The sequence below is a fragment of the Myotis myotis genome, unplaced genomic scaffold (genome assembly GCF_014108235.1).
Source record: "Myotis myotis isolate mMyoMyo1 unplaced genomic scaffold, mMyoMyo1.p scaffold_m19_p_32, whole genome shotgun sequence".
Lineage (NCBI taxonomy): Eukaryota > Metazoa > Chordata > Mammalia > Chiroptera > Vespertilionidae > Myotis > Myotis myotis.
Genome location: NW_023416338.1, coordinates 1,289,314 through 1,356,745, shown reverse-complemented (window position 1 = coordinate 1,356,745; position 67,432 = coordinate 1,289,314). Strand labels below are relative to the sequence as shown.

At 52.2% G+C, this 67,432-nt stretch overlaps 2 protein-coding genes and 1 pseudogene across 6 annotated transcripts; 2 read left to right on the top strand and 1 right to left on the bottom strand.

Moving 5' to 3' along the window:
- Positions 1 to 9,353: 9,353 nt before the first annotated feature.
- On the top strand, positions 9,354 to 42,952 carry NOTCH3 (notch receptor 3). Of its 4 annotated transcripts, none has more exons than XM_036302480.1 (33): positions 9,354 to 9,527; positions 12,099 to 12,177; positions 16,899 to 17,041; positions 17,119 to 17,457; positions 17,549 to 17,671; positions 17,776 to 18,009; positions 18,588 to 18,743; positions 18,831 to 19,016; positions 19,607 to 19,720; positions 19,965 to 20,078; positions 20,856 to 21,089; positions 21,197 to 21,307; positions 21,743 to 21,935; positions 22,016 to 22,167; positions 22,374 to 22,487; positions 22,932 to 23,087; positions 24,467 to 24,692; positions 25,107 to 25,308; positions 25,483 to 25,636; positions 26,026 to 26,210; positions 27,055 to 27,187; positions 27,271 to 27,528; positions 27,609 to 27,727; positions 28,084 to 28,649; positions 29,793 to 30,125; positions 32,577 to 32,731; positions 32,822 to 33,044; positions 34,022 to 34,106; positions 35,176 to 35,338; positions 36,457 to 36,761; positions 37,007 to 37,154; positions 39,760 to 39,857; positions 40,851 to 42,952. In XM_036302480.1, exons 1-33 carry the CDS (start codon positions 9,428 to 9,430, stop codon positions 41,901 to 41,903), a joined length of 6,954 nt encoding a protein of 2,317 aa, XP_036158373.1. In that variant the 5' UTR covers positions 9,354 to 9,427; the 3' UTR covers positions 41,904 to 42,952. The 4 variants fall into 4 exon arrangements, with proteins under 4 accessions (XP_036158373.1, XP_036158372.1, XP_036158375.1 ...); XM_036302479.1 differs by lacking the exon at positions 9,354 to 9,527 and adding an exon at positions 11,682 to 11,745; XM_036302482.1 differs by lacking the exon at positions 9,354 to 9,527 and adding an exon at positions 11,682 to 11,745 and having other exon boundaries at positions 39,671 to 39,857; positions 40,851 to 41,159.
- A 1,945-nt stretch (positions 42,953 to 44,897) lies between these two features.
- On the bottom strand, positions 44,898 to 47,613 carry LOC118652572 (annotated as a pseudogene).
- A 2,046-nt stretch (positions 47,614 to 49,659) lies between these two features.
- On the top strand, positions 49,660 to 55,945 carry LOC118652573 (olfactory receptor 10T2-like). 2 transcript variants are annotated; one of them, XM_036302484.1, is made up of 3 exons: positions 49,660 to 50,796; positions 51,836 to 52,041; positions 54,708 to 55,945. In XM_036302484.1, the coding sequence occupies exon 3, from the start codon at positions 54,833 to 54,835 to the stop codon at positions 55,673 to 55,675; it is 843 nt and encodes a 280-aa protein (XP_036158377.1). In that variant the 5' UTR covers positions 49,660 to 50,796; positions 51,836 to 52,041; positions 54,708 to 54,832; the 3' UTR covers positions 55,676 to 55,945. The 2 variants fall into 2 exon arrangements, with proteins under 2 accessions (XP_036158377.1, XP_036158376.1); XM_036302483.1 differs by having other exon boundaries at positions 49,660 to 51,169.
- The last annotated feature ends 11,487 nt before the right edge of the window (positions 55,946 to 67,432 follow it).

Below are 67,432 nucleotides of genomic sequence, written 5' to 3'. Positions count from 1 at the left end.
CTGGTGTCAGCTGTGCTGTTACTTGTCTGGTTTGGCTGCTTTTCTGGGCCTGGAGCTGAAATACAACTGAGGCCTCCGGAGAGGAAAGGGCAGGGAGTCCAACCCCAAACCGCAAGACCAGCAACATGCTAGGGGGAGGAAGGTCACCCTGGGAGGAGGTCCCACCCTACAACTGTCCTTTGCGAGGCACCCAGGGCCTGCTGCCCTAGTGACCCTCTGAACCTGGCCCATCGTCCTTGCTCTGCTCATGTCCGGCTAGCTGCCTATCACACTTTCATTCATAATGTGTCAGGCACTGTTCTCCGGGGGAGAGTGTGAACAACAACAGGCCTCCTTCTGGAGTCCACAGAGAAGCATCAGAGCTATGGAGTGTGAGATGGGGTTCAGAAAAGGCTTCCCTCGCTGTGGGGCGCGCTTTTCTTGGGGGAGTGCGGAGCAGTAAATCCCGCGATGGGAGGCTGGCATAAGCTCCGGCGACTGCAGTAACAAGGCGGAGATGAATCCGTGCTGGGGCAGAGCGAGGGCGGAGGCAGCCAGACCACGAGTTTGGACTTGATTCTCACGGAGAGTGAGGTTGGGGGCTTCCGCAGGGGCGGGACATGGCTTGCATTTTGAAAAGCTGGACAGTCCCACGCAAGAGTGCGCGCTGGGCTCGCAGCCTCTGCGCGAGGCAGAGACCCGAACCGGGACCCCCGGCCGGGGCGGGAGCAGTGCCCCCCAGGGGCCCCGAGGTGAACGGAGGAACCTGGGGCGGAGGTCTGCGCGAGGAGGCTTTGCCGCAGGAGCAGGACGGTGTCGGGGGGCGGCGGGTCTGGCGACAGTTGCCGGAGTGACGGGGGAAGGGCTGATGGCGGAGCAGAACGGGTAGCAGTTGTCTGGGTGACCGCAGGGGCCCCAGCGAAGGCTGACTGGAGGCCTCCGACAGTTGCCGGAGCAACAGTGTCCGCTGACGGTTGCCAGGGTAACGGGAAGGCGCAGCCTCCCGCCCCCGCGGCCGCGGGAGAGAAGCAGGGGCGGAGGGAGGAAAGGGCCGCGCGGATTGGGCCGAGTCCCCGACAACCAGCCAATAGCGACTCGCGGCTCGGCCGGAGCCCGCCTCTCCAGCGGCAGCCAGGCCCGGCGCGCCTCCTGGCCCAGGGGCTCGGTGGGAGCCGGGCTGCAAGGGGCTCCGCGGGCGGCGGTTGGGCCTTGGCCCCCCCCAGCTCGGCCTCTCCCTCTCCCAGCTCGGAGCTCTGGCCTCCAGACCACCTTCCATCTTTCACTCGTTCATCTGTTTCCACCACCAGCTCCAAGCCGCTGGCCCCGCAACAGGGCTGGGGTGGGCACGGAGCCAGGCACCGACGCTCTCAGCCCAGTGTGGTCAGCCCCGGCTGCTGAAGAACTGGGGAGGGGCACTTACCTAGGAGGAGGCGGAGGAGGAGAGGGAAGGCTGCCTGGAGGAGGTGGCTTGGGAGCTGACCCTGCAAGGGCGTGCTCCGTGCACTGGTGATTTAGCATTTCCGTGAGACCACGAGGAAAGTTTGGGGTGGGAAGACACCCAAAGGGTCCCCAGCGCGATGCGGGCAAGCAGGAAAGGGTCCCGGACAGAGCTGTGTGTCTGAAATATTCCCTGGGGGCTGGACCCCTGGGGCAGGGACCTAGACGCATCTAATGGGTTAAAGACAAAGGGCGCAGCGGGACAGAAGGCACTGACCCTGGGAGAGAGGAGGGAGTCTCCCCAGAGCAGAGGGGAGAACAGGACCGCAGTCCGAGGCCGGGTGCCCCGACCTCTAAGGGGCAGGCAGAGGAGAGAGGCCGCAGGGGAAGAGGGGAAGCAGGCGCTGGGGTCACCGCAGGGGAGGAGGGGGGTCAGGGAGGAAGGGCAGGCTCCCGGCGTCAGAAGGAGAGACCGAGAGGACTGAGCCGTGTCCATCTGAGGGAGGAAACCCTGGCGTGGGGGCTGAGGACAGAGGGCAGGGACGCTCGAGTGCAGTTAAGCAGGGAGGGACAGGGAGAGAGGGTGGGGACCCCGTGGGGAGCCTGGAGGAAAGGACTGGCACATTCAAATAGGGTGATTTGAGTCGGGTTTGCTACAGGGGCCATTGTATGCCCGGCAGGGCTTGGGGAAACCAATGGGGCGAGAGCCAAAACCGCCTCCAGGTCTCCCTGACGGGCAAGAGGAAGCAAAGAGGTTAACAGGACCCAGCGAGAGGTATGTGTGGACAGGGCCTTTGGTCCAAGGACACAGGCACCTGGGGCAACTTTACAAAGAGGGATGGAGGAGAATGAATAGCCCGTTCTTTCTCCTGGCTGCTTCTTCTGCCCGTGCCTCCTGTTGGCCAAACCTGGAAGCCAGAGGACCAGGCTGTCCGTTGATACCGGTCGGAGAGGTCAGGTATTGATAGCGTGGAGGGTAAAGGGGAAGAATGAAGGCCGTGGGGACAGAGACGGGAGCTTGGAGGCCGGGTGAGGGATGTGAGATGAGTATTCGCTGTGAATTTTGCTTTTCCACAGAAGAAACCTCAACCTATGGCCAAGGGAGGAGGGAATGGCAGGTCCTGAGGGTGGAGGGGGTACGGGGAGGGGCTCCCCTGCTCTGAAGCAGGAGGAAAGGGAGGACAAGGGACACACCTGCGGGAGAGAAGGTGAGTCTCAGGAGCCAGGGAGGCAAGGACAGGAAGCGGACATCGGATCCTCATGGTTCAGAGCGGAGCAGGAGGAGAGGAGGTCCCGGGTGAGGCCATGGCCATGGGAGGTTGGAGTGGCCTGAGCCCAGGGCCCATGAGGCCAAGACATCCACTGGAAGGCCCACCCAATGGAGGTTCCTAAGGCAAGGAGAGCACGGCCCCCGGGAGGGGTGGGGAGTGCCCTGCCCTCTTTTCGTGCCCAGAGCTACAGAGCCAGTCGGTGCTCCAACGGGAGTGACTTCCTTTCTCCTAACTCTCCTTTCTTCCACGGGCAGCTCTCACATCCCCTCCTCCTCCGGGAAGCCCCCAGGCCTCCAGCCCTTCTTCTGACCTGTTCCTGATCTAATGGGGGCTGCATGTGTCTGCGTCCAGACAGGGACATGTCTAAGCTGGAGCTGGGCGTGCTCGGGGTCCAGCCCCTGGGTCCTGCTTCGCTCCAAGATGTACGGAGCACATTCCTTTGCCAACTGACACGTCTTTTCACCCGTTGCGTACCTGGATCAATGCTAGATATTGGAAACTCATCAATGAGCAAGACAGATGCCCACAGGGCTCAGAGCCTCATGTGGGAGCCAGAGGAGATGGTGTGCAGCTGTGTCGCTGCAGGAAGGCTCCCTGGGAGGAGAGAGGGCAGGGCTTCCAGGGTGATCTTTTCCAACCCCCAGATCAGCTTCGCTTGGCTAAGCCCTCCAGTGGCATCCACTGTGCTTGGGACAGGATCCCAGACCTTTCAGCCCCTTGGACTTGGCCCCCATCCTTGGCCTCCCACCCCTGCTCTCTCTGTACCCAGCACCCTGGCCTCCTTGATGTTCCTCTCATCCCCCTGGCCCTTCCTCCTCTGGCCTTTGCAATGCGGTTCTCTCTGCCTTGAACACCCTTCCTTTAGCAGCTAAACTCGGAGTTTAGCTGTTTGCCTCACTGGCTTTTTCTCCTTCAGGTCTTAGTTCTGATGTTCACTCATCAGCAAGGACAGACCTCTCCTCCCCAGCACCGAAATCTCTTCCTCCCTCATGGTTTTTATGTTTGCAGTCTTTTTTTAAAAAAAATGTTTTTATTGATTTCAGAGAGAGGAAGGGAGAGGGAGAGAGGCATAGAAATATGAATGATGAGAGAGAATCATTGATCGGCTGCCTCCCGCACACCCGCCACTGATGATCAAGCCTGCAATCCCCTCCAATCCGAGCATGTGCCCTGACCCTGACCTCCTGGTTCATAGGTCAATGCTCAACCACTGAGCAACACCGGCCCGGCTGTTTGCAGGCTTGTTTCTTGTAGAAGAAGCTTGCTCCGTGTTGGTCTTCTCTACCTATATCCTATATAATAAAAGGCTAATATGCAAATTGTCCCCTGACTGGAGATTGACCAGGGGGTGGGGCCTGCTGGCCAGCCTCCCACATCCCCTCCTCCTGGCCAGCCCAGCCCCATGAGCCCCTATGGGTGGGGGGTGGCTGACCCCACCCATGCACAAATTCGTGCACTGGGCCTCTAGTACTAGTATAATAGGACACCGCACCAAATAGGGTCTCAGTCAATGTTTGTTGAATAACTGAAGGAAGAAGAGCTGGAAGGTCAGAGTGAGCTGTCAGGTGAAAGGAGTCTTCTGGGTATGAGAAGGGAGCATGTGCAGTGGGCACAGCCTGTGCAAGGATGAGAAAGGCTGGGAAACAGGGAAGTGAAGCTGGGAAGGTGGGAAGGGTGTCGCTCTGGGCAGTGGGGAGCCTTGGAGGGTTTGAGCATGAGAGGAAGGCAGTGGCCAGGAGACCTGGCTGGGTCTGCAACCCCCAGCCCCCGGGTTCCAGCCATCCCACTCTTGCCAAGGACCCACCCTCACTACTGCTGGGTCTGGCACGGCTCACTGCCTGGGCAGCAAGGCCTGGCCCCAGCTTAGCTTCCATGCAGAGGGCGGGACCGTGGTCCCAGCAGAGAAGCCCAGGGCATCTTCTCAGGTTCCTGGTCAGCAGGCCTGAGCCCAGCAGCTGTGTACTGGTCTGGCCCCAGGTCCCCAATCCCTGGGGACTGACTCATGGAGGAGAAATGCAGTCCCCAGCCAAGGCAGCCAGCAGGGCCAGGGGGAGGTGTCAAGCATCCCCTACCCCCACCATTTGGGAACTGTGTGGCTGCCCCCTGCGAGGCCGTGGGAATGGTCTCTTCAACTGTCCTGTCCCCCAGGGATCAGGACACCTTGGGGCTGGTCCTGCCATGTGGCTGGAGGACAGCAGAAGGACCCCGAAGCCAGGACCCCACTTTCTCATTGCTGAGTGGGCTCCTTTGAAGACATGGGGGCTTCAGAAAGGGATTGGCACATAGTAGGAGCTTTGTCAATGTGTCTTCCTTTTGTCCCCACTCTCCTCATGCCATCCTTAGCCTATGGTTTCATCATTACTGCTCCCTCTCCTCTCTGTCTGCCACAGACTAGGGGCTGCTGTATCAGCAGAGTAGTAGACTCTGGACTTCCTGCCTAGCAAAATGTGTGTCCAGTCCATGGCTTGATCTCTGAGATGGGGAGCTCAGCATCTCATAGAGTATTCATTCCAGCAGAAAGCCCTTTCTCAGATGGGTCAGGGGAGGAGTTAGCCCCCCTCTTAAAGCCCCTACCTTTGCCCCACGTTCTTTTCTGGACCCCAGGCCCCCCAAATGGTACTGAAGAGAGTGGCCTAGGCCCCTGTGGTGGCCCTTCTGGGCTGGGCATCTCAACTCCTTCAGCCACTTCCTAAGTCAACAAAACCTCCCATGTCACCCCTTCTGTGTCCACCCCATGCTGGATGATGCCTGGCCCCTGGGGAGCTCCCAGTCTAGGGAGGGGACAGAGCAGGACACAGATGCCGCCATCCCCTGGAGGGCAGGAGGGCACAGGTAAAGCCCCGGGTGGTGGAGGAACTGGGTCTGAGGGCAGGGGGCAGAGGGGTGGGGAGGAAGGAGTCCTAGAGCTGGAATGTTGAAGAATGAACGGGAGTTCACCAGGTACATGAAGGAGGGGAGGGGATTCACACTGGAAAGAGGGACCGGAATAGGCCAAGGGGTGGCATGTGTGGGAAATAGTAGAGCGGGCCTTATATAATCAGAAGAAAATGCGTTTTCAAAGAGAACACATTTCCTGTGAGTTCCTGCTTAGGAAGGAAGCAAAAGGGTCCCTGTCCAACGGGGATCCCAGGCACAGGGCAAAGGCCAGGAGAGTACAAGTCCTGCTGGGTGAGGGTGAAGTTTGGCTCAGTCTAATGATAAGGGGGGGGCAGGACGGGCCCCCATCCACAGGGTGGGGGACTTAGGTTTTCTCCTGGGGTGATAGGCATGGGGAGGACTCAAGCTGGGCCTGGCCCATGGGCCTATTGACTCAGCACACTCCTTGTGAGTCATACTGTGCCCCTTCTTATGTAACTTCAGTCTTTTTCTCTCCCCAGTTCCCAATCCCTCACTTTCCGTGTGGCCTGGAGTCACTCAGACCTGGGTTCCAATCTCAGCGCTTCCTCTAGAAGCCTCCAGCAAGTCACCATAAGATGGGCATATACCCCTCTCAGATAATGGGGTTGTGGGTGATCTCTGATGCCAGGCTCGCGTTAGTCATTCAACTTTCACCCTTGGCTTTTCATGCTTCTCCTTTCTGTCTAATGGTACTTCTCTGCCTTCTTCACATCTTCCTCTTCCTGTGTTTAAAAACCATCCATAGTATTAGTGGATGAATGAGTAAGCAATATGTGGTGTAGCCATTCTGTGTAATATTACTCAGCCATAAGAGGGACCGAAGCACTGACACACACTACAATGTGAATGAACCTTGAAAACATGATGCTGAGCGAAGGAGCCAGACACAGAGACCACGCGGTTTATGATTCCATTAGATGAAATGTCCAGAACAGGCACCGTCATAGGGACAGAGAGCAGATGAGTGGTTGCCAGGGGCTGGGGGAGGAGGAATGGGGAGCAACTGCCAATAGACATGGGGTCTCCTTTAGGGGTGATGAAAATGTTTTGGAACAAGATAGAGGTGATGGTTGCACTGAATGCCACTGAACTATACACTTTAAAAAGGAAACTGGTGTTGACTGGCCTGGTTCACCAGGAGATCACGGTTCAATTCCCAGTCAGGGCACATGCCCAGGTTGTGGGCATCATCCCCAGTGGGGGTGTGCAGGAGGCAGCCAATCAATGATTCTCTCATCATTAATGTTTCTCTCTCTCTCACTCTGAAATTAATAAAGATATATTTGAAAAAATTAATAAAAAGATAAGTGTTTAACGTTATGTTATGCAAATTTTGCTTCAATTAAAAAAAAAATCACCAGAGGAAATTATTAACAACTGCCAAAAACAGTGAATGAAAGTTTGATGGGCACCAGGATATTCACACAGTCTCAAAGTGTCTCCCCATCCGATATTGACATATATTTATTATGGGGGAGGGGGATAGGAAGAAAATGGTACTTTTACAATAAGGAAATTTGGCCAACTTCACTCTGGTGATCCAAGTTTAACATCAGCAATGCTGGGAACTCGTGTCAGGTGCCTCCTGATATGCTGCACCGATGCACTGGGGAGGACCAGCCATGCTGCCAGACACACAACCTGACCTCGTCCAGGGGAACCAGAAGGCCTAGCGACTCTCCAGAAATGTCAACGTTGTGAAAGACACAGAAAGGCTGAGGAACCAATTCAGATGAAAGGACAACAAGAAACAACCCGGCTAGTGTGGCTCTGGCTGAGTGTTGACCTATGAACCAGGAGGTCACTGTTGGATTCCCGGTCGGGGCATATGCTTGGGTTGCGGGCTAGATCCCCAGTAGGAGGCATGCAGGGGGCAGCTGATCAGCGATTCTCTCACATCATTGATGTTTCTCTCTCTCTCTTCCTCTCCCTTCCTCCCTAAAATCAGTAAAAAGAAAAGAAACATAACAATTAAATGCAACACATCATCAGAGATTAGATCCTGGACCAGCAAAGACACATGCTACAGAGATATTGTTGGGGCAACAGAAAACTTTGGATATGGGCTGAGGGGGAAACTGCTGTGTTTAGATAAGAGAGTGCCCTTGCTTTTAGGGAGTATATATGTAATTATAAAGCAAATGTGGCAAAGTGTGGGTAAATATGGACCAAGGGCATATGGAAATTGTATTATTGTGCTTTTAAAAATATTGTAAAAGAAAAAGTTTTAGGCCTGGCTCAATTGGTTGAATATGGTCCCACGCACCAAGTGGTCACCGGTTTGATTCTGGACACATGCCCAGGTTGTGGGCTTGATCCCCAGTAGGGGATATGCAGAAGGTGGCTGGTGAATGTTTCTCTCTCATCCATGTCTCTCTCTCTCTCTCTCTCTCTCTCTCTCTCTCTCTCTCTCTCTCTCTCTCTTTCTCTCTCTCCTCTTCTTCTCCCTTCCTTTCTTTCTCTAAAATTAATTTTCTAAAAAGAAAAGAAAACGTCTTAAAATTGCCCAAAGATCTCGGGGGTGCCCATGTCAGGACTCCTGTATGCTCAGCCCCGACGTTCAGCTGCCTTTTGCGCGGTCCTCAAGCTCCTCAGATTGACACCTCACCCTCAATCCATTCTTCCTCCCTGCAGCCTCATCACCAAGCCAGATAGCAGGGGGCCAGCCTGACCTCTGTCTCCTCCTCATGGCCAGCCCCACCCCGGGCCTGCCCATTCTCCCTCAGGACTCTGCCCCCTTCTCCGGATGTAGGACTGTCCCTCTGCTGGAGCGTCATTCCTTCAGTTCATGCAGGCTGAGCCCCACCGGGTCCTCCTCTGGGAAGTCCTCTCTGGAGGTAAAAGGTGCACCCGGCCTCCGGAGCACAGCCAGACAGAGAGCTGGAGCTTTAGACCTACCTGCTGAATTAACGAATGAAGAAATAAGGAACCCAAGCTCCAGGCAGAACCCTCACCAGCCCTCCCCGGACCCTGCCCCTTCCTCTGTCCCAGCCCCGAGCCCACAGTGCTGGGTGCATCTGTGTCTGGCTCTTTCTTCTGCAGAATGACAGCTCCTCCAGGGCTGGGCGGGTGGCCTTTCAGGGGCCCCCTTTCTCACCACGGAGACATTTTGGAAAAGTCAGTTGATGGAGTGGCAGAGTTGTGTGGGGTACGGGTGGGGCGGGAGTCACCGCTGGGGCTCACACAGGGTTGTGCAGCGGAAGGTTGGTCGGAGTGTGAGGCTGTTAGGAGTGTGTATGTGCACCTTTGCCGTTATTCATGAGACTCCTCTTAGCTGGCGTCTGAGGTCTGAGGCTGCCAACGGCCCCAGGCTCGAGGCTTGGCTGGGCCTGAGTTTCAGGTTTTCCAGCGTTGGAGGTTTTAAGTCCCCGTGAGGTTCGGTGCATGTGTCTGCATTGGTGCCTGGTGGCTGTGTGCTCCTGAGCCTCTCGGGACCCGTCTGGTCTCAGAGTCGGAGTGTCTGGGGGGTCTGTGCTTGTGTCCGGGCCCTGCGTGTCTCTGGCTCTGGGTGTGTGGGGGGCGGAGATGATCACCAGGCTGGGATGTCTGCCCCTGCGGGTGGGTTGGCCCCGCATCTCCCCGCGTGGCCGGCCTGAGTTTCTGAGGGTCCGCGGGTCCCACGCTGTGTGGATGGGTGGAGGGTGGGCAGGGACCCTGGGAGGCCGGGCGAGGGGCGGGGAGCGCGGGGCTGGCCCCGGGGCGGGGCGAACCGCCGGGGCTGGGGGCGGGGCGGCCCGACAGCCTCACTTCGGCGAAGTTGGCGGCGCTGAGGCTGGCCCGGGACGCGCCCGGAGCCGAGGGAAGGAGGGAGGAGGGAGGAGGGAGGGTCGCGGCGGGCCGCCATGGGGCCGGGGACCCGGGTCCGCCGCCGCGGCCTGATGCCGCCGCCGTCCGTGCGGGCGCCGCTGCTATTGCTGCTGCTAGCGGGACCCGGGGCTGCAGGTGAGGGGCCGGGACCCGAGGGTGGAACGAATGGGGGGAGGAAGGGAGTAGAGCGGAGTGCAAGGACCCCCAAGTCTGGTGCTGGTGGGGGACCCTGGAAGCCCAGGACCAGAGCAGGGTCAGGCGCAGGGGCGCTGGAGCCCGGACTGCGTGCCAGCCCCGGGGGACAGGGACTCAGAATTGGGGGGCGGGGAACCCCAGAGGCCCAAGGCACAGGGGCCCAGGAGCGTCAGGGCTGGGGATATAGAGACCCAGAAGGCCGGGACTGGGAGCTCGAGGTGCGGGGACCAGGGACTCAAAATTGGGGGGGACCCAGAATCTGGGGTTCCCTCTCCACCCACGCTCATCCGGAGTCCTGGGAAGGTCACGACTGGAGCTCAAGTGCCCCCAGGGCGGGGACCCCTCGTACAAAAGCCCCACCCCACCCCCACCCCCAACTCTCAGACCCGCGGGGCGGGGGTCGGAGGGCGGGGAGGGGGCGCGAAGTTCTCGCAGCTCCGAGCTCGGAGGAAACTTCCCAGGCCGGAGCGCGGCAAAACCCGGAGCCGGAGCGGCCGCGGGAGCCGGAGTCGCTGCGGCACCCGCGCCCCTTCCCCGGCCCCGGTCCCGGCCCCGCTCCCTCCCCCAGCCGTCGGGATCCGGCGGCCCGGACCCGGTCCCCGCCCTGGGAAGGGAGGGCGGGGGTGGGGGGGCGAGCCCACGTGCTCCTCTTCGACTTCAGCGCCCGGACCTTGCAGCCCGAGCCCCTCCCCAGCCGGCCGGGGGGCCCCCCGCCCCTCCCCCTCCACATTTTCCCCTCCCTCGCTTGGGACAATGGCCGCGGCGTCTAGACACCCCCTCCCCCCGGCCGGCCTCGCGCTTTATTTGCCAGACAAAGCGGGATGGGCGGCGGGGCCGAGCGGGGGCTGTGGGGGCGCATCCCCCACCCCCAAGGGAGGCCGGGCGGGCGGAGGAGGGACGCGGGCCCAGCAGCCTGGCTGAGGGTCCGGGGGCGCCTCTGTGGGGCTGGGTTCTGGGAGGGGTGGAAGAGCACGAGGGCCTCCCAAGCCCATACACCACCCCCACCTCCCATCCTGCCCCCACCCGCTCCAGGCAGGACCGGGCAAGAGCTGCCGCCCCCGCCAGGCCAGCGGGCACCCACATGGTCTGTCTGTCACACACTCGCAGGCACACACAGCCCTGGGTCACACATATCGAGATGTAGATGTGCACACACAGAGTACACCCCCAGACACCCCCATCCCCTCAGCTCACACAAGACATACCCAGGCACACACAGCTCACACACTGATGCACACATCTAATCACACGTATTCACACAAAGTGTGCACACCGGTCCAAGGCCTTGCACATGCTGCCTTCACACACCCAGACACATACCCACACAGATCCAAGGGCATGCCCAGCTCACACGTGCAGATGGGCACATCCAACCTATGCACAGCCACACGTACACACACAGACACCCAAATACACAACAGACCCAGCCTGCACACATATGGCACACGCGTCTGAACTCCCACGCACATCACGTACACATGCGTGGCTCACAGATCCCACAGCTGAGAGAGGCCCTCAGGCTGGGCCTCATGGCCCCCAGTGTGAGTTTGCAAACACCCATCGGCCCCTATGGGGTGATAGTGTCCTGTCCCTGCTTGTCCCCTTCCTCGGGAGCCATATGCCATATTGGCCCATGCTCATGTCTCACTTAACTCCTGTCTCTACGGTGTCTCCTTTTCTATCTCTCTGTCTCTCTACTTCTCTGTCTCCTCTCTCGTGCTGCCTGCTTCTCGTTTCCTTTTTTTATATCTGCCTGTTTTTCCCTATCTCCCTCCATCTTTCTATCTCTGTGACACACACACGAACACGGTGGCTCCACACCTGCCAGCACACACAATTCTCCACTAGCTCACACCCAGCCATGCCCCAGACCCGTCTGGCAGGACAGTTAGACCGTGCCACACCCCAGAGGGACACAGCCCTCAGGGTTGGGGATGCTGGACAGGGCAGTACATGTCTGGGGCCAGCTGCCCCTCCCTTCAACACACACCCTGCAACACCCAATGCTGGCTACGCCTGGGGTACATGCCCTGGCCTCTCTCCCCAGAGCCGCTGCACAGGGCTGCACAGCTGGAGAAGATGCCCAACGTCACTGGAAGAGAGGGAGCCATGGCCCAGGACTCCCTGCCACTGCCCCCTCCATTACCCCAGGATCTGGGTACACAGCCTCAGACCTCCCTTGAATGCTCAGCACCCTTACTTCCTGCCTCTGCACCCCCCATTTTGGCCACTTCCTCAGCCCCCACATCTGGCACAAGTCAGCACCTCCTCTTGTCCGCCCCTGCCTTGTGGTTCCCAGGGCTCAAGCTGGCAGGGACAGCTGCGGCCCCAACAGCTGGGGCCAGGGTGGGGAGCCGTGGGAACCTTAGATGGAGGGGCTCCCTGCACCCTCAGAGACACCCCCAGCTCCATGCAGCTGTTGCCTGGAAGAGGGAAGGAGGGGGGCTGTCACTCTGAGCTGGGTTTCCTGGGCACCTGGCTGACCTGCCCACCTCTGTTCGCCCCACACAGCTCCCCCTTGCCTGGACGGAAGCCCGTGTTCAAACGGAGGTCGCTGCACCCAGCTGTCCTCCCGGGAGGCTGCCTGCCTGTGAGTGCCTGGCTCAGAGCCATTCGTGGGCCCTGTGTGGAGACGCAGTCTGTCTTGCCCCCCTACTTCTGTGTCCACCGTGAATGCCTCTACTACTTCCTACATGTGTGGCTTGGGCAACTTCTCAATTCTCCTGGAATCAGCAGGGTTAAGAGCAGGAGCTCTGACGTCTGCCTGCCCTGGCTTCAAATCCCACATCATGCTGCAGACTGGCTGGGACTTCAACTCTCTCTCTCTCTCTCTCTCTCTAAATATGTTTATTGATTTTTGAGAGAAAGGGAGAGGGAGAGAGAGAGAGAGAGAGAGGAAAACATTGATGTGAGACAGAAACATGGACTGGTTGCCTCCCACATGCACCCGGACCGGGAATCAAACCTGCAACCTGGGCATGTGCCCTGACCAGGAATTGTACTGGCGACCTTACACCTTTCGGTGCACGGGATGGTACTCAACCAACTGAGCCACACCGGCCAGGGCGGGGACTTAACTCTAAATCTCAGTGTCCTATTCTGGAAAATGAGCCCAGTAATCCCAACCTCACAGAATTCTCAGCTGCCTGCGGTCATATGTAAAGCCCCTAATGGAGGTAGTTATAATTTTTTTTCAATATATTTTATTGATTTTTTTACAGAGAGGAAGGGAGAGGGATAGAGAATAAGAAACATTGATGAAAGAGAAACATTGATCAGCTGCCTCCCGCACACCCCCGACTGGGGACGCGCCCACAACCAAGGTACATGCCCCTGACCGGAATTGAACCTGGGACCCTTCAGTCCTCAGGCCAACGCTCTATCCACTGAGCCAAACCGGGCAGGGTGGTAGTTATAATTTAATCAACAAATCTTCAAGGACCAATAGCAGTGGCTTGGGAGGGTACACCATCTGCACCCTCCCCTAGCTCAAGATTTCAAGGTGGGGGCACTGGAGGCCTGTAATACAGCCCAGCTCTGCCACTTCATTGCTGTGTGACCTTGGATTACTCATTTCCTCTCTCTGAATCTCACTGCATCTGTGAAATAGGGGCTTGTCTCCAGGAAGGAGCCCAAGAGTTTGGGAAAGGCAGAGGGCTGGGGGGAGTAGGGAAGAGGCTGGGAGAGAACTGAGCAGAGGCAAATAGCTCAGTTTAAATTCTGGGTTCTGGGTTACCTTGTGCAAGAGCTTTGAGCTCACGGAGCCTCAGTTGTTGCATCTGCAAATTGGGGCAATAACAGTTCCTTATTTATGAGTTGATTGTACAGATTTAAATAAATCCTTCATACAATGAACTCAGCATACTGCTTGGCATACAGCAAGTGCTCAATAAATAGGGCTTATTTTTATTGTTTAAGAGCTTTATTGACAGGTGCTTGCAGTTTGTTGACTTTTTAAAAAAGTTGAAAAACCTTTATTTACAAACTAAAAATGAGGATCTTAAAAAACACAACTTGAACAGATATGAAACAATTTAAAAACTTTTATAGGTGAATTGAGAAAAACTAGGCTTAAAAAAAACCCACCTAAAAAAAAACACCACACCCATATTTGTCATTACCAAAAAGAGACATATTTAGGTAAAAAATGCGTATCTGATCATTGGGCAAAAAGCCAGCACTGAAGGTCTTCAGCTCCCATCTTATGTTCATTTCTTAATGCTGGAATTTCATATTCATTTCTTCTTGTTGGATGACTAAATCAGATGTCACACTTTGGGTAGAGATGGTATTTACTCAGCCCGCCCTGTTCAGCCTCTGGGGCAACGAATGCTCAGCCTCTCAGCCAGTAGATCTGCGGCTTTTGTCTCTGCCATCTTGTGGCTTAGGGCTTTCTGGGCACCTGCATCGGTAATGGAAGTTGCAGCGGTACCGGTACCATCCTTGCTGTGGCTGCTCACCTTGGGTCTCATCTCCTTGATTTCCTCGTCTTCTTCATTGCTGTCCTCTCTGGGCTGTCTTTAGTGAGGAGGGCCGATAGGGGTTATCATCCTATATAATAAAGTGCTAATATGCTAATTAGACCAAACAGCAGACGCACCTTCCCCCTGACGACCTTCCGGATGAAGCCAGGGCTTCTAGGGCCAGCGAGGCTGCAAGGGCCGAGCCCCTTGCACCAATTTCGAGCACTGGGCCTCTAGTTATAAATAACAGCAGAGACACAGGAAGTAGGTGCCATAAGGGGGAACCTCTCAAGATTATGGGGAAATGCTTGGTTCCTTTTGTAATATTGTCCTTGGTAAGAGCAGTTCATCCCGTAGCCATTAATTCATTGGTTTACTCATGTATTCAACAACATGTGACTTTAGACCCAGGAGAGCCGCTTTGAAGGCATACACACCCACTTTGAATGGAGACCACTTGAGCCCATCTGGGTGGGGAGGCTTAGCCTGGCTGAGCGGGCTTTTCCGGTTGGGAGTCCGCAAAGGTGAAAACAGGGAAAAGTGGGAGCCGACCTGAAGCTACTCACCTGGAGGTGGAGCCGCGGGCGGGCGCCTGCGCAGTAGAGCTCCGCGCCTGGAATCCTGCCGACAGGTGAATGCGCCCGCGGCTGCCCCGCCCCTCGACAGGTGAATCACCGGCGCGCGTGGCCGCCCGGAGCCCGGATTCCCTGGAGTGGAGCGGACTCACTCCCCGGAGCTGGGCTGTGGGATCCACTCCCCACGCACCCCCAGTCTCCTTACACGTCCCAAATGCTCGTGTGCTTTCAGGGACGCCCCCCCACGGACTCTCAAGTCTTGCCCCCAAAGTAGGCTTCTAAGCCCTTATCTCTGTCTCCCAGTCCTCGCCTCCCCTGCCCCCCCAAGTCAGCTCTCCCCTCGGTCTCCCCCGAAACCCAGGCCGTGGGGCGGGGCACGGGCGGAGGCTGGAACCGGCCCGACCGGTCGGCAGGGGCGCGGGGCACAGATCGTGGGAACCCGCCGGGGGCGCGGGGAGAGGGCCGCGAGCCGCGCCCTGCCTGGCGGGTGGGACCGGCAGTCCGGGGCGCCCCCCCCGCCCGCCCCCCGTGCAGCGCGCCCCCTCCTGGCGCGCAGTGGTGGTGGCTGTCCTGGCCCTGCGGGCCTTTGAGGAGGGGGCTGGGAGCTGGCTTCTCCCCTCAGGACACCACCTGCGCCCCTGTCCGGCCATGTCCCGACCTGTTTCGCTGGGGGCCGGGGTGGGGGGATCTTGTGGGTGACGCTGAGGACTGAGTCAGCTGCTTGAGTTTAGCCCTAAGCGCCTGGAACAAGCCAGAGGGAGGGACCAGCGGGAGGGTGGGCAGCGTCGGGGTGGGGTCTGGGTCCTCGAGCCTCTCCAGGCCCCTCCCTCTGACCAGGCAGGAAATTTCCAGTCCTAAGACCACCCCTTTTCCAGGTTTCACATTTCCCTCACACTCCGTCCAGCTGGCTTTGGGGAGGGGACTGCGGGCTAAAGGAACCCCCCCCTCAGCCCCCAGCGCCCCCTCCGCTAAAGAGGGCATCATTGTTAGTGTCTACCTCGCTCCCACCAGTGGAAAGAAGGGATGTATGTGTTCCCAGAGAAGGAGTAGATGTTCTGTGGGGCCCTTCTGTCTATCCATGTGAACGTTGCCCCTCTCTGTGGCCGGGCCTGTGGGCTGGTGTCTGAGTATTTGCCAGGCAATATGTGGAGTTGGTACGTTTGTGTATGTTCCCGGATCTGTCTGTGTGTGCTGGCTGCTTGTCTTCTGGAGTCTGAGACTAGTTCTCTCTGCCTGGAGCACCCTTCCCCACACAGCCCATGGCCTCCTCCCTCCTGCCCCCATTCCTCTGTGCCCCTTATTTTGTGTCTTAGCTTCCGTTTCCTGTAGTTGCTGTGACAAATTACCCAAAACGGAGTGGTTTAAAACAACAGAAATGTACTCTCACAGTTCTGGAGGCCAGAAGTCTGAAACCACGGTGTTGGTGTTGGCAGCCACCCAGCCACCCGTTCTCCAATGGCCTTCGGGGAGAGTCCTTCCCGCCTCTGCCGCCTTCTAGTAGCTCCGGGCTCTCCTTGGCTTGTGGGTGCAACACTCCACTCCAGTCTCTGGCTCTGCAGGGCCTTCTCTTCTTTCTCCCAAATCGCCCTCTGCCTTTCTCTTAAAAGAACATTATCATTGGATGTAGGCCCACCTGGAAAATCCAGGATGATCTCATCTCTTTTTAAAAAAAACGATTAAAAAAAATATATTTTTTTATTTCAGAGAGGAAAGGAGAGGGAGAGATAGAAACATCAAGGAGGAGAGAAAATCATCGATCAATTGCCTCCTGCATGCTCCCCACTGGGAATTGAGCCCTCAACCCGGGCATGTGCCCTGACCCGGAATTGAACCGTGACCTCCTGGTTCACAGGTCGAAGCTCAACCACTGAGCCACACCAGCTGGGTGAATGATCTCATCTTGATGTGTCACTTAGTTACATCTGCAAAGACTCTTTTTCCAAATAATGTCAGCCACGGGTTCTAGGACATGGACATTTCTTCCCTAGGGCCACCACTCTATACTATACCATGCTCTTCATGGCCATCATGTCCCCCCCACCCCCCCCACTGGCATGCTGTATACTAATGTGTGATTTGTATATCTTCTCTTCCCCCAAGCTAGCTGTGAGCATCAAGAGGGTGGGACCATTTTTTTGTGCTTGCTGCTGTATTCCAATTGCTAAGAACATAATACGTACTTAGTGAATGTTGCGTGAGTGAATGCGTTTCTTGCCTGTCTTGTGTGTATGTCTGTGTATCTCCTGCCCCCACTGAGCTGTCTCTGCCTACAGGTGCCCACCAGGCTGGGTGGGTGAGCGGTGCCAGCTGGAAGATCCCTGCCATTCGGGCCCCTGTGCTGGTCGTGGTGTCTGCCAGAGCTCAGTGGTAGCAGGCACTGCCCGGTTCTCCTGCCGCTGTCCCCGTGGGTTCAGAGGTAAGGGATGATCTGGAAGGGACCCCGAGGTAGTAAGGATGTGGTCCACCTAACTCACCCTCTTTTGGTCCCTCCAGGCCCTGACTGCTCCCTGCCAGACCCCTGCCTCAGCAGCCCCTGTGCCCATGGGGCCCGCTGCTCAGTGGGGCCTGATGGCCGCTACCTCTGTTCCTGCCCACCTGGCTACCAGGGCCGCAGCTGTCGAAGTGACGTGGATGAGTGCCGGGGGGGAGGTCCCTGCCACCACGGTGGCACATGCCTCAACACACCTGGCTCTTTCCGCTGCCAGTGCCCAGCTGGCTACATGGGGCCGCTGTGTGAGACCCCTGCAGTGCCCTGTGCTCCTTCACCATGCCGTAACGGAGGCACCTGTAGACAGAATGGCGATCTCACCTATGACTGTGCCTGCCTTCCTGGTGAGGAAGCTGCTCTCGGGGGAGGCAGCAGGGGTGGGAAAACAGCAGGCCAGCCGACAGTGTCAATACTCGCCTCCTCCTCCCATGCTAGGGTTCGAGGGCCAGAACTGCGAAGTGAATGTGGATGACTGTCCAGGGAACCGGTGCCTAAACGGGGGGACATGTGTAGATGGCGTCAACACCTACAATTGCCAGTGCCCTCCGGAGTGGACAGGTGGGCACTGGGGCTGAAGGGAGCTGGGTGGCGGACCGTGGGGGGCGGGGGGGGGGTGGAATGCACAGTCCAGGTGATTGTACTGGTGCATCTGTGTGCCACAGGCCAGTTCTGCACGGAGGATGTGGATGAGTGTCAGCTGCAGCCCAATGCTTGCCACAATGGGGGCACCTGCTTTAACACACTGGGTGGCCACAGCTGTGTGTGCGTCAATGGCTGGACTGGTGAGAGCTGTAGTCAGAATATTGATGACTGTGCCACGGCCGTGTGCTTCCACGGGGCCACCTGCCATGACCGCGTGGCCTCCTTCTACTGTGCCTGCCCCATGGGCAAGACTGGTGAGTGGCTGTTTCCCATGGAGGTGGCAAGGGAGCCATTGATGGTTCTTGAGTGGAGGCAAGGATGGCATCTAACTTGAGTGTTAGAATGATTATGCTGGAGGCCAGATATGGGGAGAAGGGTATGCCTGGGAGAGGCCTGGGAGGAGGGGTTGTGTGTGGTACAGGACGGAAGCCAGGGAAATAGAGAGATATACTGTAAGTAAGAAAGAGAGGAGACCCTTGCAAGTGGCAAAGGTCAGAGAAGGTGTTTGGAAGGGGGATTTGAAAATGGAGGGAAGGGCAGAGGGTGCTACAGAAGCAAAGGCTTGAGGTAGGACCTTTGCATGTTTCCAACCCATTTTCAAATGACTCAGAAAAAAGGATAAATCAGCCTTACAATAGCTGAATCTAGGTGGCGGGTGTATACCTCAACTTCTCTGTATGTTTAAAACTTTTCATCATAAACAATTAGGAAAAAGGAGCTACTAAATATGCTACAGGTTAATAAAAACAAAACGTAAAACACGATGCGGGTCTGTGGGACCTTTGGACAGCGCCGGAGGGTCTGCCCTTGACCTCTGCCTGTCCCTTCCCAGGGCTTCTGTGTCATCTGGACGATGCCTGTGTCAGCAATCCCTGCCATGAAGATGCTATCTGCGACACAAACCCGGTGAATGGCCGGGCCATCTGCACTTGCCCACCGGGCTTCACCGGTGGCGCGTGTGACCAGGATGTGGACGAGTGCTCCATTGGTGAGGGGGTCATTGTCTGAGTTATAAGGAGGGGACAGCTCGTTCCTCAGCGGGCCATACCGACCCCGGCTGTGCCTATTTCTGCAGGCGCCAACCCCTGTGAGCACCTGGGCAAGTGTGTGAACACACAGGGCTCGTTCCTGTGCCAGTGTGGCCGAGGCTACACAGGCCCCCGCTGCGAGTCTGACGTCAATGAGTGTCTATCCGGGCCCTGCCACAACCAGGCCACATGCCTCGATCGCATAGGCCAGTTCACCTGCATCTGCATGGCAGGTGCGTGGTGGAGGGGGTAGAGGCTCGGCCTAAGGCTGGGTGCCTGCAGGAAGGGACGGGGTGGAACCGGGTTCCCAATGGGACTCTGAGAAAGTGAGGCCTGGGATAAGGTGGAGGTGAGGCCAGAGTAGAACCTTGTGAGAAGCTGGGGGCGTGGTCAAATGGAACCAATGGAATCTCCTGCTGAGAGTGGAGTCTGGACCTAAGGACCGGCTGTGGGGCATGAACGATAGCGGGGCAGGGGCTGGAGTGAGGTTTAGGTGGAGCCTGCAGGCTTGCTGGGGTGTGCACAAGGCAATGTGGGGCCTGGGCCTGGAAGCTGGGGACAGGGCGTGCCTGTGGACTGGAGAGGGAAGAGGGTGGTCTAAAGGCAAGGTCCAGACGGAGGAGTCTCAGAAGCCGTGGACTAGTGGGGACCACAGCTTGGTGAGGGTCCGGCCTGAGGACAAAAAGTGAATGTAGGGTTGCGCTGGGGGGAAGGCCAACGCTGAGGGGAACTGATTGGGAAGGGGGGGTACCTACCCCGTTGCCCTCTCTTCAGGCCAGAGGGAAACCCCATGACCCTAATATCCCCCCCTCCCCCACCCCAGGCTTCACAGGCACCTTCTGCGAGGTGGATATGGACGAGTGTCAGAGCAGCCCGTGTGTCAACGGCGGGGTCTGCAAGGACAGAGTCAATGGCTTCAGCTGCACCTGTCCCTCTGGTGAGGACCTTGGGGCTAGGGAGCCTGACACAGGAGGTCCCTGCAGGGGCACAAGCTCCAGGATGGGAGCCTGTGAGACCGTGTTAGCGGAAAACGATTGCAATAGAAACCGCGTCATGAGAAAATTTGAAATGGATTTAAAACTAAGTAAATGGGCTTCCCACCCAGACAAGGCAGAACTGGCGAGGGGTGACTGCTCTGACCCTGTCTGGGCCTCGGCTCACCCCACTCCCTCCCCACTCAGGCTTCAGCGGGGCGCTGTGCCAGCTGGACGTGGACGAGTGCGCGAGCACGCCCTGCAGGAATGGAGCCAAGTGCGTGGACCAGCCTGACGGCTACGAGTGCCGCTGCGCCGAGGGTGAGGGCTGGCCAATTACAGGCCGGCAGGGATTTGGAGGCGGGGCTAGTGGGGTGTGTGTGTGTGAGGGCCAATAACAGCCTTGGAAAGGGCTTCGGGGCAGGACTCTATCAAGTCAGGGCCAATGATAGCCAGGGGGCGGAGCCAATTAACTTTAAAGCAGGGGTAGGGGCCAAAGCTTCTGGTGGGATACTGGGCGCAGGGAAGTGTGCGAGGCTTGACCAACGCTACCCCAAGGCACCTCCCATGTGTCCCCATTGGCAGTTGAGGGAGAGGCAGAACTGGGCTGAGAGTGTAGGAATTGGAAACGGGGTCACAACTGAGGGTGGGATTTAACCGTGAGAGGATCTTTATAAAAAAAAAAATTTCTTTATTGATTTCAGAGAAGAAGGGAGAAGGAAAGAGAGAGATAGAAACATCAATGATGAGAGAGAATCATTGAGTGGCTGCCTCCTGCACGCCCCCCACTGGGGATCAAGCCCGCAACCCAGGCCTGTGCCCTTGGCCGGAATGAAACCTGGGGCCCTTCAATCTGCAGGCCGAAGCTCTATCCACTGAGCCAAGCCGGCCAGGGCTCGTGGGAGGGTCTCGGTCCGGGGCGAATTGTGTAGCTTGTAGCTGGACGCAGTGGAGGCCACTAGGGACAGGGCCGGAACTGCCCCCGCTTTCTGCTGCCTCGATGGGCCTGAGGCAGGGCTGAGCCAGGATTGATTGGGAGCGTGGCCGCAAGAGCCGGACCTGGGCCAGTGGGCGGAGCCTGACCCTCTGGCCCTGCAGGCTTCGAGGGCACGCTGTGCGAACTCAACGTGGATGACTGCTCTCCCGACCCGTGCCACCACGGGCGCTGCGTGGATGGCATCGCCAGCTTCTCCTGTGCCTGCGCCCCGGGCTACACTGGCACGCGCTGCGAGAGCCAGGTGAACGAGTGCCGCAGCCAGCCCTGCCGCCACGGGGGCAAATGCCTCGATCTGGTGGACAAATACCTCTGCCGCTGCCCTCCTGGCACCACAGGTGGGACCGGGGGCGGGGCTGGGGCAGCAACAGTACATCCGGAGGGTTTCGGGAGTTCGGGAATGGTGTTCCCGGCGCTCTACCCCTGTCTTGTTCTCCCTCTGCAGGTGTGAACTGTGAGGTGAACATCGACGATTGTGCCAGCAACCCCTGCACCTTCGGAATTTGCCGGGACGGTATCAATCGCTATGACTGTGTCTGCCAGCCTGGCTTCACAGGTGGGCAAGGGGCTGCCACGGGAAGGGGGCCTGAAAGGGTGAGGGTGAAACCGCCCATCCTTCTTGGCTGGGTTTTGCCCGTCTCTTTGCACTGGCTTGGCCAATGAGATTGCCCACACCTTATGGTCTCTCTGTCACAAAGTTGTCCCCATATTGGTTCGAGTTTATCCTGGAACGTAGATAAGGCTGTTCTGATGGGGCGCGGGTGTTTCTGAGTGGGCCAACGTGATTTTCAGTGAAAATGAAAATGACTTCATGTAAGTTTGGGGATGAAGATGATCTGGGGGCAGGGCAGCTCTGGGTTGAGGAGTGGCTGTTCTGGTTTGCAGAAGAGCTGATGTGTTATGAGACGGAGAATGTCCTCGCTCCAGGGCATCCCTCTCTGTCGGCTGGGTTGTCCTTGCCTTTGGTTGAGGTGGCCTGTGTGCTCCCCAGGGCCTCTCTGCAACATGGAGATCAACGAGTGTGCGTCCGGCCCCTGTGGGGAGGGCGGCTCCTGTGTGGATGGGGAAGGTGGCTTCCACTGCCTCTGCCCACCTGGCTCCCTGCCTCCACTGTGCCTGCCCCCAAGCCATCCCTGTGCCCAAGAGCCCTGCAATCACGGTGTCTGCCATGACGCGCCAGGAGGGTGAGGCCTTTTCCCATCTCATGACCCGACCCCCCTTGTCTCTCGGCCCACTTGCCGGTTCTGACTGCCGTCCCCTTCAGGTTCCGCTGTGTATGTGATCCTGGCTGGAGTGGCCCCCAGTGCAGCCAGAGTCTCACTCGAGATGCCTGTGAGTCTCAACCCTGTGGGGCTGGTGGCACCTGCACCAGCAATGGCATGGACTTCCACTGCACCTGTCCCCCTGGCATGCAGGGTATGTGCCCCCACTGTCCTGCCCAGGCTCTCCTGTCTCCTTCTTCCTTCTTCCTTCCCTCTGCTCCACTCTCTTCCTCCTGTGTGTTTGCCTTTCTTTCTTTTCCCCCCTTGTAGCTTGGGAGGTGGGTATCAAGGTGGGGACGCTAGGGGGAGATGGGAATAAGGAATCTCTTAAGACTATTTCACTCTGCCTGCCCACCACAGGCCATCAGTGTGAGCTGCTGTCCCCTTGTGCCCCGAACCCCTGTGAACACGGGGGCCACTGTGAGCCTGGTCCTGGCCACCTGGCTGTCTGCTCCTGCCCCCCTGGCTGGCAAGGTACATGAGCTTCCTCCTCCTCCTCCTCCTCCACCTCCTCTTCCCCTTCCGCTCTCCTCCCTGGGGGCCCAGTGGGGGACTCACCCTTGACCCTATCTCTTTGGGAAGCTTCCTTTTGGAAAGGGACAGAGCTGGACACAGACACTGGCAGCCCCTATGGTCATTGCTAGAGAAGAAGACGGGATAGGTGGCTGGGGAAGCTCGGTTTCAGGCTGGGATTTGGGGAAGCTTCCTGGATGAGTAAAACTCAGAGCATACAGTCAGCACCCGCTGCAGCAAGAAGGCAGCCCTAGGACAGTGTGTGCAAAATGCCCGGAGGCCAGGGAGCGCAGAGTTCCTTCTTGCCTTCACCTCTCAGCCTTTAGGTTCTTCATGTGTGACAGGCACCCTCAGACCCACCCTGTACCCTCTAACCCCAGATGTCACCTTATTTCCCACCCCCAGGCCCTCGATGTCAGCAGGATGTAGACGAGTGTGCTGGCCCCTCACCCTGCGGCCCCCACGGGACCTGCACCAACCTGGCGGGGAGTTTTAGTTGCACCTGCCATGGGGGGTATAGTGGCTCTTCCTGTGACCAGGACATCGATGACTGTGACCCCAGTGAGTTCAGGGGAGCCTGTGGGGGGCGCTGCCCTAGGAAACATGTTCATTAAGCCTATACTGTGTGCTGGGCATTGTGCTTTAATTTCATCTTCGTAGTTCTCTTATTTTTCCCATTTTACTCCTGGAACTTGAGAGCTAAAGAGGTTACGTGACTTGCCTAAGGTCACGGAGCAGGTAAGGGATAAGTTGGGATCGGAGGACAGGTCTGCCTGACGCCCCGTCTCTGTGAGCAAGCGAGTAGGATTGTGTGTAAAGTATGAGATCAGAGGCCCCTAGTGAGTTCTCCAGGAGTGCTGTCCAACAGACAACGCAAGCCGCATAAGCAATTACAATTTTTTGAGTACTCACATTTAAAAAGTTAAAAAAAACCAAGAAAGGTGATATTATATTTAATAATATATATCATTTAACCTAATATATGAAATTATCATTTCAACATATAATCAATAGAAAATTATTGAGATATTTTACATTCTTCTTATTTTTAAAGTCTCACTCGAGGATATTTTTTTCTTTTCTTTTTTTTTTTTAATATATTTTATTGATTTTTTACAGAAAAGAAGGGAGAGAGATAGAGAGTTAGAAACATCGATGAGAGAGAAACATCGATCAGCTGCCTCCTGCACACCTCCCACTGGGGATGTGCCTGCAACCCAGGTACATGCCCTTGGCTGGAATCGAACCCGGGACCCCTCAGTCCGCAGGCCGACGCTCTATCCACTGAGCCAAACCGGTTTCGGCGAGGATATTTTTTTCCATTGACAGGAGGGAGGAGGAGGGAAGGAAGGGAGAGAGGGAGAGAGACATCAGTTGGTTGCCTCCCACACTTGTCCTGGTCTGGGGCCAGGGATCAAACCTGTGATCCATTGGTCCATTGGTCCAAGGGCCGAATCTCTAACCACTGAGTAACTCAGCCAGGGCTATATTCTTCTTCTTCTTCTTCTTCTTTTTTTTTTTTTTTTAAATACATATTAAGCCTTCAGAATCCGAAATCTGGTGTTTGTTTTACACTTACAACACATCTCAATCTGGGCCAGCCACATGTCAAGGTCTTAATAGCCACATGTGGCCAGTGGCCACTATACTGGCCAGTGCAGGTCTGGAGGAAGCCCCCTGTGCTGAGTCAAGGGATTAAGCGGACACACCTGACAGCATGTGCTTAACAGCTCAAAGGCCCTCTAGGTTCTGCCAAGCTCGTCCTCTTCCACCAAAGTGAGGTTTCCAGATACGGGAGGGGCTGCGGCAACAAAGGGGACGATTTGATCGCTCTGACCAAATAAGCCTGGCTTACTTCCGAGTTCCCGCCATGCAAGGCCTGGCCAGGTCAGTCAAGGCTGATGGGTGAGTGACCGGACCTCGCTCCCTTCTGCCCACAGACCCCTGCCTGAATGGGGGCTCCTGTCAGGACCGTGTGGGCTCCTTTTCCTGCTCCTGCCTCCCGGGCTTTGCTGGCCCCCGCTGCGCCCGCGACGTGGACGAGTGTCTGAGCAGCCCCTGTGGCCCCGGCACCTGCACCGACCACGTGGCCTCCTTCACCTGCACCTGCCCCCCAGGCTATGGAGGCTTCCGCTGTGAGCAGAACCTACCTGACTGCAGCCCCAGGTGGATGGACCCTCTACTGGGAGCTCAGGGACCCTGGCGGGGAGAGGGGGGGGCGCGGGGGGCGGCATGGGATCTGAGCAGGAGTGGGGCTAAGAAGGGCGGGTCCTCAGGTTGGCACCCAACTCAGGACTCTGGTGCCTGATGGGGCGGTGTGGGAAGGGGCAGGGTCATCTTAGAGATGCTGGTCCCTAAGGGGGTGAGACCAGACCAGAGTGGGGCCTCCACGTGGTTCCCACCTTAGTGCCGAAGCACCTGGTAAATTGGGGCTAAGGGACAGGACAGGGCTGCAGTCTCTCCTGGCGGGAGGTAGCGGGTAGGGGTCCAAGTAGAGGCACTCAAGGCTCGGCAGGGCCCAGGGTGGAGGGCGGGGCCTCCAAGGGGGCGGGGCCTGACCCACCCTCGCTTTCCCTCCAGCTCCTGCTTCAATGGTGGGACCTGCTTGGACGGAGTGAACTCGTTCAGCTGTCTCTGCCGCCCTGGCTACACTGGCGCGCACTGCCAGCAGGAGGCCAACCCCTGCCTCTCCCGGCCCTGTCTGCACGGGGGTGTCTGCACGGCCACCTACCCTGGCTTCATCTGCGCCTGTCCAGAGGGCTTCACTGGCGCTCAGTGTCAGGTGGGGTGGGGTCACTGGGAGGTGGGTTTTGGGGGGAGGTGTCTGGAGGGGTGTCCTGGGGGAGGGGCCTGTATGGGATCCTGGGCAGTTGGGCCTGCTGGGCACCCTGGGGGAGAATCTGGGGAGTGATTTCTGGGGGTCGCTGGGTGCTGAGACTGTGGGCTTTCCCTGCAGACACTGGTAGACTGGTGCAGCCTTGAGCCTTGTCAGAACGGGGGTCGCTGTGCTCAGACGGGGGCCTCTTTCTACTGCCTCTGTCCTCCGGGGTGGAGTGGCAGCCTCTGCGACATCCAGAGCCTGCCCTGCCGACAGGCGGCGGCCCAGCTGGGTGAGCGGGAGCGTGTGGCTGGTGTGTGCCGCTGGGGAGGGCGTGTGTGCATGTACTTCCTGCCAGGGTGAGCCCAATGGGGCTGTGACAGCACACATGGGTGGGCGGGGGGGTGCGGCTGAGTGTGACTGTGTGACATGACTAGAGGGTGTGTGTGTCTGTCCCCATAAGACCACTGGAATGACGTCTGCAGCGTCCGGCTGAGCTGGCGTGGGCAGCAAACACGTGTGTGCCAGTGATGAGAACTGTGCAGTGTAGAGGGATGTGTGACAACCTGATGGAGGTGGTGGGACCCTGATGACTGGTGGCAGCAGGGGTGTTAGGTGGTGCTGTGTGTGTTGCGGGCGGGGGGGGGGGGGAGTGTGTGCCTGACACCCCTCTCTGTGCAGGGGTGCGGCTGGAGCAGCTGTGTCAGGCTGGTGGGCAGTGTGTGGACAAGGAGAGCTCCCACTACTGCGTGTGCCCAGAGGGCCGCACAGGCAGCCACTGTGAGCAAGAAGTGGACCCCTGCTTGGCCCAGCCCTGCCAGCACGGGGGCACTTGCCAAGGCTACATGGGGGGTTATGTGTGCGAGGTAAGGGGCACCCAGGGAGGGGGGAGGGGAACGAGTCACATGTAGGTGTGTCTGGGCACACGTTTCTGTGTGTCTGTAGCCTGGTGTGGGTGTGTCTCTCTAGGTGAGCCTAGTTTTTTGTTTGTTTGTTTTGTTTTTTGTTAGCTCTCACCCAAGGATATTTTTCCATTGAATTTTAAAGAAAGTGGAATGGAGGGAAGGAGGGAGGGGGGGGGGGGAGAGAAGGGGAGAGAGGGAAAAAGAGAGATAAACATCAATGTGCAAGAGACACATGGATTGGTTGCCTCCCGCATGCACCCCCATCTGGGCCGGGGACTGAACCTGCAACCCAAGTACGTGCCCTTGACTAGAATTGAACCCGAGACCCTTTGGTGCATGGGCCAGTGCTCTAACCATGGGGCAACACCAGCCAGGGCGTCATGTCTGGGCTTTTACTTTCGTGACTGAGTATGTCTTTATGGGTGCCACCCTGGGTAGCTCTGGGGGTGTTTCTATCTGTCTGGGTGTGTGTCTATCTTTGGTTGGTTCCTGGACATACCTGTGTGTCTGTGCATGGAGTCTCTCTGGGCACGAAGGCACATGCAGGTGCCTGAGTGTGCGTTCCTGGTTGTGTCTTGGGTAGATCTGGGTATCTGGGTGTTTCTGCCGTGTGTCTGTAGGAGTGTGTCCATCTGCACTGGGTGTGCCTGGGTCCTCTGTGCCTGGGTGTGTGTTTTCTGCACCCTGGGCATGCCTCTGTGTTTTGGGCGACTGTGTGTGTCTTTTTGTGCTGGGATTTTCTGTCTCCACCGGAGTGTCTGTGTCCCTCGGGGCTGAGTGGGTCCCTGTCTCGCCCTCACCACAGTGTCCAGCCGGCTACGCTGGTGACAACTGTGAGGATGACGTGGATGAGTGTGCCTCGGAGCCCTGCCAGCATGGGGGCTTCTGCATTGACCTTGTGGCCCGATACCTCTGCTCCTGTCCTCCTGGGACTCTGGGTATGCCAGGGCCAGGGTGGGGGGCAGGCTGGGAGGCGGGCTCTCTGTCGCCCCTGACTCCTCCCCTGATCTTCCTTCCCCAGGGGTTCTCTGTGAGATTAATGAGGACGACTGTGGCCCAGGCCCGCCCCGGGACCCAGGTCCGAGGTGCTTGCACAATGGTACCTGTGTGGACCTGGTGGGCGGCTTCCGCTGTGCCTGCCCCCCAGGATACACGGGCCTGCGCTGTGAGGCCGATATCAATGAGTGTCGCCCGGGCGCCTGCCACGCAGCACACACCCGGGACTGCCTGCAGGACCCCGGTGGGGGCTTCCGCTGCCTTTGCCGGCCCGGCTTCGCAGGTAAGGGTGGGCCCGGGGCTGACCTAGGCTCCGGCCTGTGTTCCCCCATCGTGGCTGATCCACGGCTCCTGCTTGCCCAGGTCCCCGCTGTCAGACCGTCCTGTCTCCCTGCGAGTCCCAGCCCTGCCAGCACGGAGGCCAGTGCCGTCCTGGCCCAGGTTCTGGGGGTGCACTGACCTTCACCTGCCACTGTGTCTCGGTAAGCGGGGGCGGCTGGTCACATCAGGGTCTCCGGGAGGGAGTGGGACTGTGGCCTGGTGGGAGGGCGTGCCTTTAGGGGAGAAGAGGCGCAAGGGAAACGGGTCTGGGAAATGTTGATATTACCTGGAAGACGCGGGAAGGGGTGAGGCTGGGGCTTGGAGGCGTGGCTTCTTGGGGAAGGCAAGGCGCCTTGTAGGTGCATAGTGGGGCATCCAGTGGAAGGGGGAGAGGTTTGGTACGACCTGGGGAGACTGGAGGCTCAAGCGTTCCCTGGTCCTGACCCCCATCCTCCCCCCTCTCTCCCTTCCTCCAACCCCTCCTCCGGGCTTTCTTTTTTCTCTCCCCCACCCCCAGCCGTTCTGGGGCCCGCGGTGTGAGCGGGTGGCGCGATCGTGCCGGGAGCTGCAGTGCCCCGCGGGCATCCCGTGCCAGCAGACGGTCCGTGGGCCGCGCTGCGCCTGCCCTCTGGGGCTGGCAGGGCCCGCCTGCCGCGGCGTCCCGGAGCTGCCGCCGGGGGCCACCAACGCCAGCTGCGTGGTCTCCCCCTGCCTGCACGGGAGCTCGTGCATCCCGGAACCTTCCGCGCCCTTCTTCCGCTGCGCGTGCGCTCCCGGCTGGGCCGGGCCCCGCTGCGAGGTGCCGGCGGCGGCGCCCGAGGCCCCCGAGGAGCCGCTGTGCCCGAGCGCCGCCTGCGAGGCCAAGAGCGGGGACCAGCGCTGCGACCGGGAATGCAACAGCCCGGGCTGCGGCTGGGACGGCGGCGACTGCTCGCTGAGCGTGGGCGACCCCTGGCGGCAGTGCGCGGCGCTGCAGTGCTGGCGCCTCTTCAACAACAGCCGCTGCGACCCCGCCTGCAGCTCCCCCGCCTGCCTTTACGACAACTTTGACTGCAGGGCTGGAGGCCGCGAGCGCACCTGCAAGTGAGCCCCTCCCTCCGTCTGTCTGTGCATGGGCCCCGCCTCTGTCCATCCATCTATCCATCCATCCATCCATTCGCCCCAGTCTGTGTCTTGTCTGTCCACGTGCCACATCTCACCGTCCGGGGTCCTGCCTCCCTATTTGTCCACTTATTTGCCTTGGTCTGTCTGTCTTTCAGTCTATCCTTAGACTGTTGGGCCATCCATTCATTTGCCCTGCCTGCTTCTTAGTGTACCTGTCCTGCCCAGCTGAGTGCCACTTCTGTCTGTTGGCGCATCCTTGTCCATGTGCCCTCTCTGTCCATCCTTGTGCCCTGCCTGTCCCAATGTTCCCATCTGTCTGTCCATCCATGTACCCGCCTCTCTCTTTTTCTGTCTACTTCTGCACTCCATTTTTCCCTCCCTGTGCCCTGTTTGTCCATCTTGCTGTCCATTCACGAATTCCTTTCGCCCCTCTGTGCGCCAAGCTGTATGTTGTCCATCTCATCTGTGCATCTATCTGTTTGTATGCCAGTCTGTCTGTCCATGTGCCTCATATATCGGTCCATCTGACCACCTTTGTGTCCCGCCTGTTCATCTATATCTCCTTGTCTGTCCTTCTGTCCTTCCACGCACCCCTTTTGCCTCTCTATATGCCCACACAACTGTCCTTGCCCTTGCCTGTCTGTCCTGCCCCTCTCTGTGTCTAGCCATGCCCCCATCTGTCTGTCCCATGCATTCCATCTGTCCATCCTGTGCTCTGTCCCTTCTGTCTCACTGCTATATTTTCCTCTTTAGCATGTAATCCTACATAGCATTCTCTCTGTGTGTTGTTTACATTTAGCGTTTACTGCCGTGTAAAGGAAATGTGTTATATCCTCTCCTTTACCATCTGTCCCCAACCCCCGGCATGCCAGCTCCACTGTTCACGGGTATGCCTGGGCCTATCCTGGGTGCCCGCAGCAGGCTCAGCACCTACCAGGTGTTATCCATAGTGATTTATTCATAGTTGCTGAGCGAGTGGCTGGATTTCTAGAAAGCCTGACGTATTCAGACACTTTCCAGCCCTCTGTGCTTACTGTCTGACCCCCTTCTGTCTCCGGAGCTGGGGTGCGCTGTGTGCAGGGGGCTGGAGGCCCCCTGACGGCACCCCCTTCCTGCCCCCAGTCCGGTCTATGAGAAGTACTGCGCGGACCACTTTGCAGACGGCCGCTGCGACCAGGGCTGCAACACGGAGGAGTGCGGCTGGGACGGGCTGGACTGCGCGGGCGAGGTGCCGGCGCTGCTGGCCCGCGGCATGCTGGTGCTCACCGTGCTGCTGCCGCCCACGGAGGTGCTGCACGCGGGCACCGACTTCCTGCAGCGGCTCAGTGCCATCCTGCGCACTTCCCTGCGCTTCCGCCTGGACGAGCGCGGCCAGGCCATGGTCTTCCCTTACCACCGGCAGGACCCCGGCTCGGAAGCCCCGCACTTGCGCGAGCTGGCCCCCGAGGTGATTGGGTGAGTGGCTCTACCCTGAGAGCTGTGGGGGCCGCGCAGGTACCGCGTGGGGGACCGGAAGGGGCACCATGGGTGAGGTCTGGTGTGTTTCACTTCCCTTAACATCTTGGGGAGTCTTCTTGTTGCCAATAAGTCCAGCACGTCTCCACCTTGACGGCATGAACGTTTGGGGCAGGATCATTCTTTGCCGCGCAGTGTCCTGTGCATGTGGAAAGTTGAGCAGCATCCCTGGCTTCCACCCACTTAGATACAAGTAGCAGCCCGCCCCCAAGATATGGGCCAGGGTCACTTGGGGAGCAGAATTGCCCCTGGATATAGACTTACCTCCTTCAGGACAGGCAGGGGTATAGCAGAGTAGTTCAGAACGTATGTATGTAGTTTTTTCTTAGAAATGGAAAACATAGAACTCTCCTGTTGGTGGACAGGTCTACCAGGCCGGACAGTTCCAGTGCGGTGTGGTCTCTCAGCTGAGTGGGCCCTGACACAGAGGAAGGATGAGTTTTAGAGATGGGGGCATGGGCTCTGATGGGATGCAGCTGGGCTTGGCGGAGGGGTGAGGGCTGGGAGGGTGCGGGGGGGTGGTGGAAGAGGGTGGCTTATGTGCCAGACCCTGGCTGGGGTGAGCAAGTGGCTGCAGGGTGTCTCATCAAATTGAGGACACAGGGTGAAAATTAGGGTTGCTTTCAGGCTTGTAGAATCTGAGGAGTCTGGAGATCCCCAGAAAGCAACCAGGGTCTGAAGATAGAGACAAGAAAGACAAAAGAGTATTGGCAATCATTGAAGTCATGAGAAGGACTCAAAGAAATGGGGAGAGAGGTGGGGATAGAAGGCTGATTGGGGCCCAGCCGTGTGGCTCAGTGGTTGAGCATCGACTTCTGACCCGGAGGTCATGGTTTGATTCCCGGTCATAGCACATGCATGAGATGTGAGCTCCATTCCCAGTGCGGGGCATGCAGGCGGCAGCCGATCAATGATTCTCTCTCATCATTGATGTTTCCATCTCTCTCTCTCTGTCCCTCTCTGAAATCAATCAATAATCTATCTATCTATCTATCTGTCTATCTATCTATTTTAAAGAATGATCTGGGAACACTGAGACCTAAGGATTGGTTGAGGGAAATTAGCTCAGAAAAGAGAGGCACCAAGCAAGAGCTCGCTGCCTGAGGTGCATGGAAGCCAATACTATGGTACTGGCAAGGCTCAAGTCTGTCTCCCTGATCCAGGGTTTGGAGCAAGATTTAGGGGTTTCAGTGTCAGATCTTTGGACCTTTCACCTCTCAAAAGGTTCTAGCATTCAGGTTCTGGTCATGTTCTGGTTCTCTGGTTCTGTGGGGAGAGCAGTTGAGGGTTCATAGGTTACTCATGAGTGTGTATCCAAGGTGTTTTGTTGTTGTTGTTGTTGTTAATCCTTACCTGAGGGTATTTTTTCCATTGATTTTTAGAGAGTGGAAGGGAGGGAGAAGGGAGGGGAAAGAGAGAGAGAGAGACATTGATATGAGAGACACCTTGATCGGCTGCCTTGTGCATGTGCTCTGGCTGGGGCTGGGGTTGGAACCTGGAATTGAACTGGTGACCCTTGGGCCGATGCTCTAACCACTTAGCAACACCAGCTAGGGCTACCCATGGTTTAAACTTTAGTTCTGGGGTCTTGTTAGAAATAGGATAGGACCAGTTCTGTGGTTATAAGAGGAAAAGGGGCAGCTGGAGAAATAGGAAGAGATGGGTTATGGGGTTCTTAGGATCCCGAGGAAAAAGGGATTTGGAGGGTTTGAGTTCCTGGAAGCAGAGCCTGAGATGGGCACTCAGATATCTGCGCCCTATGGAGGGTGCTCTCAGGAGAGAGGGGTGAAGAGAGCAGGATGGGGTAGGGGAGAAACTGAGGCAGGAGGGAGCCCCAGCCACTGTCTGGCTTCAGCCTGATTCCTCGGAGTGCTCGCTCCCGAGCATGAATAGCACCTTAGTGCCAGTCCCACCTTGAGACAGGAGGGCCAGCTTTTGTATATCTCACATCAGCCAGTCACTGGCTGATGCTCCCCTAAGAGGTGTCACTTCCCAAGGGAGAGGGTTCCCACCTTGCCGAGTGAGGCCAGTTCTCCCGAGAAGTGGAGGGGCGGGCTCCCACTGTTAGAAGCCAGAGCTCATAGCAGTCCGGAGACGGATGCAGCAACCTGATAAGGGAGATCTGGGCCTGTGCCGACAGCAGCCATGAGAGATGTTGCCATGAAAACATGCCCATGGGAGCCATGGTCTGGGGGACTCTGGTGGCCTCAGCAAAACTGGTTTGGGGAGTGTGGTGGGGTTGGATGCCAGATGGGGGCAGGTGGGCCATGGTGTCATGGTGAGTGGACACAGCTCTTCGGAGCCTGGCACTGGGGTGGGAGATGGGGCTTGGTGCCAGCCTGGCAGTAGGTGCCCACTAAGCCGGCTGATCTCTCCTCTGTGTCCCCACAGCTCAGTGGTGATGCTGGAGATTGACAACCGACTGTGTCTGCAGTTGCCTGAGAATGACCACTGCTTCCCTGACGCCCAGAGTGCGGCCGACTACCTGGGGGCGCTGTCCGCGGTGGAGCGCCTGGACTTCCCATACCCACTGTGGGCTGCGCGGGGTGAGCCCGGCTGGTGGGCGAGCAGGGTGGACCCGGGGCTCCCAGGGTGGGGTCCAGGCCTTGGTTGAAGTCCTTCATTTCTGCCTGCAGGAGAGCCGCTGGAGCCGCTGGAGCCTAGTGTGCCGCTGTTGCCGCTGCTGGCTGCCAGTGCGGTCTTTCTGCTGGTCATCCTTGTCTTGGTGGTCATGGTGGCCCGGCGCAAGCGTGAGCACAGCACCCTCTGGTTCCCCGAGGGCTTTGCGCTGCACAAGGACGTGGCCGCTGGCCACAAGGGCCGGAGGGAGCCTGTGGGCCAAGATGCACTTGGCATGAAGTGAGGACCCTGCTCTTTCCCTGTCTCTGACTTTAGGGGCCTTGTGAACCCTTGAGTCCATCTTGACCTGACTCTGACCCTAATTGGACCCTAACTTCAGACTTCAGCCTGGACCCCAGTATCTATCCCCTTGACTAGTGACTCTATGATCCCTTGGGGATCACCCCTGATTCTTGACCCCTGATTCCATTTCCTGTGTCCCAGTTCCTTTAACTCAAATTCTATCCTGACCCCACCTGAACCCACAGCCCTTGCTTCTCAGATTTCATGCTAATACTCAGTATTCATTCCTACATGACTGCTGGCTCCATGACCCCTGTTAGGTACCCCAACTCCTTCCTCACCCCTGAGCCTTTCCTCTGTGACCCCCATCACCTCTGGCTCTAACCCACCCTGACCTTTGACTTCCTTTCTGATCCCCTTTCCATCCCAACTCAATGTCCATTCCCCACCATCCTCAATCCTGGCCTTGATCCTAGGCTCCACCTCCAACTTCCCTGATCTGTTCCTCAAGATCCAAACCCCACCCTGGCCTAACCCCTGAATTTACCCCTCTCCTGTGACCTCCTGACTCCCTGACCCCTCTCCACAACCTCCTTATCTTGGCTATGTCTCTTACCTGTTACGAAGTGAACTCTATTCTGTTACAACATCCTCCTCTCTAACCCTGGATGTATGGCCATGACCCTCACCTATCCCACAGCTCACCTATCCCAGAGCTACTCTGACTCCTGACCCCACTCCTGTCTCCTTCCACAGTTCCACCTTTAGACCCTGGCTGTCGCTCATCATAACTTCTGACTTCACTCCCTCATTGGACCCTGTATCTTGACCCTGCTCCCTGTGCCTACTGACCTATTCCAACTCCAGACCCTGACCTCACCTCTGGGACCTCTGCTGTGACCCCACCCCAAATCTTCCAGGTCACATGTCTCAGTTGTCCCCTCTACCCGTCCCCCTATCCATTGTCTCCACAGGAATATGGCCAAGGGGGAGAGTCTGATGGGGGAGGTGGCAACAGACTGGATGGACACAGAGTGCCCAGAGGCCAAGCGACTGAAGGTTGTTACCCCCTCTTCTGAACCCTGTTTTCAGGGTCTTGGGTGGGGCCCCGAAGGCCAGTGGGAGAACTCAGAGGACGTCACCTGGATCCTTAAGCTCAGGTCTAGCTTGATCAGGCTTTGTGTTTGGTGCCCAAAGACTCTTAAGTGAGCTGGCAGACTGGTTAAGAATATTCTGTCCTGTTTCCATAACATCACCCATGCCTTTTGGACCGTGGGTCTGAAATTTATCAAGCTCCTGCGAGGGGCCCAGTTGCTATGCTCATGAAGGTGCATCGATACATTCGTGAGTGACTGTTCGGTCCCTGCACCTCATGATCATATTCACGTCCCCAGATTAATCCTGGTCCTTGAAGGATTCCCTTGCCCCCACATTTCTTTTCCAATGATTTTTAGTTTCCAGAATACAAGTTTTTCATTTTTTTCCTGGGAAATATAATTCTAAATATTTTATTCTCCTGGATGCCGTTGTCAGTAGAATTGTCAACTTAATCTTGTTTTCGGTGTGTTTGTGTCTAGTGCAGTGGTTCTCAACCTTCCTAGTGCCGCGACCCTTTAATACAGTTCCTCATGTTGTGGTGACCCCCAATTTCATTGTTACAAATTGAACATAATTAAAGCATAGTGATTAATCACAAAAACAGTATGGAATTATATATGTGTTTATATATGGTTTATATATGTGTTTATAATTATATATGGTCTTAGGCGACCCCTGTGAAAGGGTTGTTTGACCCCCAAAGGGGTCGCAACCCACAGGTTGAGAACCACTAGACTAGTGTATAGACAGGTGTGTGCTGACAGTTACGATGCTGTGTCTCTTCCTTGATCACCCACCTTGGGTTCCAAGCCTTTTCCCCTTTCCCATTTGGATTAAAATTCCAGTTTTTCCTCTAATGAGTTCTCTGACCTCCTATATGTCAATTTCCTGTTTCCTTATCTAGAAAACACTCGGGTTTTTGGGGTGGCGGGGGGGGGGGTGGCTGTGTGTGCTTCTCCATGAGAGAAACCCAGACTGTCCCTCTGTCTCCCCCAACTCCTTGTGAGAACCTGGATCCTTGTGCCTCCAGGTAGAGGAACCTGGCGTGGGGGCTGAGGACGCTGTGGATTGCCGCCAGTGGACTCAGCACCACCTGGTTGCTGCTGACATCCGAGTGGCGCCAGCCATGGCCTTGACGCCGCCTCAGGGGGATGCGGATGCTGATGGCGTGGATGTCAACGTGCGTGGCCCAGGTCAGTGATGGCACCCCCCGCTCCCCGCTCCTACTTGTGAGGGTTTGAGTCTGCGTCTGTGTTCTGGGGAGAGCGAGGTATGTCTGGGTGTTTGTCTATGGGGCTGGTTGTTAATCGGGACTCTTGGTTGTAAGTGATAATAGCCCAGTTCATACAAGTTTAAGTAAAACAGGGGATTTACTGGCTCTTGTAACTGAAGCATCAGGTGCATTTGGATCCAGGACTCACCACCCCTTGGCTCTGGCCCAGGCAGGCTTTTTCCTGGGGACGCTATGACCACAGGCAGGACCAGCCTTATAAAACCTTTTTTCCCATCTACACCAGAAAAAGTCCCAGAATGAGTTCTGATTGGACAGACCAGGGTCACATGCCCATCCCTGAACTAATCAGTGTGGTCTGGGGCCTGGAATATGCAGACTGACCAAGCCTGGGCCCTATGCCTGTCCCTGGGGGAGGGGGTTTGGCTCTAACCCGAGCCTGAGGATGGAGAATGGGGTGCAAGTGTCTCCCTAAGGAAACCAGGCCAAATGCTCACGGAGTGCTGCTGACCATGTTAACTGGATCCTGCTGGATTCATCTTTGCCATATTTCAGGGTATTCTCCCCCTAGCTCTGTTTTGCTCCAAAAGGCCAGCATCTTTTGAAGTCCCTAAGGGTTTCATGTCCCTGGGGGTGCTCATAACTGGTGGGTGTGGGCATTTGAAAGGCACAGCCCCTTTGCCTCGAGCTGGAGTATAACTGTAGGTATAACTCAGCCTCCAGCCTTCCCCTTTGGGATCAGGATGAAATAACCCACTGGGAATTGGTCTGAGGGGCATGTATCTGTCTTCCTCCCTCCCTTGTCCTTTGTCCTTTTCTGCCTCGGAGCCCTTCTGAGGCAAATCACATGCCTATGAGTCTTCATCCTGGGTTGGCTTCTGGGGCCCCTGGCACAGATGTGTGTGTGTGTGCATGCAGATGTACTTCCGTGTGTGTGTGTGTGTGTGTGTGTGTGTGTGTGTGTGTACATGCAGATGTACTTCTGTTTGTCCCACTTCCTCCTAATGCAGTGCCCTCAGCAGGATTCCCTGGAAAGGCCCCTGTATCCACCTTCCCGTGATATGTTCCTGTTCCCTGCAGACGGCTTCACCCCGCTAATGCTGGCCTCCTTCTGCGGGGGCGCCCTGGAGCCCATGCCAGCTGAGGAGGACGAGGCAGAAGACACGTCAGCCAGCATCATCTCAGACCTGATCTGCCAGGGGGCCCAGCTTGGGGCGCGGACTGACCGCACGGGTGAGACGGCCTTGCACCTGGCCGCCCGTTATGCCCGGGCTGATGCCGCCAAGCGGCTGCTGGATGCTGGAGCAGATACCAATGCCCAAGACCACTCAGGGCGCACCCCCCTGCACACGGCTGTCACTGCCGATGCCCAGGGCGTCTTCCAGGTGAGATGGGCCTGCCACTTTGGACATCAGAGCTGAGACAGGCATCGGACTGATCTGGGTTGGAGCCCCAGTTCTGCCTTTCAGAGCTTTTTTTTTTTGTAAAATGGGGATATATGGGAGTACAGTGTCTCCCTGAATCTCATTGATTCCAGGAGATGTGGGGATTGGGTCGTCAGAGGGCTTAGAGGTGCTCCTGGTTCCCCTGTGTCTGCCATGACTCCCCCTGCTGCACCTCCCTCCCCTAGATTCTCATCCGGAACCGCTCCACAGACCTGGATGCCCGCATGGCAGATGGGTCGACCGCATTGATCCTGGCGGCCCGCCTGGCGGTGGAGGGCATGGTGGAAGAGCTCATTGCCAGCCACGCTGATGTCAATGCTGTGGACGAACTTGGTAGGCTGGTGGGTGGTGGGGGCTGAGAGGATGTCACATGGACCCTGACTGTCTTGTTTGTGTGAACCCTCACCCACTGTGAACACTGATCCAATCACTGAAGTTCCTGTACACATAACAGGGCTGCAACATGGACTTACACTCTTGTGCATTTTTTTGAAACATGTTTTTGCAGAGGTGTATTAAGTGCATCATTCTCTTTTTAAAACTTAGAGTATCTGCTTTCTTTTTTAAAAATATATTTTATTGATTTTTTATAGAGAGGAAGGGAGAGGGAGAGTTAGAAACATCGATCAGCTGCCCCATGCACACCCCCCACTGGGGATGTGCCCGCAACCAAGGTACATGCCCCTGACCGTAATCGAACCTGGGACCCTTCAGTCCGAAGGCCGACGCTCTATCCACTGAGCCAAACTGGTCAGGGCTCTTGTGCATTTTTTTTATGGCATCCACTAGCTCATCGACACATGAGTGACTTAGAAAAAGGTGCCCTTCCCCAAGACACTTCATTTCCACCTACTTGGTTAGAGGTAATCACTGCTGCCATCTGCCAGGCAGCTGTTACAATAAATTTGCTAACCGACTCATTTATATGAGGTGGCCTCTCCTTCCCCGGTGGCTTGCTAGCAGAGTCCCTGGAGGCGGCTTCTTGCACAGAGTTGTGGAGATTCACAACCTGCCCTTATGTCCAGAGGACCTCATACAGATGTAGACACACTCAGATGCTCACAAACATTCTTTGGAGTAGGTGTTCTCAACTTTTGGAGCAGGTGTTCTTTTTAAAAATATATATTTTATTGATTTTTTACAGAGAGGAAGGGGGAGGGATAGAGAGTTAGAAACATCGATGAGAGAGAAACATCGATCAGCTGCCTCCTGCACACCCCCTACTGGGGATGTGCCTGCAACCAAGGTACATGCCCTTGACCGGAATCAAACCTGGGACACAGGCCGACACACTCTGTCCACTGAGCCAAACCGGTTAGGGCTGGAGCAGGTGTTCTTAACCTACCAATGACATGTGGGATTGGTGGTGGGGGCCATCCTTGCATTGCAGGGTGTTAAGCAGCACCCTGGCCTTGAACTATTAGATGCTAGTAGCCCACTTCCCAGTTGTGGAACCAAAAATATCTCCCAACATTGCCAAATGCCACTGGGGGGAAAATCACCACTGGTTGAGAAATACGGCTTTAGAGGAGCACTATCCAATAGAACTTTCTGTAATGACGGAGTGTTTTCCACAGTGGCTGGCCCATTTTTCACCCCCACCAACAGTGTATGAAGGTTCCAATATCTCCACATCCACGCCAACACTTTTTATTATCTGTTTTTTTGTTTATAGTGGGTGTGAATTGCTATCCCATTGTGGTTTATGATTTTCATTTTCCTGATGGCTAATGCTTTTGAGCATCTTTTTATATGCTTATTGGCCATTTGTATGTGTCTTCTTTTGCAACATGTCCATTCAGATGTTTTGCCTATTTTTGATTGGGTTATTTGTCTTTCTATATTTTTAAAATCTACTTTTATTGATTTCAGAGAGGAGGGGAGAGGGAGAGAGAGATACAAACATCAATGATAAGAGCAAATCATTGATAGACTGCCTCCTGCACACCCCACATGGGGATTGCCCTGTCTGGGAATGGAACCGTGACCTCTTGGTTCATAGGTCAATGCTCAACTGCTGAGCCAAGCCTGCCAGGCTGTCTTTCTATTATTGAGTTACAAAGGTTATGTATTCTAAGTATGTTTCTTATCAGATATATGATTTATAAATATTTCTTTCAATTTGTAGGGGGAGAGAGAGAGACATTGATTTGTTGTTTCACTTACTTATGCATTCATTGGTTGATTCTTGTTTGAATCCTGACTGGGAACAGAACCTTCAACCTTGGCATATCAGGATGGTGCTCTAAACAACTGAGTGAGGGCTTCACTTTCTTTATGTTGTCCTTCAAAGCACAAACATTTTAATTTTGATAATGTCTAGTTTACGTATTTTTGTTGTATTACTGCTTCTGTTTTTGGTGTCATAGCTAAGAATCTTTGTCTAATTCACGACCATAAAGATTTACTCCTATATTTTATTCTAAATATTTTATAGTTTCAGCTTTTACATTTAGGTCTTGGAGTGATATTTTTTTATATGGTGTGAGGTAGGGGATCCACCTTAATTTTTTTGCATGTGGAGATCTAGTTGTCCCAGCACCATTTGTTGAGAAAGCTATTCTTTCCCCACTGCATGGGTTTGACACCTATTTTAGTTAATTTAAAATCTAAAGAGGCATATGGGACTGGTGGCAATTGCATCAAATAGCACACCTCTAGGAATAAACAAGTGAGGGCTGCATAGTTCCCTCTGATATGGAGAGTGACATGTACAGGAGCCCCAGGCCATGGAAGACACCTGTACAGTGTCTCCCTTGGACAGAGAGTCATTCTACGGATCTGCACACATACACAGACCCAAACACAGGTGCTCAGATCCTCATGGCAGGTCTGCTTCTTCTCACCAGGCCATATTCTGGGCATTTCCTGCTTCTCTGCTTTGGAGGGTCAGGACATGAGCCTGATTCTGACCTTGACCTCTCTGCACTCCCCCCAGGGAAATCAGCCTTACACTGGGCTGCAGCTGTCAACAACGTGGAGGCCACCTTGGCCCTGCTCAAAAATGGAGCCAACAAGGACATGCAAGATAGCAAGGTGAGCCCCAGCCCTTGGCTCACCAGGGAGTCATCCCTAGCATGGACCTCCCCCTACCAGGTAGCAGAGAGTGGGGTGGAGTAGGCAAGTGGGAGCATTCACCCAGCCTGCAGCCAGCTTTCAGGGGTGAGAATTGGGCTCAAGAGGCTCCAACAGTAGATCAGAAGAGGAAGTGTGTGGCAGTTACTATGTGACCTTGGGAAAGTTGCTTAACTCCTCTGGACCTCAGTGTTCTCATCTGTGAAATGGAGAAGCAACAGTACCTATCTCATTGCCTCTTCCAAGGATTCAGTGAGGTAATGTGTTACCTCAATAGAAGGTAACTCTTTTTTTTTTTTTTTTTAAATATATTTTATTGATTTTTTACAGAGAGGAAGGGAGAGAGATAGAGAGTTAGAAACATCGATCAGCTGCCTCCTGCACATCTCCTACTGGGGATGTGCCTGCAGCCCAGGTACATGCCCTTGACCGGAATTGAACCTGGGACCCCTCAGTCCGCAGGCCAGTGCTCTATCCACTGAGCCAAACCGGTTCCAGCAGAAGGTAACTCTTTGATCGTTGTTTAAAAAGCCTTGGAAGCTGGTGTTACTCTACTCAGATAAGCAGAGTGAGTCTCAGAGGGGTGCAGGATGGATTCTGTCCTTATTTAAAATTTCCATACTTTTTTAATGGAATTTTGGCATTAATTAAAAAATTGCATTAAAATATTAATTTTGATGACTGAGAGTTTTGCTGCCCCTTTAAAATTTGTGCCTAAGGCGAGTGCCTTACTCTTCTCACCCTGTTCCTGGCACTGGGGCCTGGCACTGAGTAGGTGCACCATGGCTGTGGTTTAAATAAAAGAACTTGCCTTGGCTTCCCCATCAGAGCAGGGAGTCCAGCCCAGGTCGGTCAGGCTGGAACCTTAGCTCTCAGGTTCCATCAGAGGACGGAGGCCCTGGTGTTGCCGGCCCTTGTGACCCTGACACCTGGCTGGTTCTTGGCTCCCCCCAGGAGGAGACACCACTGTTCCTGGCTGCCCGGGAGGGCAGCTATGAGGCTGCCAAGCTGCTGCTGGATCACTTTGCCAACCGGGAGATCACTGACCATCTGGACAGGCTGCCCCGTGATGTGGCCCAGGAGAGGCTGCACCAGGACATCGTGCGCTTGCTAGACCAGCCCAGTGGGCCGCGCAGTCCCCCGGGCTCCCATGGCCTGGGGCCCCTGCTCTGCCCGCCTGGGGCCTTCCTCCCTGGCCTCAAGGCGGCACAGTCGGGGGGCAAGAAGAGCCGAAGGCCACCAGGGAAAGCAGGGCTGGGACCACAGGGCACCCGGGGCCGGGGCAAGAAGCTGACGCTGGCCTGCCCGGGTCCTCTGGCTGAGAGCTCAGTCACACTGTCGCCTGTAGACTCTCTGGACTCCCCACGGCCCTTTGGTGGGCCCCCTGCATCCCCTGGAGGTTTCCCCCTCGAGGGGCCCTACATGAGTGCCACCACCACGGCTGTGTCCCTGGCACAACTTGGTGGTGTGGGCAGGGCAGGTCTAGGGCGCCAGCCCCCCGGGGGCTGTGTACTCAGCCTGGGCTTGCTGAAACCTGTGGCCGTTCCCCTTGACTGGGCCCGGCTGCCCCCACCTGCCCCACCAGGTCCCTCGTTCCTGCTGCCACTGGCACCGGGACCCCAGCTGCTGAACCCTGGGACCCCCATGTCTCCTCAGGAGCGGCCCCCACCATATCTGGCTGTTCCGGGACATGGTGAGGAGTATCCAGTACCTGGGGCCCATGGCAGCCCCCCCAAGGCTCGCTTCCTCCGGGTCCCGAGTGAGCATCCCTACCTGACCCCATCCCCCGAGTCCCCTGAGCACTGGGCCAGCCCCTCGCCTCCCTCACTGTCAGACTGGTCTGATTCCACACCCAGCCCAGCCACTGCCAGTAGGGCCACGGCCACAGCTGCGGGGACACTTCCTGCCCAGCCACTCTCCCTGCCTGTCCCTGGCCCCCTAGTTCAGGCTCAGACCCAGCTGGGGCCCCAGCCTGAAGTCACTCCCAAGAGGCAGGTGCTGGCTTGAGATGCTCCTCAGTTCTTGGGGTTTGGGCAACTGAAGAGACACCCTATCCTGATTCTGTTCTCCCCCATTTTCCTTTAATCCTTTTCATTCTCTTTTCTCTTTTCCAATCCCCCTGCACCCCTTACCCCTGCAGTGTGACTGACATAGTTTACCAGCCTAGGGCTTCAATCTTCCCTTATTTGTAAGGGGTTCAGGCTGACCCCCACCCTTGGGTCTTGTGATGAGTCTGGGACCTCCTCCTGTCCTGCCCTCCTTCTACTCTCCAACTCACCCTTCCTTCCTTTCTTGCCTCCTCTGGCCTCTTTCACTCCTCACACTCTGACATGAGTGGATTATTATTTTTTTTTTACATTTTGTATAGAAACAAAATTCATTTAAACAAACTTATTATTATTATTATTATTTTTTACAAAATATATATATGGAGATGCTCCCTGCCCCCCTGCAAACCCCCCAGTGCCCCCATGGGGCTGAGTCTGTGGGCCCATTTGGCCAAGCTGGATTCTGTGTACCGAGTACACAGGCATGACTGGGATCCTGTGTACCGAGTACATGACCCTGGTGTGTACCAAGTAGTCACCCTTGGGCGCACCCTCTGGGGCCAGGGGTTGGCAAGATGTGGGAGCTTCCTCCCCACCCCACGTCCCTCACTTCACTGCATTCCAGATGGAACTTGTTCTATAGCTTTGCTGGGGAAAGGGCTCTTCTATCTCAGAGAGCCCACCCCCAGATTGTCTCCCCACCCTTGAGCCTGGGCCACCTTCCTTTGGGAACTTGGGGGTGGGTGGTGGGAACATGAGGATTAGGGGAGATATGTGCATTTCACTTTGTGTCCCTGTACATATGGGACTGCAAGATGGGAAGGAGCTTCCAGAGTGGCACCTCTCCTGGGACTCCCCTGGCCCAGTGCCATGGCAGAATATAAGTATTTTTTGGCTATTTTTGTAATATGGCTTCTGATCACAATTTCTATGTAGCTAAGTTCCCAGGCCTTTCATTGTACAGCCCCCACTCCCCTCACCATCTAATAAAGGAATAGTTAACACTCAGTGTCATTGATCTGTGTCTAGATAAGGTAGGGGAGTGATAGTGGTGGATCTTCTGTCTCTCCAAGGCTAAGGAGCTCCCATCTTAGGTTAAACCCATTTAGCTTGCCTACCCGCTTGTGTTTCTTCTTTTTTTGATTCAATCAGATTTGTTTGGAAACATTGTTTAATGGGAATGCTAAGAAAGCTGTCAGTTGGTGGAGCTTTTAAGGTCACCAGCAGGTTAAGAACTATGGGTGGCCAGTTTGGAGTGGTAGGTATGTCTGCAAACAGCAGAAGAATGGAGCTAGTATGCAGGGAGAATCAGAGGAAAGTGCTCCAATGGTTCTAGAGTTGGAAGGCATGAGTATCTTAGTTTCAGAAGTATCAATTCCAGTTAATTGAGTATTCATTCCATTGACACCACAGTTATTTTTTCATTGCCTTCTAAGTGCCTGATGCTAGTTTTGCATGAAAGTCAAATCTGCTTCATGTTTCCTTGGGTATGGAGACAATGTTGCAGCTCTGTAATAAATACTGCTTTACATATACCAGCTTGGGTGGGTTTCTATGCCTTGCAACCAATTGTACTCCAAGACAAGGTTGTGTTCATATAGGGGCATCCTCCAGGAAAAGAGGATGGGTTAATATTCATTGATTCCCCTGTCACTTGGAGTGCTTGCGGTTGCATGTGACACAAAAATTAACCCAGCTGGTTTAAACAAACAAACACAATTATTAGCTCATGTAACTAATAAGGACCAGCTTCAGGGAGATTTGATGCAGTGACAGAAAGAGGGCTGAATTTCTCTTCATCTCTACAGATTGTTCTCTGGGCATCAGTGTCATCCTCAGGCTCCACATGGTACCCAATCCAATTTCTCTTCCCACCCTCACAGCTATAGTGCTCCTTCTGTGTTAGCAAAATAAGTGCAAAGATCATTAACCATATGGCACTTTCCAGGGACCTGAGAAGCTTCTAGACTTGGAGTTGATTTGTATTGATTCCAATTGGGTCATGTGCCCGTCCTCTTACTGATGGTTTCTCAATGTTGGCATTATTGACATCTGTGGCCAGCTCATTCTTTACCAAAGGGGGTCTCCTGTGCATTGTGGGATATTTAATGGCATCCCTGGCCCCGGCCCACTAGATGCCCCTTTTCCATTGTGACAACCAAAAAAGTCTCCAGGCATTGCCAGTTGTCCCCTGGTGATGGTGCCTGGGGGGGATTGCTTTTCAGCACTGCTGCTCTACCCTGACATTATGGTAATGGGATAGGGGATGTGCTGATTTTTGAAAGCAGTCAGCCTGTGCTCTTGAACTGGGGATGGGGTAAATTGAGGGGCAATCAGGTTTAGAGAAGCAGGAATTTTGTGTAAGCAGATAATAAAACTCCATGCTGTTTCCCAGAGGTTAGCAGAGTGAATGCCTCCCAGCTGCCACAGGGGTAAGCTGCCTGATAGCATATGCCCTATTACCTTCTTTTCCTGTCTTTTCTCAATACTCCACTTCCTTGCTTGTATTTTTTGGGTAACCGCCAAAGTAAACTTACTTCTACTCAAATCCTTGTCTCAGGGTCACTTCTGGGAGGACCCCAAATATGACAGGGGTTGTTGGTATAGGGCAGAGTTTGCTAAATTATGACACACATGACCAGTCATGAAATTTAATTCACGAAGTGAAATTTCTCAGCCAGAACTGTGCTTATTGCAGCACTATTCACATGAGCCAAAATATGGAAAGAACCTAATGTCAGTCAATAGATGAATGGCTAACGATGTATGTTTATCTTCTTTCTGGTTGAGATGTGTCTTTCAGCAGGGCTAGGAGTTTGCCAGGAGGGTAAGAGGAGGGGAAAAGAAATAGCATAGGGAGGGGCACAATGGTGGGATACAGCATGGAGGTCTCATAGGAAGGGTCAGCAGTTTGGAATGGCTGGGTCTATGCCTCTCTTTCTTTCTTTTTTTCTTTTTATATATACAACAAATTTTTAATTATGTACTGAAAATAAATTACAGGAAATAACTTTAAAATGCAACAGAGAACAAAGTCACAATAAACATTCCCATTGGATTCCCTTGGGGGTGAGATTGCAGTGCTCAAGGAAGATAAATATCACAAATATATCAAAAACTTCAAATAGTTTATGCATTCACACACCGACGTGAGCCACAAACATTCCTTCACAGGGACTGTACTTATTAGCCTACCACAGAGCCAGATTTTGCCATAAACTACAAAACTTTTAATACAAAATTGTTATTTATATATTTATATTTCATATACATGCCCTATCTGTGAGTTTAGAAAATAAAAGCTACACACTGTACAGACACTCTTAACTCATAGCTGTAGGCAACATTTTTGGATGGAATTCCTCCCCCAATAAAATTAATGGCATATTTTATGTACATGAAGGTTAAACCGCATGACAGTTCAGATTCCCAGATATGCATCTCCTTTTAGGGCAGGTTTATAAATTTCAAAAGGCAAGACAAATGTACACCTCAGAATCACTTTCTTAGCTACAAGAGTTGTCATGTATTTTCTGTGAAGTTTCTGATACATGCATTTATGTAATACTGGTATTGAAGGCAGTAAAGCAATATATACTTTTAATGTAGTGGCTCAATAAAGGCTTCATTGTCATTCCAATCTGATTCTTTATACAGTGATTCATAGCTTCTCTAAAAATTAAAATTCAATGGGACACTGTTAGAGAGACTCTAAATAGATTTCTTAAAATATTTCCCTGAAATATCCTTTTACATAAAACAAATTTCACTAACATTAGCTTAAGTAAAAAGGAAAAGAAAGATTTAAAAACATGGCACAAATGTGCATGATAAACTAATGCTCCTCAGCCAATTTCCATGCCTTAGGAGCCATGAACAGAATGCTTAAAACCAACCAACAATTTTCACACTCTGTGGCAGCCACCTGTGAAGCCAGTTGTACTAAACTACTTCTACAGTTGATTGTAAACTTTGGTTTATTTGTATTTGAGTTCTCATTGTACAGCAAGCATGAACAAGAGGGAGAGTGGAGTCCATGAGGAGATGAACTGTCAGTCTGTCTTTAACCGGGCATGATGAGACACCTCGTCAGTCAGGCCTGCTTTGATAGAGTTTGTTACAGACTGCCTTATGTTTTCCTCCATCCAATTATCACCCAGGGGCTTCAATACCTGTTCCCACAGTGTTTCAGCAAGCTGATCAATCACTGTTCCAATTTCTCTGAACTCCCCAGAGTATTTAACATATGCCCAAGTACAAAGAGATGTCAGTGCCAAACCCATGACCAGGTTACACAAGACGGCTATAGAGTTTAGACCGATGAAGCCAGTCAGTCCTGAGATTATATACATAGCAAGCATGACTGCAAAAGTGTGGCAGGTGTACGAGCAGCACAGAAGATATTTTTGCCATCGTTGTGCTTTATGAAATTTGTATAGGTTTCTTTATTTCAGCTTCAAGCTGGTCCTGATAATGACGGCAGAAATCATCTCCACCCATTTTTTTTTTTTCATTGAACGAAACTGTTTAATTGCCACTTCCTTGAGGTCCGGATGTTTTCGTTCCAGATCTGAAGGTGCAATGTAAGGCTTGTCTCCACCACATACCTGTTCCATATTTCTGCAATAAATCTCTCTTGCTCCTGCTACTGCAGCAAGATTATTAGCTTCAGCTGTTGCCTGAAGCATGGACTTTGGATGTGGAAGTTCCTCTCCTTGATAAATTTTAATGTAAGCCTTAAAATATTCTACAAGATCCCTGCAAGTGACTTTAGATCCACTTATCTCTTTTTCCACCAAATTCTCAGGGGCAAGCAGCAATGGCACCAGATTTCGAAGCTCTCGTTTAAAGTCTTCATCAATGTCTTTCAATCTCCCATCAAAACTAGGATTAGTTGCAACTTTAAGACCAGGATGTGGTAAAAGGAAGCAACCAAGATTTGAGAAACAATCGCGAATGTGCTTCCTTACATTCTGTAGCTCTTCATGCTGATTTTGCTTTACTTGCAAGTGCTGAAGATCATCTTGAATATTCTGAGACAAATTATATACCTGGACTGAGCTAGTCATAGTGCTCAGAGCAAACACTGTTGCACAGTCTTTGATTGTTGACTGGCTATCGAAGGCACCCGGAGTATCCATTAGCAGCACAGCCACTTTTGTTCCATCAGGTCTGTCAATCACAACCACTTCATTCCAGACTTGTATGCCTGTTGTTTATCTTTCACAACCACCTCGCCATGTAAAGCCAGTCAATGGTTCGTTGTTTCCACCAATCCAACTTTGATGATCCTTGTTATACATACATCTAAGCATGAAGTCCAGTAGAAATGATTTCCCTTTATGAAAAGCTCCTGCCACGGATACTACCACTAGGTTAAGATCACGAATGTGCTCCTGTAGCAATATCTGCTCCAAAGCTGCTTCATCAAGCTCAAAGTTATGGTCATCCTCATGAGCAAGAACAATCTGTACTGGACATGGTTTCTTCATAACCTCATCAGAGTTTACTAGGTTCTCATCTTCATAATCCTCGCCTAGCGAGGTCGTGGACGAGACGTGGTTAACCTCGGTGCCGGGGTCGCTGGTCCGCCGCCTGCGCCGCAGCTCCAGGTGCGGCTGCTGCCTCCACGCCACCTCCTCCCCTTCCGCCATCTTGTACCGATTTAAAATTAACTCCCCACTCTTTTTTTTTTTTTTTTATTAAATATATCTTTATTGGTTTCAGAGAGGAAGGGAGAGGGAGAGAGAGATAGAAACATCAATGATGAGAGAGAATCATTGATTGGTTGCCTCCGGCATGCCCCCCACTAGGGACTGAGGCCGCAACCCGGGCATGTGCCCTTGACTGGAATCGAACCTGGGACCCTTCAGTCCACAGGCTGACGCTCTATCCATTGAGCCAAACTAGCTAGAGCTATGCCTCACTTTCTTGTTGCTAATGTACTAAACGGATTTGTGACAGTTTTCATGGAGCAATGAATGGATTTGGAACTGGAGACGGTACCAGGGACCAGATCACAGGGTCTTAAATGTGAAGATGGGGAATTTTACACTTTACTCTGAGGGTAATGGGGGGCATTGGAAGGTCCCTGAGTAGAGAGGGAACACAGCCAGGACTCCTGTTCTGGAGGCCGGTGCAGAGGACAGACTAGAGGAAGGTGATGCTGCAAACTTTTTTTTTTTAAAACAAAGATTTTTTAAAAGAAATATACTTTATTGATTTTCTACAGAGAGGAAGGGAGAGGTATAGAGAGTTAGAAACATCCATGAGAGAGAAACATTGATAAGCTGCCTCGCGTCCCCCCCCACCCCCCCCTGCCCCCCCACTGGGGACGTGCCCGCAACCAAGGCACATGCCCTTGACCAGGACTGAACCTGGGACCTCTGAGTTCGCAGGCCAACGCTCTATCCACTGAGCCAAACCGGTCAGGGCGATGCTGCAAACTTTTACAATGGGTGGGAATGTCGTAGCCTGAGTTCGGGTGGGGCTGATGGGATGGGAACTTGGGGAGGAAGAGTAGAGAAGATTTGGCGACTAATTCTGAGAACAGGGAGAGGGATCGAGGGGCTGTGGTCACTCTAAGAAGTTGAGCCTGGGGAACATTTGCATAACAACACCAAGGGATCCACTTCCTCCTTCCCTCCTTTAGGGCAGGGTTCAAGGTGCATTTCTTTTGGGTAGCAGCTTTGCCAAGCAGGGTGGGCACTGACAGGCCCTGGGGAGCACTGATGGGGTGGAGAGAGCATTTGTGACAGCCATCCACAACAAGAAATCATCATTAGTCCTTTCCCATTTTTTGCCACCAGAGCCTGGGGGCCGGAGAAGTGGACCCTGGGGTCTCCAGTTTCCAGGAGGGAGAGAAACCCATAGGGTCTCTCCAGCCCGAGCCCTGGGGGGCTTGTTAGTGGCTGGGGGCCCCTGAGACAGTAGCTCTAGGGATCCATGTATAACAGGGCCCAGGTCCTCAGCCTCCCCCTCTTAGGCTGCAAGCAGTGAGCGATGCAGGCAGGAAGCTCCCTTGGCCATGGTGAGTATGAAATCGGGCCTTTGCCGAGCTGGAGAAGCCGCCCAAGCCCACCCCCAGCTCATGTGTGGTCTGAGCACATGGGGCACCAAATGCATACACGCATGCTCTGCAAGCAGCAGGCACACACAAGCAGGCATATATCCTGGAGCTTCCTAGGCGTGAATGCACACATGCTCATTGAGTTACTCAGCAGCAAGGGCTTAAAGGTGGTGGGGCAGGGGCTCCTGCTTCCGGGAGAGCTTCCTGATGAGAAGAAAGTGGAAGAGGAAAAAGAAAGCTCCAGTCCCTGTGTGTTCCTCATCCTTTACCCTCTCCCTGGCAGTGCCATGGGCCTGACCCTGAGCTCAGTACCTGCTGCCTCCTCCTAACTCTCCCACCAAGCCAGCAGCTGGCCAGGGGATCTCGCCATAGGTGCGATTTTCATGGGTTCCAGGTATGCAAATAAGAACTTCCTCGCCGAAACCGGTTTGGCTCAGTGGATAGAGCGTCGGCCTGCGGACTGAAAGGTCCCAGGTTCGATTCCGGTCAAGGGCATGTGCCTGGGTTGCAGGCACATCCCCAGTAGGAGATGTGCAGGAGGCAGCTGATCGATGTTTCTCGCTCATCGATGTTTCTGACTCTCTATCTCTCTCCCTTCCTCTCTGTAAAAAATCAATAAAATATATTTAAAAAAAAAAAAAAAAAAGAACTTCCTCGTCCTGTAAGCTGACTTCCTTTTGGCCAGACACTCACCTGTCACAATTTGGACACTTTGAGGCAAACTCAAAGTCACAGCTTCTCAAGTGTTGCAGGGATCAATTTCAGCCTCATCCAGGAAGTCCCCCTTCCTCCCTCTCTCTGAGGTGTGTGCAAGGGGCTGGCACACATGCCACCTCTGTGGCGAGGGTGGCCCGGGGCCTGGATGACCGTATGTGTCCACTATGTTAGGTGTGTGCCTGCCTCTGGCATTCCCAGAGCTGAACAGAGTCTCCTCTGACCTGTGACAGGATGGGCCCCACCCCACCCTCCTGTTGCAGCTCTGCCAGCTCCCACCCACTTCTTTCTCTCACACCCACATCTTGTCATAAAATCTAGTGGGCTCCACCTGCACACTCTGTCCATAAATGGCCACCTCTCACCACCTCCCTGGCCCAGCCCTCATCCTTCCCACTCATGTTCCCCAAACTCTGTTCTCCCACAGTGGCCAGAGGGCACCGGGAACACCCGAGTTAGGTCAGGTCCCTCCTCTGCTCAGAGTCCTCCGTGGCTCCCACATCACTAGGTGTAGAAGCTGAAGTCCTCACTGAGACCCACAAGACCCTAAGCAACATGCTCCCATCACCTCCCACCCCCATCCCCTCCCTCTCACTTCCTCCTTCTGCCCCTCTCTCCCTCCTGCTGCTCCTGTTCCAGGCACAGTCCTGCTCAGGGCCTTTGCACTGGCTTAGGCCTCTACCTAGGACACTTCCTTCCCCTAGGATTCTCTTGACTCATTTGCTCATTTCTTTTTTTTCCTTTTTTTCTTTATTGTTGAAAGTATTACATAGGTCCTGCTTTCCCTCCATTAATGTCTTCCAGCCTGCTCCCATCCTCCCTCCTCCACTCCCCCTTCCCCCCCTCCCTGCACCCTTCCCCTTCTGTAGGCCCTCACCCCCCTCCACTGTCTGTCCAAGGGTCAGGCACGTATGCAAACAACTTCATTGGTTGGTCTCTTTCCCTTTTCTTTCAAGTGTGAATTCAGGGCCTCTGTTTTGCTGGAGAAGCCACCTTGGCCCCTCCCCAGCCCTACCTGTGAGATCTGAAAACGAGGGAGGGGAAACAAGGAATTCTGAGTGACTGAACAGTAAGCCTCAACAAGCCGTTTCCTGGCCATCTTCTGTAAAATTGCCACCCTCCTCAGACCCCTCGATTACCCTTTAAGTGCAGTGCTTCTCTCTCTCGGCGGCACTTATTGTCCGATATGCCCTCTCACTTATTTACTTATCGCGTTCCTTATTTATTGCCTGGTTCACGTCTCTAGAAATTTTTGCTCCTCCAAGGCTGGGATCTCTGCCTGTTTAGTTCCCTGCTGTGTCCTCAGTGCCCAGAGCAGCACCCGGCGCAGAACAGGTGCTCAATGAATAAGTGTGGGATGAAAAGGAGCCTGCAGACTCACAGCCCGTTAAAGTACACCCTCCAGCGACACAGTCCTGGCTTTGACTCCCGGCACCACCATGGTGAGATGAGAGATTATCCCTATATGCTCTGCCTCCTCAGCAGTGCAAAGCTGGGAACAACAATCCCGTCTCTCCTTGCAAGAATTCTGAGACCACAGGGTTTGTAGCATTGTTCAGGGCATCTTTCAAACTCTTATCTGAGAGCTCACGGATCCGTCCCCACTTTCATAGATGGGGCTCCCAGGGCCCAAACCAGCTGCCCAAGGACACACTGCCCTCGTAGGTGCAGGCACCCACATTCAAACGTAGGCCTGTCTGATTCCAGAGCTCGGCGTGGTTGTCCCTGCAGGCACCAGAAGGGCTGTTTTGAGCACAGAATTTCTGCTCCACGTCATGGGATGTTTGTCAGGGAGTGACTTTCTTGTCCTTGGAGGCCTGCGAGTGGAGGGTGGATGGTTGTGGTAGAAGAGACGCCTACACGGAGTGCATCTTTAAGATGCCTGAGAAGGTCTGAGCTATTCCTGTCTGCCATTTACAGGTCATTTTGAAGGGATGTTTCTCAATGTGAGGAGTTAGAACATTCTTCCCTTAATTGATTTTTGCAGAATTAAACTTGCAGCAAACTTCCAAGACATTTAGATGGCCCTTGTCAATTTCTCTGGCCCCATTGCTGTGGGTGAGTATTTTCAGGGGCACAGTCATTCATTTTTTTTCTCTTCCTGTAAGGATCACTGGTTTGCAGATCACCCCACGTGCCACTAGATGGCGGATAAATCAGGACTCTGCTCTCTGTGGACCCCACCTTCTTGTCTCTGATTGGTGTCTGAGGCCCCCCAGGCTGAACTATGTTTATCTCTCAACCAATTAACTCTCAATAAGCAGGGAGACACTGCATTGGACCATCTCCCTTAAAGCAGAGTCCCATGTTCCAAGTGAGTGAAAAATACCCTAGAAATACTCTAATATTGATACTGTATCTTTTTTTTTCTGAGGTAGAGAGTAATTGATGATAACCATTCACTATTTCTACTGAAGTCTCATAATTTCAATTAAAATGGCCCATTATTTCAGACTTATGTTCCATTTAATGAATAGAGATGTGTCCATGGGGCACAATGCCTGGGGCCCGCCTTACTATTAAGAGGGCCCATGATGTTGTTTAAATTTCTTTTAAGATCAGAAGGAATAAATGCAGTTTTAGGATTGAAGCGTGCATTCATCTTTACACCAATGCAGCCCTAAAGCATAAACATTTAAAAAAAAAATGTAGATAATGACAGTGTTACAAGCTTTGCCTTTCTCGGGCATTTGAACTGTAGCAGACACAGGAGTAAATACTTGGCCCTCACCCCCTTGGCTTTTATTATGTCCTTGAATTCTCTGCACATGGTGGCAAATTAGAAGTGCTGGGCGATTACTGTCTCCTGGTAGGAACTCTCAAGCAATGGCAAAAGGGAGTTGATGGGTAAACACCCCAGTTTCCTCACTGTCCCTTAGGGTTCCTCAGGTGGGATTAAAGTCTAGTTGCCAGTGGTAATTTCCTTGACAACGTGCCTTTGTTATGTCTCTCCCTCCCCCAGTCTCCCGCCTATGTTTTGCAGGATGATGGTCTAGATCAGTGGTTCTCAACCGGTGGATCACGACCCCTTTGGGGGTTGAACGACCCTTTCACAGGGGTCTCCTAAGACCATCAGAAAACACATTTAATTACCTATTGTTTTTGTGATTAATCACTATGCTTTAATGATGTGCAATTTGTAACAATGAAAATACATCCTGCATATCAGATATTTACTTTACGATTCATAACAGTAGCAAAATTAGTTATGAAGTAGCCACGAAAATAATTTTATGGTTGGGGGTCACCACAACATGAGGCACTGTATTAAAGGGTCGCGGCAGTAGGAAGGTTGAGAACCACTGGTCTAGATAAACTATTTGCTCTTGAATCCTTGCCTCAGTATCTGTGTCTAGGGGACTCAGATTAAGGCCCTGGTGTTCTTACCACCTCTCCCTAATCCCAGTATCAGTATCTATTCCTTACAGATTTTTGTGATTTTCTTTTCTTTTTAAAAAATGGAAATGTATTTGCCCAGCGGGCGTGGCTCAGTGGTTGAGCTTCAACCTATGAACCAGGAGGTCACGGTTTGGTTACTGGCCCGGGCACATGCCCGGGGTTGCAGGCTGGATCTGATCAATGATTCTCTTTCATCATTGGTGTCTCTCTCTCCCTTCCTCTCTGACATAAATAAAAATATATTTAAAAAAATTGGAATGTATTTGACCTGTAACACTGTGTAAGTTTAAGGTGTATAACATGCTAATGTGATCCTTTCATATGTTGTAACGTAATGGCCATTGTACCAATAATTAGCACCTCGGTCGTGTCACAAAATTATCATTTTTTTGTGTGTGGGAATAGTTAAGATCTGGTCTCTTAGAAAGTTTGATAATTATACTACAATATTGTTGTGTATATTCATTTTCTATGCCTTAGATCTCTGGGACTTATTTATCTCCTAGTTGAAAGTTTATATCCTTAAACAATATTTCTCCTCTTCCTCCACCCTTCAGCCCCTGGCAACCACCATTTCACTCTGTTTTTATGAAAGTTTAACTTTTTCAGATTCCACATATGAGTGAGATCAAATGGTGTTTGTCTGACTTATTTCCCTTAGAATAATGCCTTTAAGGTCCACCCATGTTGTTGCATATGGCAAGATTTCAGTCTCTCTCATGTACACTAATAAAAGAGAATGATGCAAATTGACCGTACCTTCACGTCACCTACCAGCCAATCAGGAATGAGCATGCAAATTAACCGAACAAAGATAGCGGGTTAATTTGCATAGGCAGGCGCAGAGTGGTGGGGGGGCCGGAGGCAGGCATTCAGCACCGCCCCAATCGCTCTGGGCCTCTGGGCAGCGTGGGAAGGTGGGAAGGTGGCTCCGGCAGGAGGGAGAGAAGGCGGTGCTGGCAACCAGGGGAAGGAAGGCCCATTCTTGCCCGAATCTTCCTGCATCGGGCCTCCAGTGCCTGAATACTATTCCATTGCATATATCACCACATCTCCGCTATCCACTTACCTGTTGAAAAGCACTTAGGCCAGGGGTGGGCAAACTTTTTGACTGGAGGGCCACAATGGGTTCTTAAACTGGACTCAGAAGAAGGACCTGCGGCCGTGTTTCCCGACATTGCCATGTTAACACTGCTGCTGGTGAAGGAGCAGAGGGGAGAGCAAGAGAACCCTCCGCTCTTTCGGCTCCGCGGGCCAGATAGAACAGCCGAATGGGCCGGATCCGGCCCGCGGGCTGTAGTTTGCCCACGGCTGACTTAGGCTGTTCCCACATCTATGATTTTCTTGTTATTAAAGAGACACTTGTTAGCTGGGTGATATTAGGAAAACAAGTGACATCATTTCTTTTTTTCCCCCTCACCATTTGTCCCCCCTTCACACTTTTCCACCTCCACTGCGCCCCACCTCCCCCATCACCACCCTGTTGTCTGTGTGACACCCTTTCCGAGTCTCTCTTTTCCTTTTTGTAGAACAAGGATGTGTAGCTGACCCTCAGTAACTTGGTCTATTGCATTTTCTCAGCCCTCTCTCCTCAGACTCCTAAGAAGCAGTGGGAAAATGCCACCTGGCTGGTGACAGAGTTTGTGCTGGTGGGTTTCTCCAACCTCCCACACCTGAGGACCACCCTCTTCACGCTGTTCTTCCTCATGTACCTGGTCACCCTCAGTGGCAATGCCACCATCATCACCATTATCCATGTGGATCGGACCCTTCACACCCCCATGTACCGCTTCCTGGCGGTGCTGTCCCTGTCGGAGACCTGCTACACGCTGGTCACCATCCCGAATATGCTGGCTCATCTGCTCGTGGAGAGCCAGGCCGTCTCCATTGCTGGCTGTCGGGCTCAGATGTTCTTCTTCCTGGGCCTGGGCTGCAGCCACTGCTTCCTCCTGACCCTGATGGGTTATGACCGCTTCGTAGCCATCTGCCACCCGCTGCGGTACTCGGTGATCATGAGACCCACAGTCTGCCTCTGCCTGGGAGCCCTGGTTTTCTGTTTGGGGTTCTCAGTGTCCCTGATCGAGACCAGCATGATCTTCTCGTCGCCCTTCTGCCACAGCGACCGCGTGGAGCACTACTTCTGCGACATTGCCCCTGTTTTGAAGCTCAGCTGCGCCCAGAGCACAGGCAAAGCGCTGGGCATCTTCTTCCTCAGCGTCCTGGTGGTGCTGATCTCCTTCCTCCTCATCCTCCTCTCCTATGCCTTCATCGTGGCTGCCATTGTGAGGATCCCTGCGGCCGCTGGCCGGCGCAAGGCCTTCTCCACCTGCGCCGCCCACCTCACTGTGGTCATCGTGCATTTCGGCTGTGCCTCCATCATTTACCTGCGCCCCGCGTCCGCAGGAAACCCTGCCCAGGACCGCCTGGTGGCCGTCTTCTACACGGTGGTCACGCCGCTGCTGAACCCGCTGGTGTACACTCTGCGCAACAAGGAGGTGCGGGTGGCTCTGAGGAGGACCCTGGCGCGCAGCTGCGGGGTTTGCAAATGACCACTCGCTCTGCATTGTGGCTCTAGCTTTTTCGTGGTCGTGTGTCCTGCCTGACATTCAATTTCTCCTCCTGGAAAACGGGGGGCGGCTCCCAGAACCTTAAATGACATAGTCTGCTCTAGCCGGTTTGGCTCAGTGGATAGAGCGTTGGCCTGAGGAAGGGCCCCAGTGTGGATTCAGACCAAGGGCATATACCCGGCCTGCAGGCTCCATCCCCAGTAGGGGGCTTGCAGGAGGTAGCCAATCAATGATCCTCTCTCATCATTGAGGTTTCTATCTCTCTCTTTTTCGCCCTTCCTCTCTGTAATCAATAAAAATATTTTTTAAAAGCACATATGTACAAACGTCAACATGCTGGAAGTTTATTTTTATTTTTATTTTTTTTAATTGTTTTATTGCTTAAAGTATTACAAAGAGTATTACATATGTCTCCTTTTTCCCCCCACCCTTGACAATCCCCTGGCCTCCCCTACCCCCAAGTGTCTTATGTTCATTGGTTATGCTTATATGCATGCATATAAGTCCCTTGGTTGACCTCTTACCCCCCGCCCCCGCCCACTTGCTGCCCCCCACCCCCTTTCCCGGCCTTCCCACTGCAGTTTGACAGTCTGTTTGAGGCAGCTCTGCCTCTGTATCTATTATTGTTCAAAAGTTTATAATTGTCTTTATTATCCATGAATAAGTGAGATCATGTGGTATTTTTCCTTCAGTGATGGGCTTATTTCACTTAGCATAATGCTCTCCAGTTCCATCCATGCCGTTGCAAATGGTAAGAGTTCCTTCTTTTTTACAGCAGCATAGTATTCCATCATGTAGATGTACCACAGTTTTCTAATCCATTCATCTACTGATGGGCACTTAGGCTGTTTCAGGATCTTAGCTATGGTGAATTGTGCTGCTATGAACATATGGGTGCATATATCCTTTCTGGTTGGTGTTTCTGGTTTCTTGGGATATATTCCTAGAAGTGGGATCACAGGGTCAAATGGGAGTTCCATTTTTAGATTTTTGAGGAAACTCCATACTGTCTTTCATAGTGGCTGCACCAGTCTGCATTCCCACCAGCAGTGCAAGAGGGTTCCTTTTTCTCCACATCCTCTCCAGCACTTGTGGTTTGTTGATTTGTTGATGTTAGCCAGTCTGACAGGTGTGAGATGGTATCTCATGGTTGTTTTGATTTGCATCTCTCGGATGATTAGTGACTTTGAGCATGTTTTCATATGTCTCTTGGCTTTCTGAATATCCTCTTTTGAAAGGTGTCTATTTAGATCCTTTGCCCATTTTTTGATTGGATTGTTTATCTTCCTTTTGTTAAGTTGTATGAGTTCCGTATAAATTTTGGAGATTAGGCCCTTATCAGATATGACATTGGCAAATATGTCTTCCCACGCAGTGGGCTTTCTTGTTGTTTTGTTGATGGTTTCTTTTGATGTGCAGAAGCTTTTTATTTTGATGTAGTCCCATTTGTTCATTTTCTCTTTAGTTTCAAGTGCCCTAGGAGCTGAATCAGTGAAGAAATTGCTTCGGCATATGTCTGAGATTTTGTTGCCTTTGGATTCTTCTAGTATTTTTATGGTTTCCTGTCGTATATTTAAGTCCTTTATCCATTTTGAGTTTATTTTTGTGTATGGTGTAAGTTGGTGGTCTAGTTTCATTTTCTTGCATGTATCTGTCCAATTTTCCCAACACCATTTATTGAAGAGACTATCTTGACTCCATTGTATGTTCTTGCCTCCTTTGTCAAATATTAATTGAGCATATTGGTTTGGGCTGATTTCTGGGCTCTCTATTCTATTCCATTGATCTATATGTCTGTTCTTGTGCCAGTACTAGGCAGTTTTGAGAACAGTGGCTTTGTAATACAGCTTGATATCTGGTATTGAGATCCCACCTACTTTGTTCTTTCTCAGGATCGCTGCAGCTATTCGGGGTCTTTTTTTATCCAGATGAATTTTTGGAGAGTTCGTTCTAGGCCTGTGAAATATGCCGTTAGTATTTTAATGGGAAGTGCGTTGAATTTATAGATTGCTTTGGGTAGTATGGACATTTTAATGATGTTGATTCTACCAATCCAAGAACATGGTATGTTCTTCCATCTGTTTATGTCTTCCTCTATCTCTTTTTTCAACGTCCTGTAGTTTTCTGAGTAGAGATCTTTTACCTCTTTAGTTAAGTTTATTCCTAGGTAGCTTAATTTTTTTGGTGCGATGGTAAATGTGATTTTTTTTTAGTCTCTCTTTCTGTAAGGTCACTATTGGTGTATAGAAATGCCTTAGATTTCTTGGGGTTAATTTTGTATCCTGCTACATTGCCAAATTCATGTATTAAGTCTAGTAGTTTTTTGATGGAGTCTTTAGGGTTTTGTATGTATAATATAATGTCGTCTGCAAATAAGGACAATTTTACTTCTTTTCCAATTTGCATGCCTTTTATTTCTTCTTCTTGTCTAATTGCAATGGCTAATACTTCCAGTACTATGTTGAACAGGAGTGGTGAGAGTGGGCATCCCTGTTCTTAGGGGAAATGGTGTTAGTTTTTGTCCATTGAATATGATGTTGGTTGTGTGTTTGTCATATATGGCTTTAATTATGTTGAGGTGTGATCCTTCTATTCCCGCCTTGCTGAGAGTTTTTATCAGAAATGGGTGTTGGATTTTTGTCAAATGCTCTTTCTGCATCAATTGATATGATTATGTGGTTTTTCTCTTTCAATTTGTTTATGTGATGCATCACGTTTATTGATTTGTGGATATTGTACCATCCTTGCATCCCTTGGACATGGTGTATTAGCTTTCTGATGTACTGCTGGATCCAATTTGCTGAGATTTTGTTGAGGATTTTGGCATCTATGTTCATAAGGGATATTGGCCTGTAATTCTCTTTCAATGTGTTGTCTTTCCCTGGTTTTGGTATTAGGGTGATGCTGGCTTCATAGAATGAGCTTGGAAGTGTTCCTCCCTCTTGAATTTTTTGCAGTAGTCTGAGGAGGATAGGTTTTAGTTCTTCCTTGAATGTTTGGTAAAATTCCCCTGTGAAGCTGTCTGGTCCTGGGCTTTTGTTTGCTGGAAGCTTTTTGATGACTGCTTTGTTGAGATTTTTAGATTCTTCCTGATTAAGTTTTGGAATGTTGTATTTTTCTAGAAATTTGTCCATTTCTTCCAGGTTGTCTAGTTTGTTGGAGTAGAGTTGTTCATAGTATTTTTTAACAATCATTTGTATTTCTGTGGGGTCTGTTGTTATTTCACCTCTATCATTTCTGATTTTGTTTATTTGGGTCTTCTCTCTTTGTTTCTTGGTGAACCTGGCTAGAGGTTTGTCAATCTTGTTTATCCTTTCAAAGAACCAGCTCTTGGTTTCATTGATTTTCTGTATTGTTTTTTTGGTCTCTATGTTATTTACTTCTGCTCTAATCTTTATTATCTCCTTCCTTCTGCTCACTCTGGGGTTTTCTTGTTGCTCTCTTTCTAATTCTTTGAGATGTAGAGTTAGATGATTTACTACCATTTTTTCTTGTTTTTTTGAGATCGGCCTGTAGAGCTATCAACTTCCCTCTCAGGACTGCTTTCATTGTGTCTCATAGGTTTTGGATTGTTGTGTTTTCATTGTCATTAGTTCCAGGATGTTTTTAATTTCTTCTTTCATCTCATTGGTAACCCAATCAATCTTTAGTAACATGCTATTCAGCTTCCTAGTGTTTGCGTATTTTGGGTTGTTTTTATTGTAGTTTATTTCTAATATTATGGCCTCATGGTCTGAGAAGATGCTTGATATGATTTCAATCTTCTTGAAATTGGGGAGACTTTGTTTGTGACCCAATATGTGGTCTATTTTTGAATCTGTCCCATGAGCACTTGAGTAGAATGTATATTCCGTGGCTTTGGGGTGAAGTGTTCTGAAGATGTCAATTAAGTCCATCTGATCTAGTGAGTCATTTAGGATTGCTATTCCTGTGCGGATTGTTTGTCTAGAGGATTTATCCAGTGATGTCAGTGGTGTATTAAAGTCCCCTACTATGATTGTATTGTTGTCGATCTCTCCTTTGATATCTTCCAGGAGTTTTTTTTTTTAATGTATTTGGGTGCTCCTGCATTGGGTGCATATATGTTTATCAGGGTTATATCTTCTTGTTGTATCGATCCCTTTAGTATTATGAAGTGGCCTTCCTTATCTCTTGTTATGGCCTTCATTTTGAGGTCTATTTTGTCCGATATAAGTATTGCTACCCCAGCTTTTTTTTTTCATTTCCATTTGCCTGAAAGATATTTTTCCATCCCTTCACTTTCAGTCTGTGTGAGTCCCTTCTAATGAGGTGGGTCTCTTGTAGACAGCAAATGTATAGGTCATTTTTTTTTATCCATTTAACCACTCGATGTCCTTTGGTTGGAGCATTTAGTCCATTTACATTTAAAGTTATTATTGAAAGATACTTGTTTGTAGCCATTTCTTTTTTGTGTGTGGCTGTTTTCTTTCTGAGATTTTTATTTCTTCTTTTTACACCAGTCCCTTTAGCATTTCTTGCATTGCTGGCTTGGTGGTGATAAACTCCCTTAGCCTTTTTTGTCTGTGAAGCTTCTTATTTCCCCTTCAATTTTGAATGATAGCCTTGCTGGATAGAGTATTCTTGGATTCAGTCCTTTGCTTTGCATCACTTTGTAAATTTCCATCCATTCTTTTCTGGCCTGATGTGTTTCTGTTGAGAAATCATTTGATAATCTAATGGGAGATCCCTTGTATGTAACTTTCCGTCTCTCCCTTGCAGCCTGTAAGATTCTCTCTTTGTCCTGAACATTTGCCATGGTAATTATGATGTGTCTTGATGTGGGTCTTTTCGGGTTCCCCTTGTTTGGGACTCTCTGTGCTTGTGTGACTTTTTTCTTCCCCACCTCAGGGAAGTTTTCTGATATTATTTCTTCGAATAGGTTTTCTAATCCTTGTTCCTCTTTCTGTTGTTCTGGCACCCCTATTATTCATATGGTGTTTTGTTTCATGTTGTCCCAAAGCTCCCTTAGGCTCTCCTCCTGTCTTTTAATTTTTTTCTCTAATTGCAGTTCAGTTTGGGTGTGTTTTGCTTCCTTGTCTTCTAATTTACTAATTCGGTCCTCCGCTTCTCCTAGTCTACTGTTGAAACTTTCAATGGTGCTTATTATAGCAGCTATATCACTCTTCATTTCTTCTTGGTTCTTACCTAAGTTATTGATTTTTTCATTCATTTCTTTTTGGTTCTTACATAAGTTATTGATTTTTTCATCTGTTTCTTCTCGCTTTTTGCATAAGTTGTTGATTTTTTCTCTCCATCCGGTTTATGCACTCTAGGACCCTTAATCTGAATTATTTTTCTGTCATGTTGCATGCCTCTGTATCACTTAGCTGCTTTTCTGGTGAGTCCTCCTTTTCTGTCCTTTGGGGGTTTCTTTGTCTACCCATGTTTGATCTCACCGACATATCTAGATGTTGAGTTGTTCAGTGGCTGCTCCCTGGGTGGCAGTGGCTCCTTGGGCTGTGGTTGCTCCTCGGGCGGTTGTGGTAGCAGCTGCTCCTCAGTAGGCAGTGGTCCTCTGGTGGGTGCTGTTCACAGCCATGGTGGCTCCTCTGGCTGGTTGGGGGAGGCTTCACACACAGCTTCTATTCCTCAGACAGAGGGTGTGGTGATCAGGAGGCCGCTGTTGCTTGGATCTGCTGTGTTGATTTAAAGGCACAAAATACAACACAACAAGGCACATGTACCAGGCACTGAGCACAAATGTATTCACGATATTAATAACCCCAAATAAAGGTGACCACCTGAGCCAAGAGAGTTAGGGGATAAAGAAGAAAGAGGAGAAAAAGATAAAAGAGAAAAAAGAAAAAAAAAGGAGTGCAAAAATGAAATTGGGAAAAGTGAGGGAAAAAAAAGTAAGAGAGAAAAGAGAGAATGAAGTAGAAGAGGGGAAGAGACTATTTATATGAGGAGAAAACTCCTATAGAACTGCCACTAATCCCAACAAATTCCAGCAACAGATCCCTTAAGATGAATGCAAACTACAAACAACCAATAATATCAAGCGAGGCAAGGAAAAACAGAAGCACAAAAATAACTGGGGGGTGGGTGTGGGGTGGGGGGAAACAAAGTAAAAAAAAACAAAATCAAAAAAACCCCAGAAAAAGAAAAAGAAAAAGCAAAGCAACCTCACAAACAATCCTAAAAAAAAAATCAATATACTCAACAATCAAGCAAACAACAACAAAACGATAGAGAGAGAAAAGAAAAAAATATTTGGATAGTGAAGAAAGATAAGGGAGAGGTGTATGAGGATTTAGAGCAGGCGATTGGAAATAGGATATGTAAGTAGGGTGAAATTTTGACGGGGGTAAAAGGAAGGAATAGGGAAAATATAAAGCAGGAGTAGGGTAAGAGAAACAGGACAACAAAGGGGGAAAAGTGAGGAAGAGGGTTTTAGAATAGAGGTAAAATTGAGGTAGAGAAAAATGATGCTAAAGGAATGATGAAAATAGAATGTAGAACACTAATCGCAAAATAAAATAAAGAGAAAATAAAATGATACTTTAAAAAGTGGTAAAATGGTAGCAGTAATAATACTGGTTAAAAATAAAAATGTAGTAATTAAAAGGATAAAATGAGGTGGTGAAAAAAGAAAAAAAATTGGTTTCTTAGTTAAAAGGTGAAAAAAGAATGAAAAAAAATGTGCAGTAATGAAGGTGCTTCAAATCTTCTCTTCTTTTTGGCATGCCTTAGTCCTGCCAGGTATTCAGGAGAGTGTTGAATTTCCCTCCGATACACTGTTCCTCCATGTTGTAAACCACAGTCCTGATTTTAAGGCAGGCCGTATTTGTTTCCCAGACTGCCTTTATTTGTATTTACAGAAGAGTCAGTTCATGGCTCTGCCTCTGGGTGGCAGTGTGTCTGGATTGACCTCCGAGGCTATAAGTCCTCTCTGTTCAGGAATTGGGGTTTATTTTCTCTATTGTACTTGAAACTGTCTTGGGAAAGTCCACCGCCCAGAGCTGGTTCCCCAGTCGTTACTCCCCGCTCTGTTTCCCAGGCTCCCCAAAAATAACCTTCCCCTACAGGCTCTGTGAGTGACCCCAACTGGGTAATCCCATGCACTGGGTTCAACAATCAAACACACAGATTTAAGGGGAAGTGTAAAAACAAGAGCCTGAGAAGTTGTGCGAACTCACAAGGGTCCACCTTCCAGGTCTGCGCGCTGTGGCCCCTGGCATCAAGTAGCCGGCAGACTGGCAAAATCTGAGGCCGCCCCTTTGCATCCAATCCAACTATGGGCTTATTTTTACTGTTCCCTTCTGCCAGCAGCCCTGCGAGAGCCCTTCCACACTCGCGGATCACGTTGGCCCCAATGGCTGCGGGCTTTGTGGGGCGCAGATTTCCCCCCACACGCGTTCCTCTCTCCAACCTGAATTGCAAACCGCACCTTTGGGGGAAGTCTAACCTTTCTGTGGGGAGAAGCAGGGCTTGTCTGAGTTCACGTAGTCGCGCTGCTTGAGATCCGTTGTTTCCGGGTTAGTAGCCGATCTCTGGATGCTGGTAACAGCCACTCTAGATGGTGTGGTCTCCGTGGCTGAGCCAGCGCTCCAGGAGAGATTTCAGCCGCGATCTCTAACCGTCCCCTTTTTCTGGGAGTCCTCTGTCTTTCCTGGCTTCAAACTGTCTCTCAGCTGAATATCCTCTGCTTATTCGGGCTGTATGTTACCCGTTTCAGCTGCTCACCCTTATCTGCTCCGGGACAAGGCACAGACACGTCCGTCTAAACCTCCTCCATTTTCCTTTTTTCTGGAAGTTTTTTTTAAAATAAATAAACTAGAGGGCTGGTGCATGAAAGTAGTGCATAAGGGGGGCGGTCCCCTCAGCCCAGCATGCACCCTCTCCAATCCTGGACCACTCAGGCAATGTCTGACTTCTTGTTTAGGCCCAATCCCTGGGATTGAGTCTAAACCAGTAGTTGCACATCCCTCTCACAATCCTGGACCTCCAGCTCCTAATTGCTCAGCTGCCTGCCTGCTTGGTAGCACCTAACTGCCCCTTTTGCTCGAATTGCACCTCACTGCTTCTGTATGCTGGCCTGATTGCCTCTAATTGCTGCCCCCCCCCCCAGCCTGGTCACCTCTAATTGCACCCCCCCCGCTAGTCTGGTCACTCTGAACTGTCCTCCTTGCTGGCCTGTCACCCCCAACCGCCCCCCCCCCTGGCATGGTCTCCCCTCATGGCCCTCCAGCTGGCCTGGTCACCCACACAGCCTGCTTCTTCAGTAGTTTGGTCATTCCTCACTAACCCCTTCTTGGCTTGGTCACCCCTTTCTGCCCCCCCTACCAGCCTGTTCACCCCCAACTGTCCCCCTCTACCAGCCTGGTTGCCCTATGCAGCCTGCTTGTTCAGTCATTTGGTTGTCATTCGCTAATCCCCCTGTCGGCCTGGTTGTCAGAAGCCATCTTGTGAGGGTGTGAGGGTTAATTTGCATATCACCTCTTTATTATATAGGATGGGAGATGGTGATGTAACCACGTAACAATGTAAATCCAGTCTGACGTAACCTGAGGACTGCCTGTATTTCTTTGGTGCATGATGAGAGAAAAAGAAAGAAGGGGTATTTAAAGTTTTTTATTGCTGTAAAATATATACAACATAAAATTTGTTGTATTAACCGTTTTTGTGTGCTGTTGAGTGGCATTAATTATATTCACAATTTTGTCCAGCCATCACCATGGTCTATTATTCAAACTTTTTTCATCTTCAACTGAAATTCTGTACCCATTAAGCAATGACTCCCCATTTCCCCTTCTCCCAGTCCCTGGTCACCTCTAATCTACCCTCTGTTACTGTAAATGTACCATGCTAGATATTTCCCATAAATGGCATAATTTAATAGATGTCCTTTTGTGTCTGGCTTATTTCACTTACCATGTTTTGAAGGTTCATTCATGTTGTAACATGTAGCAGAACCTCCTTCTTTCTTATGGCGGAATAATATTCCATTGCATGGATATTCATTTTGTTTATTCATTCATCTGTTAATGGAAACTTGGGTTGTTTCCATCTGTTGGCTACTATGAATAGTGCTGCTATGAACCTTCATGTGTAAGTATTTGTTTGCGTCCCTGTTTTCAGTTCCTTTGGGTGTGTACTTAGGGGTGGAATTGTTGATTAATAAGGTAATTATTTGTTTAACTTTTTGAGAAATCACCAAACTGTTTCCATAGTGGTGTATGTTTCCTCCAGCAGTATAAGAGGGTTGCAATTTTTTCTCACTGTCGCCAACACTAGTTATATTCCATTTTTTAAAATTATACCGATCCTAGTAGATGCAAAATGGTATCTCATCGTGATTTAATAGTTCACTTTTGTTTAATTAAACCCTAGTGATGGATTGAAATAATAAAAAACATCTTCTCTGACTCGAATGAAATGACATGAGAAATCAGTAACAGGAGGAAGATTGGCACTTCACAGATATGTGGCTACTAAACAACACATTCTTAACCAATGCTATCTAATAAAGAGGTAATATGCTAATTGACCTTCATGCTATTGCAAAAGATGGCAGTGCTCACAGCCAATAACCATGGAATATGCTAATTGACTGCCCTGACATCAAAGATGGCAGCGCCCTCAGCCAATAAAGAGGGAATATGATAATTGACTGCCACACCCTCAAAAATAGCAGCACCCACAGCCAATAAGGAGTTTACATGCTAATTGACTGACCCACCCTAAAAAAATAGCAGCACCCACAGCCAATAAGGAGGGAATATGCTAATTGACTGCCCCACCCTCAAAGATGGTGGCACCCACAGTCACAATATGGTGGCACCCAGTCTCCTCAGCACCGATGGAACGCCTGCCTCCAGAGTCCCCCATTCCCCTCAGCCGTCCATCCGCCCAGGTTTGGCCCGAGGTGCAGGCAAGCCTCAGATTGTGGCTGCCCAGCCTCCCAGGGCCACCTGAGCCTCAGGTAACCAGGGCCGGCTGAGGCTAGCACTGCCGGCAGTGGCAGCAGCAGAGGTATGATGGGGGTGTTGCTTTCCCCTGATTGTTGGGTTGCCTCCTGCCCCTGAGGGCTCTCGGACTGTGAGAGGGGGCAGGCCAGGCTGAGGAACCCCCCTCCAGTGCATGAATTTTCATGCACCTGGCCTCTAATGGGTCAAATACGAAAATTACAAGTTAGATTAGAAAATACTTTGACCAGTGAGGTTGAAATGGCCCCGGTGAGGTTGAGACGGCCCTGGTGGGGCTGGGATGGCCCTGGTGAGGTTGCAACAGCCCTGGTGAGGTTGCAACGGCCCCGGTGAGGCTGAAACCGCCCTGGTGAGGTTGAAATGGCCCCTGTGAAGTTGAAACGGCCCCGGTGAGGGTGAAACAGCCCTGGTGAGGTTGAAACTGCCCCAGTGAGGTTGCAATGACCCCAGTGAGATTGAGACGGCCCCAGTGAGGCTGAGACGGCCCCCGTGAGGTTGAAATGGCCCCGGTTAGGTTGAAACAGCCCCTGTGAGGTTGAAACAGCCCTGGTGAGGTTGAAACGGCCTCGATGAGGCTGAAATGGCCCTGGTGAGGCTGAGACGGCCCTGGTGAGGCTGGGACAGCCCCGGTGAGGCTGGGACGGCCCCGGTGAGGTTGCAACGGCCCCGGTGAGGCTGAAACCGCCCCGATGAGGTTGAAACGGCCCTGGTGAGGTTGAGAGAGCCCCGGTGAGGTTGAGGCGGCCCCTGTGAGGCTGGGAAAGCCCCTGTGAGGCTGCAACAGCCCTTGCGAGGCTGCGATGGCCCCTTGGAAGCCAAGAAAAATACCATATGATCTCACTCATTTATGGATAATAAAGACCATTATAAACTGATGAACAAAAATAGATACAAAGGCAGAGCAGCATTGAACAGACTGTCAAACTACAGTGGGAAGCCTAGGGAGGGTTGGGGGGAGGGTAAGAGATCAACCAAAGGACTTGTATGCATGCATATAAGAATAACCAATGGACACAAGACACTGGGGGGTAGGGGAGGCCAGGGAAATGTCAAGGGGGTGGAAGGAGACATGTGTAATACTCTTTGTAATACTTTAAGAAATAAAACAAAATTAAATTAAAAAAAGAAAATACTTTGAGATGTATGAACATGAAAACACAACATACCAAAACTTAGAGGGTGCAGCAAAAGCATTGCTCAGAGGAAAATTCATAACTGTAAGTGCTTCCATTTAAAAAGAAGAAAGATTCCAATTTAATAATTTCAAGGAACTAGAAAAGACATCAAGATAAATACTGGTGGTGGTTCTTCCAACGTGATATTTTCCAGGAAACTATGGTCTGTGCTTAATATGCTGCACCTTCCACTTGTCCCTACGGGTCCACCTGCTCTATGTCTCAGGAGACCAATGTATGGACCACAGTGATTGTTCTCTGCTGTCTGGCTTTTGGTTGGTTTTGGCCAATGGTAGGCACAGGCAGGAGGTGGAGGACAGGAGGAGGGAAAGGTCATGATGTTATTCCCATGGATCTCTCTCTAAGTGGTGCCATTGGTGACTGTTCTTTTTTTTTTTAAAAAATATATTTTATTGACTTTTTACAGAGAGGAAGGGAGAGAGAGAGAGAGAGTCAGAAACATCGATGAGAGAGAAACATCAATCAGCTGCCTCCTGCACATCTCCTACTGGGAATGTGCCCGCAACCAAGGTACATGCCCTTGACCGGAATTGAACCTGGGACCTTTCAGTCCACAGGCCGACGCTCTATCCACTGAGCCAAACCGGTTTCGG

Coding starts and splice junctions, on each gene's coding strand:
- NOTCH3 (XM_036302480.1), top strand. CDS start 9,428: ATGGGGCCGGGGACCCGGGTCCGCCGCCGCGGCCTGATGCCGCCGCCG. Junction 19,017..19,606: donor CACCTGCATCTGCATGGCAG/GTGCGTGGTGGA, acceptor CCCCCACCCCAG/GCTTCACAGGCACCTTCTGC. Junction 35,339..36,456: donor TGTCAACGTGCGTGGCCCAG/GTCAGTGATGGC, acceptor TGTTCCCTGCAG/ACGGCTTCACCCCGCTAATG.
- LOC118652573 (XM_036302484.1), top strand. CDS start 54,833: ATGTACCTGGTCACCCTCAGTGGCAATGCCACCATCATCACCATTATC.